The sequence below is a fragment of the Ruditapes philippinarum genome, unplaced genomic scaffold (assembly GCF_026571515.1).
Source record: "Ruditapes philippinarum isolate M1 unplaced genomic scaffold, ASM2657151v2 ctg6119_1_1_1_1, whole genome shotgun sequence".
Classification (NCBI taxonomy): Eukaryota; Metazoa; Mollusca; class Bivalvia; order Venerida; family Veneridae; genus Ruditapes; species Ruditapes philippinarum.
The window spans coordinates 41,437-113,525 of NW_026856892.1; the positions used below are offsets into that span (position 1 = coordinate 41,437).

Here is a 72,089-nt window from a genome sequence, read left to right on the forward strand (position 1 = left end):
ATAATTTTGCATCATTTACTAAACTTTCATTAAAAAGAGATGTTTATTTTCCAAGAAAATAATGATTTTTACGAAATGATACGACGCAGTTGAAAATAAAATATGATACGACGCAGTTGTATTTTCATTGCAGGCTGCATATTGGTTAAACTATTTAAATTATGTGCTAGGTATGCTAATAACGTCCAACAACATTTCTTGTTTACAACTTAAGACAAAAGCAGAGGTCACTCATTGGTTCCATAAAAATGGAAATGTAATACAATTCTATTAAGGCTGCATTTTTCGGTCGCATTTTAGTACCACAAATTCCGAAAAGCTGTATCAAATGCAATATACAATATACAACGTGTTCCAGTGTTGCCTTAGCATGCTTCTAAAATTGTTCCCGTGAGTTCGAAATGGGAGTGATTACTATTTTTGATACAAAATTCAATATTCCAGTGTAACCTCTCCTGGACCCTGTATTAATCAGGAATGTTTAAAAAAAAATAAAAAAAAATTTTTGAAAAGGTCTCTCGCTATCGAGAGAGAGCTATGCGCAAATTGCATGCCTACCTTTGTTACTTGTAATTAGCAATAATTTTCGTCAATTCCGTTATTACTTATGTCTTTTACGTGCCGATTTTATTGTATTCATGTTCTTAATAATCGGTGAGAACAGATGAGCTTTATTATTTGAAATTGAACATTAAATTTTTTAAATTATTTTATACTTGGTTAAGCTACAATATATTTTTGCAAGTAGGTTATGCGTTCCGTTTAGTCATTTTATGTTCAGCGCCGCGGAAATTTACCGCTGATTTTGTCGTATTGCATTTCTTTATCGCCGATGAGGAAAGGTCTACGGAATGTATTTTCTATATTTGCACTTAAGTATCATTCTTCTCCAATAAAAAACTTTAAATTTTCAAAATCGAGTTACATAATGATACAACTACAAATTATTTTGTAAAGAAGGTGTCCGTTTTGCAAAGGTATTTTACGCTTTGCACCGATAAATTTGACACAGACATGATCTTTCAACAGTATTGAAGAAGTTTTCACAATATTGAACAGAAAATTTAGGTCAGATTATCGCATCGAATTTTCAACAGACTAGAGACATGGCATCTCAACATACCTTCATACTAAAGTGTGATTTTTATTTGATAATGAATTGCCTGAAAACTTAAACAAAAGTTTTCAGAAAATGACTTCACAGAGGATTACCCCCTGTTAACATTGAAAATTTCTCTGCTAGTCTTACCGAAATAAGAAATTTAAATGTTATTCTCTTTATAATTAATTCAAATACTTATAATCTTAAAACTTCACGCCAGAAGTTAATAAAAAAGCTGCTTATTAGTACAGCTGACGTTAACAAATTTTGCTGAAAAAAAAAACACAAATCAGACAGGTGAGTCCGACGGAGGCCGAGCTGTTTATGTTTACTGAATTCAAATCAATTGAACTGAACTGCTATGAATTCGAAAAACCACCAGGGACTTTTTATTCTTTCGTGTGGAAAACCTATCACGCTAGTTTCAAAATGTCGATGGTTCTCTGCAGGTGCAACATTTTGCCTGAAATAATGCCCAAAAGCGCACCTGAGGTCCTCGCCCCTAGTAAAGCTAATGTGTGGAGTGAAAGTTTGAAAACAAACCACAAAAAAGCAGTCATTGCCCAGAGCATTCAGAACCACAGTTAACATAGAGCGTATCTAGCCAAAATGAATTCAAGTCAATAGATTTCTACATTTCTACATTTTTTTTTGCGAAAAAATTTCGGGATAATATTGAACATACAGGAAAATATAAGAAATTATTTCAGATATTATGATGAATTAGGTAACATGTTCATGTTTAACTGAAAAGTAGCTTCTGCAATGTAAACTTTCAAATTAAATGTTATACTAGTATTGGACATGACACAATGTATTCTAAATAATCAAAAGCAACAGAACATCGCTATACACCGCAAATGATCTTCTTTTTCTTATCTAGCGCAAGTGATTATTCCATAAAATATAAATATATTGCCAAAATTATCCCTGTTGAAAAGACTGCCAAAAGTACAACTGCGTCGTATCATATTTTATTTTCAACTGTGTCGTATCATTCCGTAAAAATCATTATTTTCTTAGAAAATAAACATATCTTTTTAATGAAAGTTTAGTAAATGATGCAAAATTATGTTTTGAAGTTTATGGTGAACTCTGAAAACGAGTATATAATTGATTTGAAGGAAAAAACGATAAAGCAATATGAACTGCGTCGTATCCACACATTTTCATAAAACTTCTGCCCCGCTTTGAGTTGCAAGTTCGCTATAACTTTTGTTTTACAAAATACTTGTGCAAGCAACATATACGGAACGAAGCGGAAAAAAGTGTAGCGTGTTAATACATATATCTGGTTTTCAGTCATTTCCAACAAAAAGAGTTATAAACAAAAACATACGTTTTTCGTTCCAAGATGGCGGCGTTTGTTTACATTTTGTAGGATACGACGCAGTTTTGATTCCCAGCCCTGGGAAAAAAATGAAAAACATGCCTAGAGATATTGACGTCAGGGTTAACATGACATTAATTTAAATGATTTTACTATTATATTTAATAAAAAATGAAATATTCAAATTTGGTGGGACAGACTATAATGCTATCATAAAACATTAATACACTTGTTACTATATATAGTAACAAAATCGCCTTTGATTTCAACTGATTATGAGTGTCACGTGACCTATTATGAGTTTACGGCACGGGGCCGAGAACTAGTTATCAGCCCACCGAACATGTACACGTGCACAAACTGAAACAATGACGTCACATTTTACGTCATCAAACAGTTAACTGTAAAAGTGAAAGTAGGTTTTACATGAACCGCTTGATTTTTTATGAGAGCTGAAGCGTATTTTGTACAGACATAGTTTTATTACTATTGAAATTTAAAGAAATAATACGACAAATTTATTCCGAAAAAAAAAGAAAATAAAATATGATAAAAAAGATCAACAAGGAAAGGCGGCGTTCAATGAACGCAACCCCCACTTAATTGCTTCTAGATTCTACAGTAGACTAGTGTACTTTAAACATACAAAAAGTATACAGCTCTGTAGAAGTTACTGTTCTGTACAGTAGAAATTAATGCAGTCAGGATTTTCAAGGAAAGAAATTTCAAAGTATTTTCTTTTTAGAAAAATGCTACAAAATCTATTAGATCTACCAAGTGTATTAAAGACATTAATACACGTCATAGTTGTGCCAGAAGGTGATAATCGGCCCTGAAATGAATAATGCCCTCGGGCTGAAGCCCTCGGGGCCATTATTCATTTTGCGGGCCGATTATCACCTTCCGGCCCTACTCTGCCGTGTATTAATCTCTTAGTAACCAAATCTATAAGATATTTTCCAAGGCCAAATTAAAGATTAACTCTGTGAACAAAAATATCGACTTTATAAATCAACAAAAAACATCTGACATTTAAAGTCTTTTAGATTCGCATGCGTAGTAATTGGTTAATGACACATTACAATTAGATTAGTGAAAGGATCTTGTCTACAACACTTTTCCATTAGTCACATTTCATACTTGATCGATTTCAATCAACATAACAATTTTATTGCATTCTGATCACTTTCAAGTTATTCTTCTTCTCTAATTAATAATCAAACGCACTCGGAAACAATCATCGGTAAAATTAATCCACACGCAGTGATCTCCCCTTCTTTCTTCAGTGCAGTTTCCGTCTTTTAATATTCGTTTGGTTTCTTTCATTTACGAAAAAGTTTATTAAACCTATCTGATAATATGATAATACCTTACCAGCCATGCTTTCTAAGAGAGGTAATGCCTGGTTTAATTTCAAATTGCAAATTCAAACTATAATGTAAATAATGTATAATACAAGAATATAAACAAATGTCCCATAAATGAAGAAGATTGCAACAATTTTTTTAAATGAGCACCAATCCCAGATACTCCGACTAAAAGTAAAAGTTCTTAATAATTGTTCGGACAAATCTAAAAATCTTCAGCAGCGTTGTTTTGCAACTGAAACACACTTGAATGTCTATATGTCGAACTCTCGTCGGATTAAAGTTTTCCAATCACGCCTTATTTAGAAAAAAAGTCAGCCAAAACTCTACAGCCATAACAATACCAAAAGAAGAGTGTAACGCCTTGCTAGAAAAAAAAATCAAGGAAAGTTATACCTTACAACAAAACAGCCATAACTTACCAAGCTAAACTGTTGCTCCTTGAAACCCCTCACTAACGCAACAGCTATAAAAACTTTTATTACCCTTCCAGATTTTTTCCGCCTTTTTGATTGGATATTGATCACCCGAAAGAAATTGATATAACCGAGCCAGACGGGTAATATACACACTAAATTTCCCCGTTTGGTACCCAACGTTGTAAACAACATGCGCTGAGGGGATGCGCGTACGGTTCGATATTACGCGGTGTAAATTCCGATTTAAAAGCACTTTTTAACTGTCAAATGATAAATATTTACCAAAGAAGAGTAATGATACATATAACCATCAGTATCGAAAACAAATATGACCTTGTGAAAGCTTGATATTAATTACAAAAAAGTGCGTTCAATAGACTACTCCTTTTCTCTTGTTTACTTTCGTAAGGTACGGGAAAAATACGTCATGTATTTATGTGACGTCATGTTATGACGAAGAGGTATCCTAAAGGGAATCTTATTTCGACGTTTCATTTGAAACAGCAATAATTATTTAAAAAATCGTCTAAACTCGGCAGGGGAAGGGTAATAAAATTATTATTTTGGTTTTGGAGTGATATATATGGATATATTACCTGTCAAGATAAAATATCACCCTCGCCTCACGACTCGGGTGATATAAACTCTTAACAGGTAATATATCCACATATATCACTTCAAAACCAAAATAACATATACTACTAACAGTCTTAGGGTGATGTTCAAAGAGTGTATTGATGGTTTTATGCTTTTGCGTTTACTTGGTGGACAGTTCAAGACAGTGATGCTAGAATTCTAGCATCACTGTCTTGAACTGTCTACCAAGTAAACGCAAAAGCATAAAACATTTGTTAGCAGCAGTAACACGTAAAGAGTTTCCAAGCAAACAGAATATATCTACTTGTTTATAAAAATTAGTATAAAGTAATATTTTGGTATGATATAATAATATATTTAAATTTTCGGTTTCAGATATTCATCGTGTCAGGGGTTGGTGTAGCTATTTATGATCGGGGTCAGCATGAATGTGAGGCGGAACTGGTACCTCAAGTCAAGCCATTGGTGGGCAAACCTTTTGTTCTGCGTTCGATTTTTCTTTAGACACGTTTTATACTAAGTGTCATTAAGATGAAACATAATTCTGAAAAATTTATTCGATTACATTATGTTACATTTCTTTTATATTGAGAATAAATGTTGCTTTCTAAAATGCATTTCCATGCAGTCTGTTTAATTGCATTGACCGAAATGTTTAATATATACAAGAAGTATTTCTTTCGTATGACTCCCAATAATGAATTTCAGATGTCAGCATTAAAAAAATTACTCGCATTTTTGTTTTGCTATAATCAAAACAAAGTATTTTTTCAGTCAAAAGTAGTGTATTTTAACTTGAGTTGGAGCACGCATGTTTTAACTATTACATTTATTATTATTATTAAACTGCAAGTTTGTAACGCCGCCATTCACTACATAATCGGACGTTTATATAATTTATATATACATTGTAGTTTTATATACATGGCTGCTGTCAATTTATGAAAGAAATATATATATTTCTCTTTAAAGGGAAGTTTGCTGTATTATAAATTCGTTTTAAAGATTATTGACAGGTTTTATGGCAGTGTATAAAACGGTTGTTGGCTTATATTACCCGAGCCGCCAGGGCCATATAACCTATCACTAGTCTTTATAACGAATACATTGTATTATAAAATATATTCCCTTCCCTGTCACATAGTTTAAACTGCATAATTCTACAGCAATATATAGGTAGAGACGAAAATACCCTTTGAAAATAACGCATTACGGTATGCTTTATTCATAACATTTGGGATACAGAATGTTTTGTCCCAACGCGATTTTAGGAACAATCAATATCAAAATAAATGAAGTATTTAAAATGAGCGGCCGGGTATACAGAACCGCGCAAGACTGCAAAATGCGCAGGCTGGACAAGCGGTAAAGATATTCATGTTATAGACAAGTCGTGATGTCCAAGTTTATAAAATATAGACAGTACTTTTACATAAACAATTTAAAGTTTGCAGTATGTATTGTATTTATCCAGGGTAGGGAACTGATACTTGCTCATATAATATAAAAATTTCCATTTCAGGTGAGGTTGCATTTCATCGTATCAGTTATTGTGACAGTTGCATGTGTTATAGGAAGTATATTAACAATTGTGTTTGGACTTTGTCCATCTAACAAATGCTCTTATTCAATTAACTACACTTTCAATCAAGGAATGGCCGCTTTCCTTCTATGTTTACAACTTTTGAGCATGGCTACGACGGTATACAGTATATACATGTTTAATCATTATCGAAAACATTTTGTGGTTCCTCGAAAACAAGAACGATTTGCTATGCCTCATGGAGAATTTCAAAGTCACACGTCACAGCAGAACCAAGGTTGAATTTCAAAACGAGGTTTGGATTCGAACCAGTCTACAAGCGCATTCTTGCCATTGGTTGATTTAAACTTAGATATCACAAGCACCAATCAATTCAATTTATTTGAATAATGACTGGTTCACCTTTGACCAGCGTGTTACAGAGCATGACTAGAGAGATTTCAAAGAATTCGGAAGATGTTCTTAGAAGAGCAACTGTAATGGTCGTGACGATATCAAAAACATGGCCAAGGACAAGTGCGAATATTTGACACGGACTATATCATAAATTCGGAAAAGATATAATAAATCCAGAAAAATATAGCAATTATTGTTTGTGTATTATAAAACAAACTCCTGTGTGTATGACATTATTATGGGATGATAGTCGACAATCTTTTTAAACAAAAACAATATTTCTTATAAACCTTAAATTGTTAAACGGTTGTGTCCCCTGTTTATCTTGTATGCCATTTGTAATTATTGTCTAATCAAAACTGTTTTTGCTTGTTTTTGTTGTTATCAATATATAGTTTATTCATATACATACAAATGTCAATTTGTAGAAGTTATATCCTCTTGTTTGATATTTTATGGATCTAAGATGGTGTTTTAGCGTGGAAATGTAAGGACACTGCATTGAGCGATTATCTGTTGCGGACTAATTTTACAGAAAAAATTGATACCGAAAGATCCAAACTTGAACTCAACTTAACTCAACTCAACTTTATTTACGCAAATAAAGGCATTTCGGCCCAAAATACACATCAGTATAGATATAATATTATATACATGTATTGAATGTAGTTGCATAACATATAAAATTAGAATAAAATAAGTTAAGAGCTGGTACTTTTCAACAAGTGAAATACAAACAGAGATAGTTTATAAATTGTTTCTTCATTTTGTGTATTCATCAGCGAATAAAAATCGTTGATTTAGTACCATTTGAATACCAATTATAGAGATAATTAGTTCGGACGTCATTATACTTAGAACATTAAAAAAGGCATGAAATTCACAATCAATAGCAGTTACATTATTTTGGTTAAAACAAAATAAACATATTCTTTCATGAAGTGGTATATTATTTTGTCTTCCCATTTCAATCGTTAATTTGTGACAGGAACATCGAAACCATGCAAGAGTAACCATATATTTTCTTGGAATATCGCAGTAAAGATAACGTTCAGGGTTTAATTGGCTCTTAAATCCAAATCAAAACAAAAAGACAAATATGTGGGTTACGTGAAAAGCTATATATTTAGAGGTATATATTTATTTACTTGGTTGCTGCTCGCCATTATGCGATAATGGCCGGAAGATGTGCATAATGACCTGAGGGCCGCATGCCCAAAGGACATTATTAACGTCTTTAATACCTAAATACGGCGTTTGGACATCGCCGCTAATCTTGGTTGTCGCCCTTTCTAAGAAACGGACAGTTGTCAATGTAAACAAATATCTGTCATACTGTACAGTTTAACACTCCGATTAACTTAGAAAACAAGACAACACAAAATAAATATAAGAAAATGTTGTTTTATTGTTGTTTTTATCGATAAATACAGAATCCTACTCTTTACATTTTTTGTGAGAATTACATTTAGATCTAGTGCCAGTTTTTTATGAAGTTTTGTGCCTTCAAGCTCGAGAACGGTTTCTGAAACTGTCTAGGTCTAAATGCGAACGATCCGACCTTTTCGCACAGTCAATTTATTTTTGGAATTTCTGAGAGTCATGTATCACTGTCGAGTACGTGAAACGGTGTTACGGTGCTTCCATCCAAGATGTCGGACCGAGAAACAACAAGGAGGTACGTGTCATTTCATAACCGATGTATTTGGAGATATACGTTACTTAGAGGATAAAAAAATAGTTGCATATAATGAAAAATAAATTCACTATAAGACCAACATGTTCACCATGTATGTTATATAGGATTTATATGAATTATTTACTGAAAACTTTGGGGGGAAACACACGTGGAATTCGAACCGAGAGGCTTGGTAAATATTTGAGCAAACCTCCATACAAGAGGCATCAATCTTTAAAATAAACATGCTTGATAATTAGCGTACGTGTAAAAAATCATTCCTTGAAATTAGAAATTGTTTCAATCAGTTTGTTGTGCCTGAGTCTGTCTACTTTCGCCTAGACACCGGTGCAGACACCTAGCAACGGTGCGGAATTTCCGTAAAAAAATGAAACAGTGCTGCCACCAATTAGGCAACGGTGCATACATCTGTCTCAAAAAAGTATACGGTTCAGACATAAAAAAAAATATTTGCTAAAAGAAACCAGAAATTTGAAGTTGCATGTTGCTTCACATAATTTATTTCTAATTATTATGTTTTACAGCTTCCATGCACTGGACACTTCATTTATTGAAGAGTTTCTATGTTTCGACTGTGGAACAAAATACAGGACGAAGAATGGTTTGCGTAAACAGATCAGAGTCTGTATTCTTAGTACTAGTGCATTTCTAGTGTCATTTATCGGTCTATTGTTAGGGGATGCCGCCTTTGAAAATGTGTACGAGGATATGGTCCGCTGTCTAGTCACCACACCGTCACGACTCCCGGTACCCGGGGTTAGCACATCAGCATGCCCACAGCATGATAGCTATACACGTGCACAGACAAAGTATTCCAGAAAATGACTTTTTCAGTCCCTTTGTGATAATTAGCACTTGAAAACGGCACAAGGATTCAAAGCTCACAATCTTTTAAAATTCGTGAATAAAAAAAAATACAATTTTGTATATATAAAATACTATTATACTACATTGTATATATACAAAATAATAATTTGTATATAAAATACTTAAATAAATTAAAAATCATAGAAAGTTGTGGAACCGAGTGCCTATGATTTAGAGCGAGTTATAAAACATCCTATTCTCATACGCCAAATGTTAATATCCACTCCCATTATTACATTTTACTTAAAGTTTACACGTGTAAAACATTTGACTTGCCGCCATAACAAGGGACGCAACTACAACTTGATTGTATGCTAACCAAGTTACATTCATAAGAAAGACACTCCATTATACGTACATGCATAGTAAGTCAGTTTCGGTGTGATATCAAGTTGACCTTCTCCCTGTGCGGTATAGTTCGGGGCATTTCGTGCATTATTTAAGACACGCGAGGGCACCAATAGGGCTACCGATAAGCCATGGCCATAAGCAATTCAAAGTAGAATGCTAATCATTCATTTTTTATTATTTATTTATATATTTCTATTTCATGGTTTGTCCTTCTTTGAACCATTTCTAAGATTAATGAATACCAAGTATACTTAAAATATATTTTAATGTCCATGTATTTGTCAGTGTCGTTAATTTGTTTATTTACATACGTAGGACGTGTTTAGAGGGTTTCCCTTTCAAAGGCCTGTTAGCAACCTGTAAGTCAATATTCTTTAAACAAGTTTATAAAAAATGGCCATACAAACTTAATTGGATTCTACGTTCGCTTCTACAATATCCCTTAATCAATTGCAAGTGACAGTCGAAAAAAAAGATCTGATATTTTTTTATAACCGACTACAATGTATTAAAAATGTTTATATTTACAAACATTTATATATCTTTGTCATTGTAATCATGTTTATCAAATAATCTCTGTGATGTAATATGTTGAATAATTCGTTCATAAATTGATAAATCAGAAAGCCATAAATGTATCAAAATCATTTGTTATTGAATTCATGGTACCGTCTTTTATCTAATAGTGTCTGATTTAGACTATAACTTTAATCCCATTAATTCATGACAAATTAACGTTAATACAGCAAGACTGAAAATATACACAAACATTAATGTAATGTCCAACAGGGCACAACACAGTCAACTACATATATAACGTATGCAAAGAGTTTCAAAGAGAAAATTGCAAGGTCACGTGATGTCAGATATTATTATTTTAGATGGGACGCAAAACCCTCAAAATGTACATTCTACAAATGACAATCAATTCTCTTTCTAGAATAGCATATTAAAATAGATATAATAAGTTATGAGTATTAAACATATATTTTATTTCAATTGCATGGTTTTCAATATTTCACTTGAACCTTAATTCACCTTGGTAAGATTTTTTTTATTTCAATACTACATATGGAAAATAATATGTTTCCTATAGTGTGCAATTATATAGTATCCCACTGCACGAGGCTTTTCGTCGTACTAACACAGTAATGGTCACATGACGACTTTCCATCTTTACTTATGGAGGAACAGTTCAGGAGCCCCTCCGTGCATTATTTAGGTACGAACGGGCACCTGAGTAGAACCGTCGACGTTCCAAAAGCTAGATGGATAGCTTGTCATGAAAGAATCTTAAGACCCTTGAAGAATTGGAACCCACATTGACGAAGAGGCGAGTGGTAACTCGCAAACTTTCACTAATAAGAGCTGATAATAGAAATTATGCCAATTATGATAATGAATGTATAACAATATATAATTAAGCCGCGTCACGACAAAACCAACAGATTGCGTTTGCGACCAGCATGGATCCAGACAAGCCTGCACATCCGCGCAGTCTGATCAGGATCCATGCTGTTCGCTATCAGTTTCTCTACTTGTAATAGAGTTGGTAAGTGAACAGCATGGACCCTGATCAGACTGCGCGAATGCGCAGGCTGGTCTGGATCCATGCTGGTCGCAAACGCACTATGTTGGTTTTGTCGTGACGCGGCTCATTTAAACAATTAAGAAATTTGTCAACATAATGCATGTACTAGAACTATATCTTGAAAAGGACGTCCATGATCGTGCAGGATCCTGTATATCATATACCTTTAAAGACATAATTTATTATTATATATTTTACTAAATGACTCGTCTTTTCTTATCTTATCATATATAAAGTAAATAAATAATATTGTTCTAAATATATGTGCAATAATCCTGAGAATATACTATTTGTTTCTTTGTCTGTTCTTCTTTCTTTTTTTTTTGGGGGGGGGGGGGGGGGGTAAATATTTTAGCGGGGGAGTTAAGGGGGGCAGATAATCATGCAAAGTTTGAGTTTATCTGTATTAAATTGTTAACCTGCCGACACACCATATTTTGATACCATTAAACGTCTTTTATGTTAATTCATTAAACAGAACGGCTAATTTTGTCTTTACATAAAGAAAACTTACAAATATAAACTGAATGCCAAATAGATGTGTGATAAATTTTCTATACCATAACATAATCTTTAAAGAAAATATTGAACGAGTTTTGTAGCCAAAACTTATATTTATAGAAAAACACTGTTTACATTACCATTTTAAAGCAAAATATCTCCTAATAAAATAGAAATGATATACTTAAAAGATTTAACATTTTATGCATTTAAAAAGTGGGTTTTAAACATGCAACAGTGCTAAATTGCGTGGGAACTTAGTATGAGAGATGAATGGTGTTTTTTTTCCTACTAAAATGTCTATAACGGAACAAAATGGATAAAATTGATGAATTAGGTAAGATTCTTCTTTTTATAGATTCATTTCTTTAAAAAAAATAACTTGAAACTATTAATATATTTTATTTTTCTCTTCAATTATGTAACTTATTTACTGTATGCAATAAACCTTAATAAACGGTATATCAATTCTAAGTACATGTATAAAGTTTACGATTTTAAAATAATCGCCCTGCAAATCATTAAATAATAATTATATTTATAGTTTGATAACTTGACAAGCTTTTTTTATCCTTGTTTACCAAAAATAGATCAACATTTTGTCACTTCTCATCATTTAGTTATTTTGCTCTAACGTTACATATATATTTATTTTCACTTCATGTCGCTTAGTTTTCTGTGGAAAGTTTTCACTTTTGTATGTCCGTCTGTCCGCTAGCGGAAAAAATGACTTTCATCTGGAACTAGATTCGAACCTGGCAAGCCTGGAAATGTGGTCGTGTTGATAGATGGTGTTACCCTCCGCAAAACGGCAATAAGCCACATTGAAATGACCAGAGCACAGTTCAGGCACCGCATCGTTCCTGGGCAGACTGTCAAACTGTTTATTTGTACAGCATATGTGCATGCCAGTGCAAAGGTATACAGTGTGACCGTAGAAAGGATTTCATGATCAACCACAACGAAAGTGACCTGCGTCGTTCGGGAATCGAACTCGTGTCGCCCGATTTACAGTACAGCTCTCTACCTATTAAGCCAACCGAACGGCTTTTCTGCACATGTATGAATTTCACCAGATTCTATACTGTCAGCTCTCTAATACTAGAATCATTTTCACATTTCAAGTCTCTAACATTTCAGAAATTGGCACGTCTTCATTGAAATGCGCAAATTTTATAATAACGTTGGGTGAATTTATTGTTACAGGGAACTATAAAAATCGAACAACGTATTCATTTAAGAAATAGCTATCAATTTTATGTGCAATGATGTAGAATTATGCACGGTTCAAGTTTAGTCCAATATATTAGACGTTACGGGCTTGTTAGCGTTTATGATGGTCAAACCCTAGTTGCCGAGTCAAAATGCTTTGCCAAGAAGTAAAAAAATCTCAAAGCAACATCATTTATAGGATTAGGTTCGAGTTTAAATGCGGAGGAATATAATCACAAAGAATGATAGGCGTGAATGATTAATTACAGAGTATTTGAACGATTAACCGTGCATTGTTATACTATAATGCACGCAAATATCTATTTTCATTCTAACATGCTAATATAAAAGAGAATGGATAAGACTATGTTGAACTACATTGAATTTGTGACGTCATTTGGTTCATTGAGGTAACATTCTTTTTATGCTGTGCATATATCGTGTAAAAATGCACTTGACTCCCCAATCTGTTTGATAGGCGAATAGTGTTTCAGCGTGTTAAATTTCCAAGTCTGCTACTGCTATCACTGTTTCTGTAATTAAGATGAAATTTTGATAAGGCTAAATCGGAAATTAGACATTACTGTATAGATTTCATAATAGAATGTTGAATGCCATAGCAAGTACGTAATTTGTTTCAAAGAAGGATGACGTAAGAGCAAAACAGCAGCAGCAACAACAACAACAAAATAAGCAAACAACAAATCAATAAAAAAGAAATAAATGAAAAAAAAACAATATATGAAAATTTTCGGACAAGAACGTGAAAATAAATATCATATAATATGAGCTTTTCTCCGTATTTAAATATGTATAAATTCTTGAACGTTGAAGGGGTGGATCCTGTGTGACAGACATTTTTCCAATAAGTCATACCTCCTTAAATATATTTTAATCATCGCGACTGTTAATGAAAGAGATTTCAAGCACAAATATATAATGAATAACATTGTTTAACACAAAGTTTCAAAGAAATGCCTCAAGGGGTTTAGGAAATTACTGGAGTGGTACGAAAAATAAAACCGAAATTCCAAGTCTAAAAGGGGCAAAATTTTGTCAAAATTTATGACAGAGTTATGTCCTCTTGTCTGGAAGTGGGGATGATGGGCACTAACAAATATTTAAAGTTTCAAAGCAATACCTTAAAGTACGGTGTTCCGTTTGGGTATAGGAAACAATTGGTGTGGTACAAAGAAAACTTCACCAAGTGTGACGCCGGCGCCCGGGTAAGCATATGAAAGCTCTCCTTATTGTATAAGCTAAAATACTGCGGTTGTCAACTCAGATTTTCTTTTGTCTTTCTTAACAGTTGAGAGAAGAAGAGCAGTTTTGATACAGCGGACTCTGGCAGCTATTCAGTTCTCCACAGGATTTTTACTGGTATTTTTCGCTGCTTACACTGCAGCTATCCTGCACGGCAAACACTCTGGTGCGCCGTATTATGCCGGCGCTTTTATGACAGGATTTGCTGTAAGATGGTTTTGTCATTATATACACGTTTGTACTCTTACACTAGAATTCTTTTTCTCGGGGTCAAGTCCGCAGAGAGTAAATAATTGAGTTGGAAAATGTCTAAAACGCACTTTCACAATCATGTTTAAAATATAGCATACTAGTAATATATGTATTTTAGACTTGGGATGTCACTAGCCATTCCCTTAAAGTTTTAGTTTAGAGGCATATTGCTTATATGTAAATTACCAAAGAAGTTTATATTTTGAAGTCGAAAGTAGGTTATTGAGCTGCAGCCCTATGAAAGCCTGAAAAGTGTTTGTGCACCACTTCAAAATGAAATACATTATAGGTTAAAAGAAACATATCTAATAAAAAAAACGTAACGGTAGGCTTACGCATGGACTATTTTTCCTAAAAATCGCGTTAAATGTGCAAATTGTGTTCAATGGTGTCTTTGAAAATAGAGATTTACCAACATGTAAAACGTATGTATTTTCACAAAGTTGCTAAATCGATACGTTATGTGCAATTCTCAATAAATACTTCCATTTTGCAAGGTTTTCAATACAACTAATGATATGAAATATTTAATCGTATTTAAATATTGTAAGCTTTGCTTACAGTTAATTTGCATAATCCACGGGCTTTCCCATGTCTAGACTATATAACGCCGCGTCAACACTCTTTCATGCAAATCGTGTTATATTTCAAAGCAATGCCCACAAGAATACATCATTGTTTATTTATCAAAACTAGAAATTTACTGTCCTAGGATGATAATTTGGTCTTAACGGTACATGGAAAAGTCCAAAAACGGGGTTATCTGGATTATAATCCGATATCGTAAAAGTAAACACTTACATATACTATATAGCACAATTCTTACAGACTCGTTGGTGTATTACCGTTATGGCTCTGCCGGTAGATCGGAATTATTGTAACTTTTAGTGTTTTTCTACTCATAAGTTCGAACCCTACGTATTGCCATTATATAACCACAGTTTTTTCTTCTTGCTCTGTTTTTTTATCATTACTATTTATTTATTTTTCGTTTTCCTTTTTTTTTTCTTTATAATATATATTTTATAGTATATATTTAGTTTTTATATTTCTATTCTATTTTCTTTTTGTATTTTTTGATCGCAGTGTAATAAAATATTCGATCTCATATTCATGTATGTATATGGAAAAAACGGTTAAACTTGTTTTCTGAAAAATTGACTTTCTGAGGTAAAAACAAATGTGTCGTACCAGTAGTCGAACTTCTGCTTGTACGGGTAAAACACATTACTGACACGGTTGCTCTACCTACTGCGCTAACAAGACATATGATAACATGTAGTTTTATTTGCATTTTTATAGCTTGTGGCATTGATCTGCCTAACCTATTTTTCGCATTGTTATTGGTCTTTGTTATGTAAACAAAGGCTCAAGTTATCATCCTAGGACAGTACAACGCTTATGAATACTGTCATTATTATTCATTCAGTGGAAGCTATAAACTACATGTATCATAGTTAAAGTGGCTAGAATTCGAAACAATTTCGTCTCATTAATGTAAGTCCGAATCCATCCAAAGACGGTGAGGAAGCTATCCACAAACAGTAGTGCGGTTTAATACACTCTGATCCCGTTTGAGCATGAAACAGTGCATTTATAAGTGCATCCTCCAGAGGGGTTTGACAAAACAACCAATATCTGAAAATTTATCCGTACATGAAGTTGTGGACTTAAAAAGGAAAATAGAATTAGTTGCATGATTCTTGTACAATTTTGCATCATAACATGATTTTTCTGGGAAACGAAGCAAAGAGAATTAGATAAAATTTTGCACACAAGAACTCCAGATGGAAATCGCAATTCAATCGTAACAGAATCAGTGAGACCCAACACCCAAATATATACAGATAGTAACGTGTTTGTCTATGCACCTGTAGTCTTAACGTTTTTTTTAATGTAAAGTCTTTATAATTTTTCATTCTGTTTACAGGCCTTAATACTGTCATTTTGCGGAGGAGCGGTTTATTACACTGGCAAAAATACTCGCCTTGAAGTCCTTATTCCCACACTAGTGAAACCATGGGTAATTTCAAATGTCGTGTTTTGTTTTGTTATTTGGTGAAGGTGTTTCTAAATCATTAAAGACACCTTTGTAATACTCTGTAGCGTCGGGTTTGTTTTGTTTTTTTTTTCATTGTATAATCTTCTATAAACACTACTCTCAATTTATGAAGAAATCTCACTTTTTTTCTCTAAAAATTATTTAAGTATTATAAATTCGTTATAAAATATTATGACCGTATATAAACGTAGTAACGGTTATTAACGAGTCACAATGAACTGTGTGGCTTTCGTCAGGATTTAAATTTATACACGTTCCTATTGTCATTGATATTATGTTTGTTATTTTGTTTTGTATTTTGTGGGGGTTTTGTAGGTTTTTTTTCCATTATTAAAGAAAGGATGTATTGAAGATGAAATATTAGCTCGAGATTTTGCTTTTTGTTTCAGGTAGTGGCGCATGTAATCATATCACCGTGTGCAACCGTTATAAGTATAATCGGTATAATCATCACCGGTATCTACGGCACGTGCCAGTCCGGCTCGTGTTCCTACTCCACAAATACAAAATTTAACCTGGGAATGGCAATATTTTTATTAGTCTTAGAAATACTCTGTCTAATTTCTATGATCATAAGCATATTAATATCCGTTTATTATGCCAGTAGTTTTGGATTACATTTGATATTTCACAACAAACCGATCCCCGGTGCGGTACAGGTCAGGCCTGTAAACGATGAAGTGCAGGTGTCACAGGATATGTACGTTCAACAACTGTGGCGCCATAAAATGCAAAACGATATAGATTTCCGTAAAATTGCTGAATATCTTGAAATGTCAAGAAAGAAGAAAACAGAAGAGACTATTTAAATAAAAATTCTCATGAATATGTAAATAATATGTAAATATATGCATTATATGTAAATATGATATCTATATGTATGATTGCATCCCCAAGGTATGTTTGTCTGTTCTAACTTGTTTTATATGTATGTATTGTTATTAAAGTGGGTACATTTACACATTGTTTCAATAATATGACAACATTGTTAAATAAAAATCTTGCAAAAAAGAACATGATGTAACTCTGGATTGAGACAATTAAAATTAATAATATGAGGTTATCATACATTGTTGAGTACAATAGATCACAGTATATAAACAAAATCACTATACCCTGTCTTAAGAGCTTATACAATTCAATGTGTGCCCTGCCTTGCGATTACAAAGCACAAAGCACGATTACAAGCATGAGTTACTGTGTATTTCTTAGGCACCGATATATTTTAACTTGAACCTTTCTTGCAATAACAGGAAGTAGACTTGATTATATACTGTGTGGTGTTGTTGTGGCCAAGTATAGAGACAATACACCAAGAAATAAAAATGTTACGGACGGCACATCAACATGTGAGGAAACAGGTACAGGAACGCCAACTTGACTGTGTGGATGACTCTCCTTTATCTTCAAAAAAAAAAAAGTCGATATAAAAATGAACTTGTTCTACTATGGTTTTGGAACTCTCTATTATCAACTTATGAGGGAAGTTTGATAATTAAAATGTTAAAATTCAGCATTAAGCAGACGACACTGATGGAAAGTCAGAACTAGCTCTATCCTAGTGGTATAGACCCCGTGAACATTGATGTCAGCATTTAACGGCTGGTGTATATTGCTCCAATTTCAGCTGTATTGTGTTTATTTGAAACAAATAAGCAAAGTGTTCTGGTCGGTCAATATATCATGGTAAAACCAATTTTTCAACAAAATAATCAACAAAAAGTATCCACTTAGTACATTTATATAGAAATACATGTATCTAATTCTTTAGAGATTACAATGTGAACATTGTTAAGTGATTAAAATGAATTTTAAAAAGTTATGAAACCTCCATGTTCTGAAAAAGGGGGAGACGCTTTGAGAACAATAATAATGTATTGAAACCTGAGAATTAAACATGTATTTATTTATTAAGTCTACCTCATATGACTACAACTGCAGTTATAATAACAAACCCCTTAATCCTAAATGCACATTAATAATAAATAATAATTTTATTTTAAAATCAAATTATAATGTGCACGTTTTGTTTGTTTTGGGTTTTACGTCACATTGACACAGTATAGGTCATATTGCGACGTTCCAGCTTTACTGGTGGAGGAAGACCTCAGGTGCCCTTCCGTGCATTACTTCAGGCACGAACAGGCACCTGAGTAGAACCACTGACGTTCCGTAAGCTAGCTGGATAGCTTCCTCACAAGTCCCTGTCGGTATTCGAACCCACAGCGGTGAGGGACGTGATTTGAAGTCAACGACCTTAACCACTCGGCCACAGACGCCCCTAGTGTGCATGTGTCAGAAACTATAATTCTTACATCTACATAATAGCTTTATCTTGTCAAAAGCCTAAAACAATATCTGAGAGTCAGAAACCTAATACCATAATCTTAGAGTAAAATTCCCAAAGTAACATCAGAGACAAAACCTAAAACCACAATCTGAGAATGTAAAATTACCAAAGTAACATCAGAGACAGTCAAAAGCCTAAAACATGGAGGTTTTCATTTTATACAGAAAAGCATTTTGTTGAATGTTAACATCTACAATTTTAAACAAGATCATGACTAGCACCTGGTGATATGTAAACACAATCATGTATTTTAAATTAACATCAAAGAGAGACAACTCTAACTAAACATATTCATGACAAGATGACAGAATTAAAAATCTGTCTTTAAATTGTTTCTGTTCTCTAGGTGAAGCACTGTTTATGATGTATGTGTCCTTAGTAATTTAAATTTTGATAAATGATTTTTATTATATATCAGTGATATGTTTTTCACTTTTGTTATTCCAGTTAATAAAAATCTTTGATACTGTCAAACAAATTAATTTCCTATTTAACTTACATAACAATATGATAACAATCAATTTACAAGATTAATTAAAAATAAATATTCTTCAATAGAAACTAAGGCCAATAATTAAAACTATTTCTATAACTTCACTACCTTGTAACTTCATTTCCTTTCGTCTTTCATATAAAGAATATCCAAATATTCATGAACACAGTAAAAAGTCAGGTTTAAAAAAAACAGAAATCAACCTAGTAAAACTCTGAGTTTATCACAGAAAACATAGATTAAAGTCATCTAAAGTCAGTTGTGGTCATCTGGCCGCCTTGATGCCGTCAGCAAACTGCTGGAAACCTTCGGCTATCACTTTTTCTGTTACTCCTATATCCTCGTCCACATAATAACATGTCACACCTGAAAAAATTAAACATCAACATTTTTATCAGTATTCTCATTTTGTTTTTTGTTTTTTTTGTTTTTTGGTTCTTAGTCACACTTATAAGAGACTTTCCAGCTTGGTTGTGAAAAACCTCAGGTGCTCCTCTGTGCCTAATTTCAGGCATAAGCAAGCACTTGAATAATACTAAGAGCAATATCATACCCTATTGCACTCAAAATCAATATTAATTTCAATTCAATTTGACACTAAAGCCCTACACTCCAATCTGATACAAAAAACCATCAATAAATTTACTGTATTGTGCACATATTTTAAAAATAACAGATTTCAAAAATATTGATTTACAATGTACATTCTGTGGCTTGGTTGTTTACAGTGTAAGTTAGATATAAGGATGCAAAACAAAGCATGTGCATCATAACATATAATTTATACTGTACAGGGAGGGAATAAGAACAGGAAAAACATGATGGTGAAATAACATATGCATCCAACTTTCTTTGTTTATATAGGTAAATCTTTGATAAAGTCTAAACTATGTTTCAGTCCTTCATGCTACAATCATTACACTCTAAATATCCAAACGTTTCATGCAACAATGTCCTGATCCAGCAAAATTTGACATATACAAGTGTTATTCTTAACCATCCCTGAATTTTATCAATATTTAAACACACGAACGGCCACCTGAGTAGAACCACCAACATTCTGTAAGCTAGCTGGATAGCTTCCTCACATGTAAGAATAAAAAAAACCTAACCCACAGTGATGAGGGGCAAGTAAAAATACATGTAGATCAAATAGATAATTCATATAATAAATTACATAAAAGAAACATCAGAATGCCTCACATTTATAGCTTCACTCTCATCCATTTAAATTTGTTTAAAGGTTACCTCCATCCCCTACCCCTTGTTCATGAAAAAAAATGCCAATACAAGTACAAAAACCCTTGGTTTACAGGCAGATACCTTAACCTCTTTACAGCTTCTCCCCTTATAACAATAAGTTTAATATAAAGGTACTTACCAACTTTAGACAAATCTCGTATATTTCTATATTCATCATCAAAAAACAACATGTCCTCAAATGGAAGTCCACTAGCACTTTTAAATCTGAAATTTTAAAAATAATCGTCAGACCTAATCCTTACATGAAGAGATTTTTATGAGCTAGAATTAAGCACTTAACCATTCATAAAGATACAGAAAAAGCGGGATATAGGAGATGCAAAACGACCAACACCAGGGTAGGTTTAACTGCTTTTAATAATGGTCAACCGGTTTCGGTCTCACTATAGACCTTCTTCAGGACAATTTTACATTGAAAATATATAGCTATAGTACACAAAATGATCGGATATGTAAATGACGTATGTTACTATATATAGTAACATGAACGTTCTGGTAATTGGCACTGTGCCAAGTCCTTGGTTAGTTTATTGATGAGACAGTTTACACGTGCATTTGTCGTTCTTCTGAAAAATTCCATAGATGTTGCCATGATTAGTTCGTTGCTTTCTCTATTTTGTCCATATTCGTCTCTACAGAGAGTTGTATCATGGAGAGTTTTATTTGGTGAAATTATGGGTGTAATAAGATCTAGTACCTGGATTTTACAGTCCACAGCCTCTTCTTGTTTGGGTTGTTTTGTTTCTGTTCTTGGATTCTTTCCTTCAATGATCCTAAATCTAGGGGTCACTTTATAATTCAATTCCGGATCATATTTCTCCACTGTTGGTTTTGGTGTTCTATTTGCTCTCTTTGGTTGTTGTAGCTCCACTTCCGTCATATGCATCGATTTTCTTGCATGCCGTTTGAGGTTAGATTTACTGGAAAATGTTTTTAGGCACCAACTACACTCGTATTCTATTTTTTCTTTTTCGGTTTGATCATGTTTCTTCTTGTGTTTGTAAAACATGGAGGATGTTGTCGAGATATATCCACATATGTCACATAGTCTCATGAAGTTGGCTGTACTTGTCCTCTTCTGTTTCTTACGTGATATTCTGTCCCATACTGCTGACTCTTCATTGATTTCCGCATTTATGTCATCTGTCGTAGCTTTTCTAGCTGTATATACTTCCATATTTGATTTATTGAATGATATTTAAACCTTCTGGTTGTTTGGTTTTCAAAAGACGTATCCAAACTTCTTCGGTTCTAAGTCTGACGTTCGTGTTTTTTGTCGTTGTTTGTATTATGACGACGTTCATGTTTTGACATCGTGCGTCAAAAAGTGGCAGGAAACCGGTTTCACGTTGTTTTTAGCGCATATATCAGCTGAATGTCCATAGAGCCTGTCTCTAAATGAGTTACCAGATTGACCTACATATTGGATATTGCATTTCTTACATGTAATCAAATATATAATACTCGTACTTTTGCATGTATAGTTGCCTTTGATCTCGTAGGTTTTATTCGTTTGCGAGCTTTTGAATTCCTTACATTTGGCCATAAATGGGCATGCATAACATTTTTCGCCGCACGGGTAGCTGCCGCTGATTTTTGAGGGTACCTGTAATGCTGATCTAACAAGAATCGATTTTATATTAGTTGTCCGTCTTTGGACTGCTAAAATTGCTGTATCTTTAATAAATTTAGTCGTATCGTTTTCGTATAGAATATTTTTGAGCGTGTTTATCAATTTGCTAACTGGTGGATTTTTAGGATTGAATGTGTACGTGAATGGAATTGTTTTTCTTATAATAGGTTTGTTTTGACGAAGGAGTAGCTCGTCTCGATTTAGTGCAGAGGCCTTTTTGATAGCTTTTTTAATTAACTGTAACGGATATCCTCTGGCTGTTAGGTTGGTTTCCAGTTTCCTTGTGCATTCTTCATATGCTATTTGGTCGCTGCAGATGCGTCTAATCCTGACAGCTTGGCTGTACGGTATGCTATTTTTCTGGTGATCTGGATGATATTCATAAAGATGTACATGTACCCTCTGATTTGATTCTCTTTCTGAAAATTTTATCTATTATTAAAACTTCAAAGGGCTGGACCTACAAAAAATTAATACTCTTAGTTTACATATTTACATAACTGGCTCACAAAATTAAATGTGTTCATAGGACAGGGAAGCCCCCATATTCCACCATTTTTCAGTCTATGTACAGATAGTGTGAAATCCAGATTGACAGCCAAGGGCAAATTCATATACCCAATCCCCCAAAGTAGTGTGAACTTAAAAATGAAATATATTAAATACATGCACTTACTTGTTAAAATGTGTAATTTTACAGCCTGGGTAGATTTCTTTGTATGTAAAGTATTTATCCCAATCAAACAAAGCTATAAGAGAGTTAGCTTCCTTTGTACAGGCAGTTCTGAAATATAGACAAGTGAATTATCAAATCAAGTTTAATCGAGTAATCAATTAAAAATGTTCACTTCTTCTTTCTTTCAGTGGACCAGATCAAAGTATTTCCAATCTATTATCAATATAAACAATTATACTATAGGAATAGTTTATTCTACAAAAATGAAAAAAAACTATATGTTAGATTGGTAAATTATGTTTACGAACATTATATATGTATTATAAAGTATTCGATCAAATGATCAACCACAGATGGGACATATAAAATCAACTTTTGAAGAAATATACAAAATAAAAAACATTGAAGATACCTTGAATCAACATACATGTACAAGTAGAAGAAATAAAATGCTCCACATACATATAAAATCAACAATGTAGCAATTATATATAAACAAAATACTGTGTAGCAATTATATATAAATCTAAATCTTCATCAAAATACTGTGTATGGAATAAAAGATTTGAAGCACCAAAGAATTTAAAACTTTGACCAAATATTGAAGCAACATATGTCTCTAAACTTTTGAAGTTTAAATCAGATACATGCAAAGCAACATAAAGATTTAAATCATTGAAAGAATTATATCTGTCATCAAACCTTGAAGCTACACAGAAATTAAACCTTGGAAGAATTATGTAACACAAACCTTGAAGCAACAGCTATGATAAAGCCTTCAGACTTCAACCTCTGTAGTATCTTTGGCACTTCTGGAAAATGTTTCACATGTCGTCCATGACGATCAACTACTTCACCTGACCTTGTTTATAAAAATCAAAACATTTCTTTACTCATTTACTGCATATCAGAATTAACAGGAAACTATTTAAAATCAAAGGATGTCTTTATTTCACATGATACAGTTTAACTACAGTAATTACAGTCACACATTGAATGTAATCAATTATCAATCTATTACTCTCTTAAAGTAATTGTAATTCAAATGATTACAGAGGCAAGTCTGAGAAAGCAATCAAAAGCAATTACAATAAAATCTGAAAGCAATTGTAATTAAATCAATTTCTCATCAATGTAATCATCACCAGGGCTTGTGCAAAAAATGATCCAAAAAGGAAAATTGTTTAAATGCTTTAAACTCAAATAGGGCTAAAAATTGCTCACAAAAAAATGATTTGGAAAATAACTCTGAATATAAATCTTTATCATCTTTACTGGCATGCGAGCAGTTCCCGTACAAAAATCGTAGTTACTTAAACATTATTTTTTATTACGCTCACTCACCAAAATTTGAATGATACACATCAATATTCGGCTCGTCAAACAAATCATGGAAATTCCATCATGTTCTAAACATAGAATAACCCTTAGTTATAAGGCCTCATATGGGGTACCAAAATTATCCATTATTTTGTATGAAGAGAAGTAGTTCCCGTACATAAAATCTAACCCATTATAATTATACAATTTTATTATATCGGACCTATTTTTCATTTATAATTGTTGAACAGACCATTTTCTAAGAGATAAATAGATGTAATTCAGGAAATAGAAAGTAGATTAAACGCGTATATCTATTACCCGGTACCGTTACCCCAACGCATTCACATGCGATGGCATGCTTGTATGCATGCTATTTTACGCATCAAAGCCATAAAATTATTTTATATAGTAATATTGGTCAAAATTTTGATAATTAAACAAGTTTTCATCACATTGCCTACTTATCTGTTAACAGGTGGTATTTGTGGAAAACCCTTTATCATGCCTCACGTGTAAGTATTTTTGCGCATGCGCGCAAGGACGGAATCCCCCAGAGAAAACAAGGTCACGTTTTGACAATGCACAGGTGAAAGTGATTTAAAATGAGACTTTTTATACGTACTGCCAAACTGACACTTATATTTTGTCTCGTGTATGTATCTGCTTGATTTGAAATGAATTTTTGAAGACTGTAAGTAAAAATCAAGCGTTGAAATGAAAAATACGGGTACTGCTTCTGTACGGGAACTGCTCGCATGCCAGTAGTATGTTTTTCTGTTTTAAGTGCCTAGTTGACCTATATGACATTTAAACATTTAAGCTTTTGTCATGTACTTCTTCCTAAGTAATATCAAAGTTACATTCTTAGTAATATCAAAGTTACATTCTTGCCATTTCAAATTGAATGGAAACTACATAATCATAAAATGCCATTATTGTTAAGTATCAATTTTTTCTATTTTAATTTCGAAACCACTCACTTTCTCTTCTGAAATGGTGGATCCACATGAGTGTCAACCCAAAATGGCCATAGAGTGTAATCTGAAAAGACAAAACTTTCAAAGTACATGTACATACATGTATCATTAGTTTTCATTAGTTTTAATACTATATAATGTACTATATATTTTTCTGATGACATTTATTTACTATAAGAGAAAAAGGAAATCATGTATTCTCTTTCTGGCAGATGAAGAATGTAATTATCAATAATTTTATTTTAAAAGGAATTTCACCCCCAACTTCTCTTCAAAATAAGTTGTGTTTTGATTTAGAGCAGAGGTTAATAAAATCCATGTTATACTGGTATATCAAAGCTAGCTGTTTAAACTTTAGTAAAGACTTACCAAGATCAAATACAACCATCTTAGGTTTACGCCCTGTACTTGATGCCATCTTACTAATATTTGAAGTTGAGAAAACTGAAAAGAAATAGATTGTTGAAATGATAACATAACAAAATCAAATATTCTAGGAAAACATATAATTACTTTACGTGACATTATATCAATGTTTTTCATTTTCAATGTATCACCTCGGTATAAGATACATGTTATATCTTTCCACAAATTCAAATTTGGCTCTCAGCTTTGCCCATCTTATATGATGTAAAACAGTGAAAGTTTTGATGGTTTTTTTTTCGCATATTTTGTTGATTATATTGAAGATGATATAATAGTAAACTGTGCCAGTGTTGATGGTTAAAAGGATTATGTGAAAAATGGAATAAAATAAAAGGTGATTAAAGTAATGTGTAGGTGTGCAGATTTTTTCCAGCTAACATTTTTGTCTTGTGTATTACAGTATTCAGTTATTATTGACATTGAAATTTGACATGTTTTCAAAACAGTGTAAATAACTGGGAAGTTAAAGGCTGAGACAACAAAGCGGGCCCGGGCTTTCGCTTGCCCTGGTATAGACTATATGTGTATACATGTATTTAAAAGGTAATCAAATTTTAAAAAATGAAAATAAATAGAATTCTATCGGAATGACTTAATACCGGATAGGACTCCTATCCATGGATAGGACTTTTAAATTTAAAATACCGGATAGGACTGATATTTTTCAAAGTTGCTGGTTTTTTTGTAACATTTTTTGCATGTATTTTAATATTATTTTAACATTTTAGATCATAATATTAAGAAAAAATACCCCAAAAAAAACATTGAAAAAATATCAGTCCTATCCTGTATTCAATGTCCTATCCACGGATAGGAGTCCTATCCGATATTAAGTCATACCCAAATTCCATACCCATCAGTGAAATCAGTATCATTTCATGTTGTGCGCCACCAATTTTAATGTAGCTCAAAGATAAAACGGCAGAGTATTCCGATTACAGACCAATCACAACTTTTTGGCTTAACAATTATCGCCAAGGTGTTCTTATGGAAAATGGAAGTGGTGCATAAAATACCAATTGACATTTTAAAACGAAAAATGTAAAAAAAAAAAAAAAAGTTTTTATTCACAACTCCCCCGTTCATAGGATTTGCCTACTTTCATATTAAGTTTTATTGATATATATGATAAGTATATGTGCTGGGATTGATAAATATACCTTTTTTGTATTCTAAGCCGTTTAGAGACCCACACTAACCCCAAGTGTCTGTGCATATTTTAACAGTATCCGAATAAATGATGTCCGAATTGTTTTCTTTTTCATAAATGTACATACTTTCATTGGTACTATAATACAGAAGCCTAAAATAATAGATGACAATTGATATAAAAAATGAAATGTGAACTTGCAAAACATTTACCGTGAAATGGATACAGAACTCCTTCAAAATACTTCACAAATGTTGAAGATTGAAGATGCCAAATTTGGCGTGATTGATTAAAATAATTTTTAAAGTTCCATTTAAAGTTCTAAATTTAATCGAGTTTGACACGCACTCCACTGTGATCGTGAAATGGCCAGTAAACGAAGGTGGTCTCTCATCATGGAAATGAAATTAGGCTGATAGATAAATATATAACGGACAACAGAATTGTTTGATCACTTTCTAAGATTCAAATTGTGTCAAGATTTATCAGTTTCGTCAATTTTTTTTTTTTTTAGATATTAAAGTTGATATCTTTCATACTTTCCTCTTGTGCGTTTTTGTTCTACCATGAAATGTTTTACTTTTGAATTAATCAAAGTTTCAAAAGTCATGACCCCTCCATCCCGCCCCAAGCCTTTCAGTTTCTGCATTATGTATTACACCATCTTTAAAATTTAACTACTACACATTACCATTAATTGTTTTCTAATTCTTTTCTTAAGTTTCTGGTCCCTTTTTTTAGCTTTTTGGATAGTGTCTGTGGGGCACAATGGTCTAAAAGTATAATAACTTCTTAATAGAAGTAATATCTTTCTAGTTATTGATACTGTTCACGTACGATGTCAAGGATAAATAAAGGCTGTTTAAGAAAAGGTGTTAAAATCTATAATAATTACTGGAAACCTTGAACCCAGTGAGTCAGTGGCCCTTAATTAAGTTCAGTAAAAGAAAGAATATTCCCAAATAAATGTACCTACCAAAACATGAAAGATATTTGTCAATAGATAAAAGCTGTTGATAATGAAGTTCCTATGAGAGAATATTTAGATATACAAGTACATGTATCCAACTTGCCAATACCAGCTTACTTTTGCTAAAATAGAAATAACTAGGGAAAAAAAAGGTGACAGTTATGTAACTTGCCAATATCATATACATGTACTATCAGAATTATAAGTTAGAGTAAAACTCAAAATAAACCCAACTAAAATGCCCCAATAGCTTAACCATACCTATATTCAAAGTGCTAAAAGGGAAATAACTGGGTGAAAATGGAGGCCCCAGTTTTGTGACTAGCCAAGGTCATGGACAATGTTTCAGTTAGTATGTAAATAGTTGGGCATTGGTACAGGTAGAACTAGGGATATAATCCGACTTGCTGGTAGTCATGTTAACTGATGAAGTGATGATTGAATTACTATATACCTATATAGTGGAATTAAAATGATTTAATAGATATGCACAGTATGCTGTTCATGGCTCATCTGGAAGAAGAGGTAACCAATTAAGTAAAATTTTCCGTACATTTAAATGACAAATATCGGCAATGTAAATTTAGAAGTTTCCCTCTGTATAGAACAGTCACAAAGTGGTATCTGTTAATATGCATTTTTGGCCATTTTGTAGTGCCAATTATAACAGTTATATTATAATAATACATGTATGCAATGGAAGCATGTAATGCTTAGATATAATTTGTAGTGATATCAGAAATACCCTTATTGATAAAACTTTACAAAAAATGTAGTTTCTCCACTTGATTTCATGACTTTCAACAATTCAATCAAAGATCAATAGGATGTAATTGTGCAAATGGGAAACCATATGACTGTTTATTGCAGGTAGATGCTTGTCCCATTATTTTCCAGCCCTATAGAGATAATTTAACCTGCTTTTCCCACCATCCTTACTTTTTTATTACTATTTACAGAAGACTGACCAATCTACATTTCGTCTCAATATAAACACTATGTCTACAAATGTTTTATATTGGATACTTATACAACTAACTGGCTTTCAAATTAAAAAAAAATTATTTATTAACAATCCAACAGTTTGAAAAGAACTTCCATAAATGTGTCATTGGACACACAAGAAATGAAACAAAATTGTGTTTCCTCCGTTACCAAGACAACTCACACCGGACGCATGAGGTTAAATGTCATTTAAAACTTACCACAGTGATGGGCATCTGGCTAAGAAGATCAACCCTCATCATTCTACTTGACAGGTTCTTTACAAAATCAAGCTCATTGTCTTAGTCAGATTCGAACCAACAGTGTCTTAGATTCAGACCAACTGTCTTCAATAAGGGGCAAGTGCTTTGGAAATAAGCGACCATAAACATTTGGCCATACAGGCAGATTGCATTAGGTATAGATAAAGTAAGTCTGGAAAAATTTAATGTAAGTTTTATTTTATTTTGTTTGACAGCACATAAATGAAAGTCTTTCATGCAAATGCTATAAATAATGATTATGTAATGGATTCCTATACACTTAATAAATACACCTCATTATCATGACAGGAATAAAATACTACCTAAATATGCATTACATTCATACATGATTTGTAATGTTTCCAGTAAATAATTTAATATGAATTAAATAAAAAAAATGGATTTACATTCATATACATGTATATATGATAAAAAGACTGTTTGCAACATATATAATGCAACCTAAATGTACTAAATTAACAACAATGTTTTGAATACTGATTTAAATAAACATATTAAAATGTCATAGAGTATATAATATCCTAAAAAATAGTAATTATACAGAAGCACCTAACATTTACTTAGATTCTCACAAAGCCTGAATCAAATGTAGATGAATCAATAATAAAAGTCTAGAAATGAAGCCTCTCCATTGGTCAAATTCAAATTTGCATAATATCTAAGCAGCCAATCATATTAGAAGTTGTAAGACTGGTCTCCTGTGACTAAATATACATCTATGACAACATATCATTTAGTAAGAAATGTTTTGCAAACTAGCATTGCACTATTTGAGAAATATACTGATGTAGAGGTAGACAATATTGAATAATATAGATAGAATATATAATAAATAAAAGCTAAATATTTTTTCTGATATAAATACAAGAAACAAGAAAGCTTATTTTTTTTCACTTAAGTTGCCCACCTGATATTGCTATATAATATATAGAGGATATTTGTTTAGTTCAGTGTAAGATCGGAATATATTTCATCGAGTGAGCACCAAAAGTTATATTTCTTGAGCGGCACAGCCATGAGTAAAATATGAACTTTCGCTGTTCACGAGGTGAAATATATTTCAATCTTACACTAAACTGAACAAATTTTCTTTTTCTTATATGCAAATTAACGTTTGAAAAGATATTTTAACCTAATACTAAATGAAAATCACGCCAAATAATAATACAGGTTGGTTTCCAGTTCTATGCACGCTGGTATTTCACTGAAACAACGTAACAGGCTAAAAATTCAAAACAGTGAAAAATATCAAAATGATAATTTCACTGTCTTTAACAGTGAAATATCAGTTTTATATTTCACTGATATATTTCTATAAACCACTGAAAAGCGTGTAATAAAAGAAGGATAACCAACTGGAGATTAGTGCAGCAATTAGGCATACATGCTACCATTTCGTCCTGTTGATCATTGTGAAAAGGAATTATTTTGTCTGAATAAATAGGATAGATAAGCCAACTGATGTAAGATTTTAACAGTCCTTTTGTATTACATAACAAGTGAGACAAGATTCTGGATAATGTAGAAATTTTTAAATTCATAACAGGCCATAAATCTCTCAAAATCCATGTTCAGAGTTATGGGCCTTGGACAGTGAGCCTTCATGCTCTCAAATAAGTGCGTGAAGTAATAACACATTTCCTTTAGTAGTTTCGAAGATACAAACTTACACACAAAAACCTATGTAAAAGTGATGATGTTATCACAAATGAAATAGTAACTATGTCAAACAAACATGTAAGGTTTTGGAACCAAATTAGATCTTAAAAGATATTACAAGTTTGCACTTTAACTTTATCATTCTGTGCACTATGATCAAAAAGAAATAAAAAGAAATGTTAGTTTTAAAGTCAATCTACAATAAAACACGATAAAGGCATTGGACTCTTCGTGATAAACTCAATATTTCCACTACATTTCATTACATTACATTACATTACGCACAAATTACTTATAACTGTGTGAAAATAGCGATTTGCCACTACTCGTCTATTCCCTTCATAAAACAATACTGAAATTCTGTTGTGTGTTTCTATTACACAACAAAAAACTAAAATCAACATCATAACTATGAACATTGCATAAACTCACAATATAAAGACATAAAATAAAAAAATATACAAAAATGAAACATTATTCAAAAAACAGAATTCAACCAGATGCAGTTTCTCTTTAAATAAAACCAATGAAATGGTAATGAAAATGGACCCTGTTCTTTGCAAACTGGAAGGATAAGAAATAAAACTAGTATGCTAGCTGTGAGATGTCATAAACACAATTATTCCTCTTTTTAAAATATGACCCGGTTTTAAAATGATGCGCCTCTTGACCTGGATCCAATATATAGCGCCTAAAAGACCCTGATTATGTAAAATGAGCAAATAATGACCAGTCATGAATTGGAAGAACAGAAAAAACAATATCTCATTTAAATTTACACATAATAACAAGAGTAAACTATTCTGTTCGGAAAAAAACCACTTATAATCATCATTCCCATGTAGAAATTGAAAAGAAAATGGCAAACATCAAATGGAATGTTTTCAACATGATGAAGTTAATTTAACATAAAATTGAAACACAGAAGCGCCAGTTTTTTTATGAAGTGTATTGTTTATAAATGCCATCTGCAAGTGTTTTCTTTTTTCTGACCATCTTTTGTCTTCACTGCTATAAAAAATATATTAATTAATGATAAAATAGTTTCAGAAACATACATTTTTGTCAATTTAATCATTTGTCAAATTTATTGATTTTTCCAAATATGTATCAAATCATCAGAACAATATCAATGATACACTGATGACAGCTCTATTACATTACATGTACATAAAAACATATTAAACAGCGTATTAATTTTGAACATAACTAAAGATAAATTGACAGTGGAGGCAAAGTAAAGTATAACACTTGATAAAATAAAGAACTGTCTAAAACATTCAATCTTCAATACAATGTTCCTTAAGATAAAAAAAAAAACATTCTAAAAGAAAAAATAAAGTAGGTACAAAAATGAATCATAATGATTTGAATGTTTCATTAAAATCTTGAAAGTATTTGCACATGTCACTCAAGAAACCTTGCAATAGAAATGCTTATAACTATTAAAAAGATTATGCCAGTAATAAAAACAAATATTTTATAAGCTTTCCCACCATATTTTTGACACATGATTTTCTAAAAAAAGAAGGAATTTTAACGAGAAAAATATAAAATCTTTGGTATTCTAAACAACTCTTAATAAATGGACTTTAATTAAATGGTAAAAATTTATGTCAAAAAATTAGTAGTAAATACCAAGTGACAACGTTTTATATTAATAAAGAGCTTCAAAAACGTTTTAAATAAAGGATTGAAATAAACATGGATACAGAAATCAAAGAAATTTTGTTCAATTAACTCTTCTTTTTAAATTTCTGTTGTTTCTTCAAAATATCTTTTCTTTATTCCATAGTGAATATAACTTTAACTGAAAAGAATTTTTACGAACATTAGAGGAACTCTACATATAATTTCCGCTTTGAAATAAAATCAAATAAAAGACCAATATCCCAAAGGGATTTACAAAGAAAGTTCATTTCCTAAACTTTTCACTGGCTCATGCTATATTAGCTTTCAACAATAGAGAGAAAGAAGGTTGGAAAAAAGTTTAAGCAAATATTTGTTTCATTCAAATGAATAACTTTAATCTACAAAAATGTGGATTCCACCAGTTTGAACTTTAAACACATTGTGACATTATCCAATGTTTTGTTTAAACATAAAATAAATCATCAAATAAAAATACATTTAAAAAATATCAATTTAAAACTATAAACAAATATATCAAGTGTTGACCGCAAAACTGTTGTAACTTATATGAAATAAAGAAGGACTTATAACAGTTTTGTGGCCATCCCTCAATATAATACAAGACATACAAAGACATACCAGGATTTCAGAAGTACCTTATCACAGTAAGTGTAGAATACATTTATTTAAATCATTAACACATATATAGTACACATCTACTAAAATATGATAAAGAAAACAAAAACACAATGAATTTTTATTAAACATCATGATCAATTTATTATGGACAAAATCTACTCAACCTAACCAACCGTGCAACATGTCATTCCTATCTTAGGCAATTCGTCCAAAACAGCTCAGCTTTTAATATCATTGATTAAAGAACCTTGAAATCACAATACATGTATTTCATTTTCACAATTTCACCAGCATTACTTTTCAAAACCTAGAACCGTGTTTTGGAATAATTCATTTCTAGAATTAATAATCACAACCACATCTTTTACCGACAAATTAAATTCTCGAAATATCAGCTGGTAAATGAATATAAGGATCTTTCACCAGCTACCTGTACAGACCGGAATATTTAGCTTGAGGGTATCTGCAGTTTCCGCTTAACAGTTACTAGAGACATTGATATTCCTGTCTGTTATGACCGCCGTTGTTTGATTTTTTTTTTTGCATATTACAAAATAATATTTTGAAAAGAAATTACGAAATTTAGCCCTTTTCTTATAGTAGAGTATGAATTTACAAATACATTGATAAAGGCACAATGACGTCATCCTAAGAAAGCAATTCATTCATAAAAGACGCATGGGAATGACATCATTTAAAACACATAAGACAGTTTTTTCTAGCACCGGTCCGATATGCAAGAATGATTTATTGTTGCACAGATCTTCAGGCTGGCCATGCTTTATATTGGTGCTGAAAACATATCACTCGTTGTTCTAGCAGTTTATTGGTTAACGAACCGAAGATTTCACTAACTTGAACCATACTTGATTGTCCTAGCAAACTGAGAAATTATGAATTTGTTCTAGCAAAAATTGTGCCCAGGTGCATGTAACAGTGACTTCACTTCCAACAAATGGGCGAAACAAGTCTAAATCTTTCTAACAAATGGACAATACATGTCTAAATCTTCTTTTCAACAAATGGGCAAGCCGCAATACATGTCTAAATCTTTCCAACAAATGGGCAATACATGTCTAAATCTTTCCAACAAATGGACAATGCATGTCTAAATCTTCTTTTCAACAAATGGGCAAGCCGCAATACATGTCTAAATCTTTCCAACAAATGGGCAATACATGTCTAAATCTTTCCAACAAATGGACAATGCATGTCTAAATCTTTCCAACAAAAGGCTAATACATGTATAAGACTATTCTATTAGAACACATTTAACAGTTGAGCACATTAATTATCTATAATAAAATATGCTAATAAATTCAGAGAAAACAGGGTCTCCTCCGAAAAGACTAGAAAAATTCTAGAATGGTATGCAATATTTTTGTAACTCATGAACATGTACAGTACACAATTACTCTTAAGGCTGGTAACTTGTCGAAAGGCTTATAAATCTGTTTCTAAAGAATTTAAATACATACTTTTTTAATTTCATAATATCTTTGAATTTGAAAGGTCATATTAAACATAGAATAACAGCATTTACTATTTTGTTCATTACACAATAATACTGTTTTGTTCTTTCACTCATTTCACTATCAAAGAGGTTTTTTTTTTTTGGTTTCATGTAGAAACATTGGACTAGATAAAAAGAATTTGTGATACATTCTTTAATTATAAAACAACAATGCTTAAATCTAGAAGAAAAATATCAAGTAAATAATTACAAATTAATATAATTTTTGTTCTGATTTTCATGTAAAAGCATGTCTATAAGACGCATGCCCTCCCTATACTCTTAACATAATGAATACATAAAGAGACTTATGAATAGGAATGTACGAATTTGAACATTCATTGGAGAAAATGATGGGGGAGCAAGCACCCAAACTTGTATTTTTCAATATTTTCATGAAATGTGAAGCAAGAATTTAGACCAAAAAAAATAAATTATTCCCATTAATTTAACCATATTTGCAGTATGCAATAAGAGGGTTCAATTGTACAGTAACAAAAGTAAATGACATTATTACCTATAACAAAATTTAAAAATATTTTGACTAAAACAACATTTACTTACTGACTTAAAATAACCTCAATACTAATCATCACAATATTTAAATGAAACCTAAACCCTATATCATGTATTTTGACATTCTGTGTAATGATAATCAAATCACCTAAAATTTAAACACACAAAAAAACAACAACAATAGTACTAAACAGAAATATAAACCGACTATGGAAAACAGAATCTGTAATAATTTCGGCTTTTACTGAACTTGAAAAACTATGGAACACCAAAACTGCACTAATTTCCACTTTTGTTTCTACTTCTATCCGTATGGATGAATCCGTTTGTTTTTATAATCTCAGTATCGTACTTGTGAGCATCATTGTGAACGACAACTTCCGGTGAATGTGGGCGGCTCATCGGATCATCTGTATCCTCCACTGTTTTCTTGAGTTCTACACGAGCTTTACGCACCACAAAAAACATCAATGCTATTGTAAACAAAATCTGAAAAATAGAATTTACCAATTATGTAAATTTACCCTCTCTTTGTCAATGATATATTTTTATTGCTCAATCTCTAGAAAATACAACTTTAATGTAGTTGCAGTCACAATAACTATTCTTTTTTCAATTAAGTATTTCATAGCAAAATTCTTCGCAAAAATTAGCATACATGTAGTTTAGACTAATAGGAGGTATCATGTTTTAAGTTTAAAAATCCAACTATATAAATGAACTGGGAAATAATCTTCTGAAACTCAACCCCAATAGACAGATATATAGAAGAGAAGAAGATATTAATATATATAATTAATAATATCACCAATAATATCAAATTTGCACTATTACAATAATATATCCACACACATATAATGAAATGAATTGGTTGCTATCCAGATATGAAAGGATGGACAAGTCACATTTTCAGAAAACCAGCAGGTTTACAGTAACTGTTAATGTAGACAGTATAAAAGTTAATGTAGTAAGATCTCGTATATGAATTCATTATACAAACAAAAACAACCCCCATATGATATAATATTTATATTATACACTTGTGTACTTAAACAAAGCATATTTCATTTAATTCGGTTACTAGGCCAAATTGCCTGAGAAAACTGCAAAATTTTGACTAATGTCTTATTTTCAATCTTTGAGAAAACTATAAAATTAGGTTAATGAACAATAATAAATGGAAAACTTAAACATGTTGAGTTAATAATGAAAAGTTTTCTCAACGAAACATTATACTCTCCACGGTATAGAACCGGAAATGATACAGATTTAATATGCAAAATTTCTAGAACATAATCTGGTATACAGAGTGAATAATTATCGCTGCATTTCTTATGAATGTATTTTTTGCCTTTTAGGGAAAATATCAGCGCTGAATCTGGTGAAAATACTGTCACAGCTTACATTATCAAGTCTGTGGCGTCAAATCAATTAAACATTAAATAATCATATGACTGCCAACTGTATTACAAAAATACTAGAATTCTTATACTCAACATCTTATTTCATGATATACTGTAATATTAATTATCAAATGAACCCAATCAATATCTAATACCTATTCATAAATAAACCCAAATCATAAATGAACTCTATTCAGTAATGAACCCAAAGAACAACAGATTGTCATTTTACAATCAATAATTATGCTTAATTGCTTATCAGAGCCACTAGGAACAATGAAAAATTTGCCTTAAGAATATCAATCAACAATTAAAGGGACTCCATAGAGGTTTTTGACATGACGGAACTGGAAATAATTTTTCAACATTAATGTACCATTTGATTTAGATCTAGACAAAGAACTTGCATGCAAAATTTCAGATCATTTCCTCACACCATTTATCCAGAATAACACGATTTGGTTGACTTTTTTGTGTTGTCTTCCCTAAATAGCTTAATACCAAGAGTATCATTTTTATGATCCAGGGGTTTAAGTCTATGGTTCGAAACTTCAGTCCAAGCAAAATTTTCTCCATGACAACTGATCTTGAGCATAATGTATCTAATGGTCATTAATTTGTCTCTCATAACTGAATAAAAATTCATGATGGATAAGTAGTCGGTCATGGTACATTGTATGTTGTTTACATGGATTTTTTTTGCATTACTTTTTTTCAAGTTCCATACAAGATTGGGATCACAACTTTTGTGTTTTTTACTTACTTGTTTATTATTATAATTAACCTAAATTGTGTATCAGTCAAATATTGATGACCTTTTGATATAGGAATATTCCAGGATAAAATTAATATTTACAATTTTCTGCAAGTGAATACCCATTCCTCCACAGAGAAAATCTGTAATTGATTCATTAACTTATCAAAATTAATTCCAAACACCCACTTTCACTGCTAACTCACCCTGGCGACCCCTCCCTCCTCTAAATATAATCTGTCAAATACACAAATATTATATACTGTGTATGTGAAAGCTTACGAATACCCTTAAGGACTGGCTTACCGTAAAATCAAAAATGTGTGTTAGGGTTTTCATTTCACATATTTCGCAATTTGAAAATTTTCACAAAAATTTATAAATTTAATATTTGCCAAGTATCAAATAAATTTAACAGAACTGAATGTAGTAATGTACAGAACATATGATCTCGCTATTTAAATAGCATTACAGAAGATAAAACCTCATAATTTAAATAAGTCCAAAATGGTGATTTCTCAAAATTTTCTACTTGCAAAAAAATCTGACTTTACGTAAGTTAGTCACTGACTAACTATACAAGTACTAAAGGCATTAAACTGTTGATCAATATAAAACGGAGACATTTATTCAATGCAACTGACATTATATTGATGGAAAACTACTTTATAATATTGGCCAATCCTAAAGTACCATACCCATGACTTTTAATGCCAACTGCTTTTTCCACTAGACACTGAAAGAACTTCTCTATAGAAAAAATGTTTTATGTTTGTGAGATGTCACAAAGAATAAAAGTAAATGCAGCATAGGTCTAAAGATGTACAAAGACGGAGAGACAGACACGGAGAGACAGACACACGTATGATAGTAAAGGTAGTTATAATTACTTTCCTAGAATAAAAAGAATCTCTATGCAGTATGACTTTATACTTTGTCAACATGATGATGATTAAGATATTTCACTGTTAACCAAATGAAAACAATAATGTATATTTTTAGGTGCAATTCCATTTACTTCAAGACAGTAAATCATTAAGGTGCATATTTCTTTCCAGTCAATCAATAATTCAAGTGTTTCTTCTGGATTAAAAACAAATCATTAACATGCCTAACAGATGTATATGACCAGACAATCAGTCATACATGTATTTTTAGACCAAATGACCTTGAACGAAACCCACCTCAATTGATACCACATATATTTAAAGGTATATGTTTACTTCTTGTTAAATCAATTATTCAGCTGCACAGTCATTTTCTTCTAAACAAAAAATCATTAGCGCAAACATCTCTAGATATCATACAATTACATGTCTTGACAATCACTTTAATTCTTACATGTATAGTGACCTTGACCAAGATCATATCAAAATTTATACCGCCAGCAAGGGTATATAGTCATCTGTGGAAAGTATAAACAACACACTCAATATCAGTCAATTTGAGAATGCTAGGACAAACTGTTAGTAAACATGTAATTGAGACAGAGAGAAATGCTAAAATCATTGGCACCAGTATAGAGAGCCAAATCAGTCTGCATAATTATCTGATCGGATGACTTATTAATAAGAGGTTAATACACAGCAGGAGAGGGCCGGAAGGTGATAATCGGCCCGCAAATTATGGACCCGAGGGCCCGAGGGCCATTATTCATTCAGGGCCGATTATCACCTTCTGGCCCTACTCTGGCATGTATTAATGTCGTTAATACACTTGGTAGATCTAATAGTGGCATTTAAAAAAAAAACAAAAAAAAACAACAACAATTAAGTTCTTTCGTTGAAATTCTTGTCTACTCTTCTACTGTTCTGTACAGAGATGTTTACTGTTTGTGTGTTTAAAGCAGTATAGACTCTAGAAGCAAGTTTTATTTTCATTTTTTTCAGAATGAATTTGTCGTATTATTTCTTCAAATTTCAATAGTACTTAACAAAAATGTGTTTGTACTAAATACGCTTAAGCTCTCATAATAAAAATAAAGCGATTCGTGCTGACAAGCTACTTTCACTTTAACAGTTAACTGTTTGATACGTAAAATATGACATCATTGTTTCAGTTTATGCACGTGCACATGTTCTGCGGGCTGATAACTAGTTCTCGGCCCCGGGCCGCAAACTCATAATAGGTCACGTGACACTCATAATCAGTTGAAATCATAGGCAATTTTGTTACTTTATATAGTAACAAGTGTATTAAAGTTGTTTACATGATTTGGGTGACTTTAATAAGGACCTCCACTGAGGTCCAAAAGCATAAAATCTTTAAATTTGAATTTCTACATAGATCAGCAGGGACACTTAAAACAGAAAGATATGCAAAAGATAATTAAGAAATGTACTCAGAAATATGCTGGTTTTTTTGTGTTTTTCTTAGCCTGATTTGCAATTTTTCATTTTTTTGGTCATGGTCAAATAGGCAAATCAGCAACTGTGTGCTCCAAACATTTTGGGGAGCATACAAACCCAAATGGTGCCATTTAGAGAAACAAAAACAAAACAACTTGCCTTTTCAATGATAAATGGCCAATTTTCCACCACAGATGAAAATACAGTCTGATTAAACCTCTTTAAGTCAAGACAAATCAATTACGGAGTTAATCAATCGCAGAACAAACATATTGTATCAGTCAGTAATTGGACTTAAGTCTACAAGTCCAGTAAATTAACTCTTAATGACATCTTTGTTAGACAATAATCGATCGTAATGATCTAATGCCATGAAAAATGATCCCCCTCTGAAAACCGTTTACTGGAAATGTGTTTTACCCATCATGCAATTTCTCTGTCAGGCTGTCGTAAATGTGCATACTGATGATTATATAGCGCCAAATTTGGAAACTTTGAAACATATCATTTATGCTTCCCTTGGAAAAAGCTTTTAGTCTCCGGAACAATTGTTGCCAAGAGTTCAATAATGCTGTGATAGAATGACACAGAAAGTTTTTGATAAATTATGCCCCTGGTGATTTGGAGAATTTTTTTTATATAATTATGTCTTGGGGACAATATCTCCTTTAAAAGACCTATGCTTATATGTTTATCTCTATAAGCTTTATAAGTTAGGTAAGTGTAGCTTGGTTTAACCCTTAACCTCCTGAATTGACTTTTCCACTTGTCTAGCTTGAATATTTTGGAACTATTATCATATTATCATTATCATGTTAAGGGATATTATGATGAAAATTTGACGTTCACATTATAATGTTGTGCCTGGTAAGACTACACTAAAGTGCAGGCTGGCCTGGCACTATACACTTATTTAACCTTGACCTTGAAACATTTTTGTAACTTTATTAATCTTTCTATAGTTTTCTTCCTGGAACCAATCATTACTGCTAGGTGTAATCTTAACCATGGTTGTGACCCAAGAAGGGCTTGAGTAAAATTTAGAGTATACATAACATTCATTTATTTAAGACATTAAAGTGCTGTTGTAAAGTTCATACAAGGGTAATAATTTCAAATGAAAATTGGGATTTTTTTTTTCATCTTTGTAAAAATACACCATTTTGTTACATTTCATTATACTGGCAGCAAAAAGCTGTATAACAAAGGTTAATTATTTTTAAAACTGAAATCCCTAAATTTTACAATAGAAGGTTCCAAATTTGTGTTTAAGGACCCATCCATTACAAAAATTCTGAGGTAAAAACATTAGAATTAAGCCACAATGATGGCAATCTTATATCATCCCCCATTCACCACTACTACCACATCCTAATTACCAATTACTAATTAGTAACTGGTAGCAAATACTTCATATAATCATAATGATCATAATAATCATAATAATAACCATTATAACCATCTCCTATCCAATGCTTAATTTGTTACCAATTAGCACCATAGTCTTGACACTAATCTATACAAACATCTTTTGATAGGTCTTAATGAGCCACTAACTCATAAAACTAAGTTTAAACAAGTGTTATGCAAAGCCATTAAGACTTAGTTTTCTAGCTTTCTTGTCTTGCAATTTTTGCCCTCGTTAGAAAAGAACTGTTTGATTACATGAGATCGTGCCTCGTGCCAGGCCTGGTATTATCTCATCAAGTTTAATGTCACTAGGAGCAATCATTACATGATAGAAACAATTGTTTTATTGATTCCCCTCTCACATCGTCTTGGAAACCGTATGGTAAAAATAAATAGTGCTCTGCCAGTGTCAGATACTTGTTTTAAGTCACTTTATCTCTGAACTATACTAAATTTGTTTAATGAACTTTCCCTACTTCAAATATGGAATAATTTATTGTAAGTTTGAATGGGATATAACTTTCTGAATACTATAATTAACCCATTGCATGCTGAATTTCTTAAATTGATTTACCCTGTTTTGAATTTGGAATTGTCCATTCAAAGTTTAAGGGATTTCAATATCAAAATAGTAAGATATTGAGCTACCAACAGTATAGAGAGCCTGGTTAGGCTGCATGGATGTCCAGGCTGGCATGACTATATACTGGTGGCAAAAGCAGATCACTTCCAGTTCCAGCAGGTTAAGGTTTAATCACCCAACAGTCTATTATACACCTAGCCAGACTACCATCCTTGGTTTGCAAAGACATTTTTCATTTCTGTTCACACAATTAAAAGAGATAAAGTCATTTCCAAGATTTAATCATGGAAACATCATTGGACTCATCCAAATAGTTTCTTACAACAAAGCATAATTATGGAATGACTAAAACTTTATTTAAACCTTCAAACCCTGACTTCAGTATTTCTGTAATGAACATGCCCTTGGGCTTTAAATACAGACTTTACCACTGATGAGTGAATGCCGAATTTTAAAATATTAATATTGACCAATCTGGTAACTAGAGGTACCTTAAAATCTAATCACAGCTTCTTTGTTGAAAACAATTCATGATTCAAATAACTGAGAAAACTTTATGAGATAGGATTAGATCAAAAAGAACAATTCTATCCATCCCCAACAAGTTTTTGTACAGATTTACAGGGTGTTAATATATAAATGTTGCAGCACTAATAAGTTTTAACACTTACACATATTTCAATCTTACATTCATTAGCAGAATATATGTATATTCACAACAATTTCCACATTTTATAGCTTGACAAAAATCTGCACACAAAAAAAATAAGGCAAATTTCTTCAAAATATTCTTCTTTTTTCAATTCAACATGACTTTAAAAGATGTTACATAATATTATCAATGTGCTTTATTCCAAAAACACAAAGCAAAAACTTTGCATTTAGTTTAGGATTTCTGTCTTGCTTCTTCAATTTAATTAAAATTCTATCTGATATGCAAAAAAATAATGACTATACCATTATCTGAAAAAATGTGAATGTTTTTAAATGTTTCTTAGATTTTTCCCAATTTTCTAACAGTTACCATACCAATTTAAAATGCTTAGTTTTATGCAAATGATGCTAAAACAAGAACACCCAAAAGGCAGGGCAATATAAGGTCAAATGTAAATTTATCTGAGTAATCAAAAATTATCATTCAATCAGACCCAATCAAGAAACTTGCTAACAGACGGACAGATAGACAGACAACCAGGCGCATAACATTGTACGCCGATATTTCTTTGGCCATATAAAAATGGGTGAAATGATCAACCAACCTGAACTGTTAGGACTATCCAGCCAGTAGCTTGGTTAGTTTCATCAGTGAGTATATCATTCATGGAGCGTAGGGTCGTCCCCATGTAACAATTGAGCACCGCTGTTGGCAGCATCCCCAACGTGGACGCTGACACATATGACAACAAAGGTATATCGGTTAACTGAAAAATAACATGAATTATATGTAGTGTATTTCTTGGACTTGAAAATATAAGTTATAACAGTATAAAGGATATTACTTAAAAATTTACAAAATGTTGCTTGAAAAGTACAAAAAAGTGATCAAATGTACATTCTTTATACACAAAATGTGGTGTTTCAATGTTGACATCCATTTGAAGCATTTCACCAATGTCAAGGTCACTGTAAACTTTACTTGGTTTATCTTTAAAAATTCCAGACAGGCAAATTTCCATTTCAAGGTCAATGGCATTGCCAACACTTCATTTTATTTCTGAATACTTCCCAATTATACATTATACTCAAGACAAGATATTTTTCAGGTCTTGACAAGGTCATTGTGACCAAAGTCACATTTGCATTTTTATTAACATGTTTCTATAGTGAATGAGTGGTAAATTTTGTCCCCTTATTTAATCTGCCCTCTGACAACATCAATAATGTCATCTACATATATTGACCTTCATTTCACAGGCTGTTCCATCAAATACATGTAATTTCCCAAATATATTACTTTATTGCTGCCTATAAATTACCCTTACAACCTTTCTTGTTCTTAAGTGTTTTATTTATGAACTACTTAATGGCCCACATAAAATAGAAAGAATCAACTATCAAGCTACCAAAAAGAGATTAGAATAACTAGAAACTGGCTAAGACAAAGTTGATAGACTAAGGTAAAACCATAAATGTGATGTACTTAGCATATATTGCTATATCCTTAAGCCTGGTTGACTGAATGTACAGAACAAAGTTGGCCAATGAGAATTATCTGAGGCCAGGCCTAGTCAGGCAAGTCACTGCGTAACAGAAGCGATGTGTGCACTATTTTTGTTTAGACTGAAGAATAAACATTATAATTTCAAAGAATTTGGTTGGTATTTGATATGTCCTATACTTATTGTTACTGTTGAACACTTAACAACATTAATTTACTAAGCTATTTTAGCACCTCAAATACTTGTAACAGGATCTGGACTCTGGAATATTCTCTCTTATACTCGTATGAAAATTCAAAATAGTAAAACCTAAAACTACATGAATACAAATATGTATGTAAATTAAAAAGTCCAATATAAATAATATATTAAGCTTAAACATAATAAAAATTTATCATATACATATATGAAGGAAATATCAATTTTTTTCATGAACATGATGAAACAGCTGTCATTTTTGTCCAGTTATGAATAAACTACATATATTTTATGCCATTGTTATACATGTACATGTATACCATATAACAGGATATGAATAATATTATGTTGAGATAATTTTCCTGCTCCCTGGTTATGCAAAAATAATTTATCGATTTTTCCTTTGCTTTTCAAAGAGATAATATATCTCACAAGAGCCGGAGCCCTTGATAATGGACCAGAAAACAAGGGTGCCTCACTGTACATACATGTACAATTACTGCTGGTCCATTATATATTGTATGTGTAACTCAATTATATATTTAAATTTTTGACATACCAGTGAATTCTTTCCCGTTCCTTTGAGGGCAATTGAGAGGAGAAAACTGTTTCAAGGAGGGGAAATGGGTAAAATTAGAAACAGATAAAACAGCCCATTTTTCTGTCAAATTGTGATATAATGCCATAATTTTTATGTCCTCTGTCTCACTATTGTGATGAAATGGATCTCTAAAAATTTTTTTTAGAAATAGGGGAAAATATTATATACTCTGTACGGAGAGGATAGGGGCCGAATTTTAGCCCCAAATTTGGTCCTAATAATCACTACATACATTAAAATTGTGGAATCCTAAGAATTAACAATGGGAAGTCCGAAATTTAAAGCAGGAATATTCCATTATATGAAGTAGGTGGGATAAAGCGATAAATTACAAGCATTAAAATAGATCTATAACATCTGGCTCAGATAAAATATATTCTATTCATTTTATGCAAAAGACAACAAAAGCTTTATATGTTGGACAGAAATAAATGTAAACAAAAGAAAACTTCATCGGATAGAAAGAGTTTCTTAATATGTGTGTGACACATTACTCATATACATGTACATGAATAATTATTTGCATCTTTTATATTGTAATACATGTAAATTACATAAAATTAAGCAGTTGCTAAAATGTAATGTTTGCATATAAACTAGGTGCATAGAAAACTAGAAACATTTCCTGCTTAACTTATCAGACAGTGCTGAAAACAAGTGTAACTATATTTTGTTAAGATGCAAAAGGAAAGACCAACATACTTTAAAGGGTTATTTGGTACAAAAATGGTTGTATAATAATAAAACATAAACTGCTAAATTTGCATTATTGATTTGTCCTACTTTGAATAATTTAGAACAGTCTATTCTTAATTTGAGGTGTCTGTGTTGTATTTTCATTTTGTAAATGGCCAAAAGTGATCCCCATGTATTTATATACTATTCTTATACATGTATGGCTAAAATACAAATGAATGAATAAATGAATGAATTAATGAAAGAATGAATAAATGAATCATTAAAAATTTTTGTGTCAAAATACTTAAAATTTAGCAGATAATTTACTTATATAGCATTGAAACTGGATGAATAGTGACTGGTCAAGAACAAATCTTTATCATCAGGGTTATTCCCCTTTAAATCAGGTCACATTATGTTTATCACATGAATCACAAATTATATTGACCTGTATATTAAACTACTGCCCTTAACTCAATGGATTTAAACCTACACACCATTATTATCAACTATTTTTATATGATACTACTGATTAATATTGAGATTACTGATAACATATAACATTAATTTTTGACGTATATACATGTATATTATGATACATTATTACATGATGTAGATAGATGACACACTTATTAGACGTGTTACTATAATTATAAAACCTGTGTAATTAGAAACATTACATTATAACATATTAGTATAATAATATATATACATGTATACAGCAGATCCATATGCCATTTAAAGTGCATGCTTGTAACTTAAGATTTCTGTTGGAAAAAGGCGCCAATTATATAATACAGTCAAACTTTTAATGTACATGTACACAGCTGCTGTCATTTTGCCTCCAATTTTAAATGTGACAGGTTACATGTTTAGCCTATAGGATGGTGTATAAATGGCTCTTTGCAATATAACCTGAGCTACAAAACTTACAATGTACAACCATTTATTTATTGACTGGGTTTAAAGCAATATATATGACTTCCATTGTGTTGCTGCAACATAAAAGTTTTATGTCTCACCAACACAGTTCAAGTCATATGGCAACTTTCAAACTTTACTGGTGGAGGAAGATCTCAGGTACCCTTCAATGCATTATTTCAGGCATGAATGGGCACATGAGTAGAACCATCAACATTCAATAAGATACCTGGATTGCTTCCTCAATTAATTAATGAAAGAATTCAAAGTCCCTGTAGGGATTCGAACACACTAAGGCGAGGGGCAAGTGGTTTCTAGTCAACAAGTGACCTTAACCTGTCATCCACAAGCAAGAGTGGCTTTGAAAAGATAAAGGATGTGTTATAAAAAGATACAATAGAAGTCTTTGATACTTAAAAACAAAATATACTTGGAAAAAGCTGTCTGGATAGTTCATGATTGAAACGAAGGGGTTAAGGAAGGTATATAAAAATAGCATCAAAAGTGTAATACTTACAGAAAATAAGCTATTTTGAAGACCAAATGGTAGAGGTGTAAGTCTAGTTAATGCCACTACTTTAAAACCATGTTTACCCCCAACTACAGATATCACAGCTGTCATATTGTCATTATAAAATTTCTTAATTATAAAACTACGACAAAATCTTTTCATCGTCACATGAGCTATAGCTACTCCTACGGCGCTACAAACTTCCACCACTATCGGTCCATAAATTAATCCGTATAAATATCCGCACGCTATCATTAAAAGAATCACGCCCCACGCCATTGGGTACGACACTATGGTGTAAAGAACCAAAAATATCAAAAAGCTGACCGTGAGGTCAACGTTTTCCATCCATACTAGAAGATCTTTGATGTAATCTCGACATAATAAAAGAAGAAAGCAGATGATCGCTATTAACACAAAAGATGACAGCGTCACCTGATAACAATTCGTTTTCTTATTATCCGTACCAAAATCAAAAGTTTCCCGCGGCTCACTAATAGCTGGCGATGAGACCTTGTCCAGCTTGTTGTTGCAGACGTCGATTGTAAAATCTGTCGACTCAATGCGTGGACACTGGTGTGACAGGAAGACCTGATCCATTGTTGACGTCCCGCCAAGAAGAAATTCTTTAGCATCGTTCGCGTGTATGTTTTGTAAATTATCTTTCCACATTGTCATCTTGCTTTTCACGCTTTTAACTTCATTTCCTGTTCAGTAACTATCAATTAAAACAATTTGTATACAGTCACAATTTTGATTGTCTTTAACAACTCATTTCTGCTTTGAATTTAGCAACACCATTTTTTTCATCATTTCTACTTTGTTTAGCATGAAATAAAATACATGTAGATGTAGTAGATTTCTTCCTTGATGCTTTTGTTAACCATAAATATGAATCAAGCACTTCTTGTGATTAATTAGTTCACACTAGCGCATTAATTTGTAGATAAATCTGCCCTAAACCAGTGTCATAACACTCCGTTCCAAGGGTAGAAGTCCAATTGATAACCAAGTTATAGATACATACTTGAGACGCCAACCAGCCAGCCTCACTGATTGTTAACTAATTCAATAATCAGTCAATGTAGTGAAATAATCAGCTATTGGCCAGTTTTTCCATGACCTGTAAAATAAAGAAAAATATTACAATGTAAACTGTAACAAATTGATAACAAAAGTAATCAGCCACTGCATTTAAAATTATCAGTTATTGACCAATTTTGCAACGAATGCCCTGAAAATAAAAGAAAAATTTCTTTACTGTAATATTCATTACTCAATAAATTATTATTATCAGTAAAAACAGTCAAATTATCAGTTATTGGCAAACCATTCTGAATCACTGAATGATTCAGTGACCTGAAACTATATAATATGGGAGCAATAAGCTAATAACTTTTATAATATCATAATCTATAAAAGCAATTAAATGATCAAAGATCAGTTTTTCATTGGTTTTCTGCAATATAAGTACAATGTAACTTGTAAGTAATTCAATTTTATTAGTGTTGTGACATTGTGTAAAGTATACTACATGAAAATACAATAAAACAAATATAAGCAATGCATACAGAATATTTTGCTGCAGTAGCTTTCTGGGGCTTTGTATTTTACGACAAGCAGTGTGGGCAAATTGTTATGATCAATTGAGATATATCAACATTCCAAGCTGCCAGTACCATTAAATACACTGCCTCTGAAAGCTACTACAACATAATTTTTCTTTCAATTATTATTATTATCCTTGAAAATCTTTAAGACAAAAAGAGATTTAATTTACTGAGATATATAAGTTATAACTAATTTCACAAACAGAAATGTAGTGACATAATGGCCCATTTAATCATTGTATCAACATGTTCATACATTATGTACATGTAAAACAGGGTTTTGCTGAACATTTCATCAACTATAGTAATTTAATATGAATGAAAATATCACTGAGTGTCCGACTGTGATATATTCATTATTTATTCATGTTTGGTATTTACCAAGAGGAGGAATTAACCTTTTCAATTCACCATATATAAATTATGATACATAACCGTACCATGTATAAAATACTATTTCATACAATTCATCGACTTATAAAACCCTACAAGAAACTTACTAAAATACCCTTGTACACGTAAAATATTTAATACTTATACTTCATTACTAATATAAACTGGACTTGCACAAGATTTAAAGGTCAAGTTTTGTCTAATTATAGAAGTAAACTTAAAGTATTACATAGTTTTTCAAAGTTAAGTGCATGACCATACATAAAATATATGTTATTATCTTTTTATTCATACACATGTACATATTACTGTATATATAATACTTACTAAAATATAGACTTAGATTCTTACATGTACACCTATATACATGTACGTCTGTCTTTAAGAATTTAATCATTTTGCAATATCTATAATAATGTCATTCAACAAAACACATTTATAGAATTAGAAGCCTGTAATTATTCCAATGTAATAATAATATGCTAGTACATTTCCCCCCTTGTAACTAAACTTGATATTAAGTTATTACACTATTTATGTGAAAGCCCTACATGTATATCACTGAATTTTTTATTTGCATCCTTAGCCAATATTTTATTCCTTGGTGATCAAATTAGTTTCTAATCATTGACAATACAATCCTTAAATTGGTGTCCTGAGAACAAAATTAGTTTTCTAATCCTATGTTTTCTAATACTTAACAACAGAATTACTTTTCTTATTCTCGATTTTCTAATACTTGGCAACAGAATTACAAATTCTAATCCTAGGTTTTCTTATATTTGGCAACAAAATTGGTTTTCTAATCCATAAGATTTCTCAATCAAATGCTTGACTACAGAATTGGTTTCTAATCATTGTCAATATAAAAGATTTTCTAATATTTTTTTCTAGCAATACATTTTGTGCTTGTACTGTAACACAAATTAACTAACCAGTTTATGACTACTTTATTATCAAAATGGCAACTAAACCACAAAAAATCAAACCAGCAAATTATTGAAGGGCCCCATTTATAAACTCGAAAATATAATCATTTTTGATACCATTCAAATTTATGCCATTTGTATTCTCGTAACACTGTTCCAAAAACCTGTTTATTGCTCAATTAGTTGGTATAATGCGCACTAAAGCCACTGTGCCATATATTAATGGATACTATTATACCCTTGTATTTGACTTCTCCAAATCCCTCCGGAGGCGTGCACGTCGCGGAGAAGGCACACGGCAGGTCAAGGTCAAGTCATCTTAAGTACCAAAGGTGATTGGTTGACCTGTCGTGACTAACTCTGGAGGGTTGGCGCTAACGAGAGCCGTTTTTGTTATCGTCCAGTATGGAGCTTGATGCCTGGCCAGTATTGTCGTACTCCTCTACCACCAACGAACGAAGAATAGGCTTCAGGAAGATTCAGCATGAAAAAGACGTCCCCGATGTGACTACCCTAGTGGACCAGCACGGATGCTATATTCTCGGACAGATGGTTTAACCGGCGCCGAGTATAAATAAACTCAAACTGACTGACTGACTTGTATTTGTGAATCAACTTGACCTGTATCAAGAAGGTCAATGGCAAATGGCCTACATCAACAGGTATTCAAAACTTTTTATATATATGCATGTACATGTACAATAGAGGAATGAGTTTATTGACCTTTTATTGTGATTGAAATCTGAGTGAGTCAAAACAAAACAACACTACCATTTCCCTCAGAGGCTTTTAAAGTGTATCAAGTTATGTATCTGCTGTATTTTTGTGCTGTATTTTTGTGGGGAGAATCAAAATTTAATATACTTGTATGCAAAAAATATGTGAAAATATATGTAATCATGCAAAAAAATAAAGAGTGAATGGCACATGCAGGAATTCATTGAACCCTTTGGCTACTAAAATTAGTAGGATAATATTTTGTCCTGGAACATTTTATTATGTTTACCGTACATACAATAATATTCATATGTGTTTAATAAGAGAGACTTTCTATGTTACAACTTTTTCAAGAATCAACCATAAAATTATGAAAACAACATAATTTTATTATAAAATTATAATTATTGTTCATAAATTTTATAAAATATTTCTTAGATATTGCTTTACAATCTATAAATATCTCCAGATAAATATATTACATACATGTACATGTAGGTTAACCCGATATACACAAATTACTACATTCTAAAATGACATTTCAATGATTTCAGCTCTGTAATCCATTAATATGTACAGTTTGTAATTTGTAATATATAACCTTTCGGGGAAAAGGTCATGTTGAAATGAACTACATGTGTATAATGTACAACTTAAAACTTAAGTAATAGGATTTTAAAACACACTGGTGTCCTAAATTTTAACTTAGGGTGTAAAAATGTGCATTCAAAAGATTAGCATTATTGCAAAATACTAAAGTATTTATATATCTATTATCAACTTTAAACCCGCTAAACTTTAAGTTTTCCTGCTAACCATTAAATTTCGTTAGTGTTTGAAATTATTTTTGTCCAATAGGATTGCAGTATTTCAAATGAATTGTAACACATTTACTTTGGTAAATTGGCAAACTGTTAATCAGTCTAGTAAATCAACTGTTTATAAGAATAATTTAAAACACTAAGCAGGTTTAACTTTATTAGTATGTATTTACAAAATTAAATTTGTTGTGCGGCTACGCCGCGTCTGACCAATTTAATTTTGACAATACATACTAATAAACTTTATCCTAGTATACTTAATGTCAGATATTTTTGTATTACAATACTCATTAGTTTGTAAGTCAGGCTACACTGATGTCTAAAAAAGATGGGTTGTCATCATTGCTAAATATACATGTACCACAGTCCCAGTTTTTAATCTCATTGTAATAATAATCCATGAAAAGTGACAAATGTACATAATTACAAAAAATTTAAAAGACATCATGAAAGAAACAAGAGGGCCATGATGGCCCTGAGGTCGCTCACCTGTATATAGCCCCCCCCCCCCCCCACGGTAGGGCCAATTCTAACCCAAGGGCTTTTATTTGAACAAACTTGGTAGACACCAATAAGATGATGTTTCATGCTAAACATCTAAGCTCTAGCTCATTGGGTTTTTTCAAAGAAGATTTTTTAAGTTTTTACTATACACATATAGTTAAAAACAATGACACCCCTGGGGCGGGGCCAGTTTTGACCCCAGGGCTTTTATTTGAACAAACTTTGTAGACACTTACTAGAAGATGTTTCATGCTTAATATCTAAACTCTAGCTATTTGGGTTTTTTCACAGAAGAGTTTTAAGTTTTTGCTATACACATATAAGGAAAATCAATGACCCCCGGGACGGGGCCAATTTTGACCCCAGGGCTTTTATTTGAACAAACTTTGTAGACACTCACTAGGAGATGTTTGATGCTTAATATCTAAACTCTAGCTATTTGGGTTTTTTCAAAGAAGAGTTTTTAAGTTTTTGCTATACACATATAAGGAAAATCAATGACCCCCGGGGCGGGGCCAATTTTGACCCCAGGGCTTTTATTTGAACAAACTTGGTAGACACCCATTAGAAGATGTTTCATGCTAAATATCTTAGCTCTAGCTCTTTGAGTTCTTTAAAAGAAGATTTTTTAAGTTTTTTACTATATGCATATAGGGAAAATCTATGACCCCCTGGGGCGGGGCCAATTTTGACCCCAGGGCTTTTATTTGAACAAACTTGGTAGACACTCATTAGAAGATGTTTCATGCTAAATATCTTAGCTCTAGCTCTTAGGGTTTTTTAAAAGAAGATTTTTTAAGTTTATACTATATGCATATAGGGAAAATCAATGACCCCCTGGGGCGGGGCCAATTTTGACCCCAGGGTTTTCATTTGAACAAACTTGGTAGACACTAACTAGAAGATGTTTCATGCCAAATATCTAAGCTCTAGCTCTTAGGGTTTTTTAAAAGAAGATATTTAAAGTTTTTTCTTTCGGTTGCCATGGCAACCAGAGTTCTGCATGGAATTAAATTCTTTGAACAATTTTTAAAGGTGACCATTAAAGGAACATTCCTGTGAAGTTTGGATGAAAGTGGCCTAGTGGTTTATGAGATGTCATTTAAAGTAAAAGTTTACGGACGGACGCCGGACGGACGCCGGACGAAAAGCGATCACAAAAGCTCACCCTGTCACTTTGTGACAGGTGAGCTAAAAATGAAAATAGCACTTAAAAGCCTTAAATGATTAAAATATGACTGCAAAAATTATTGTACAGGAAATTTTTGCATTTCTCCATAATAAATATTACTAAGAAGTCAAGTCTTTTAAATAAGTACAGTAGAATCCCTACTTAAACCACCTAGGAATTAAGACCACCCTGCTATTAAATCCAATTTTTAAAAGAATGGAATTTTCTGTTCTTAATATCTACGGCTAGCCAAAAGTTCTAGCCGTATGTGAGTCACGTACTGCTAGCCAGGACACACTGAATTGTCTAGCCGTATGGCACTTCTCAAAATTATATGAAAGTCAAGAATGTCTTTAAGCGATGATTTTAACAAAGAAACAGTTATTGTGTTCGTTTGTTTACTTTTTAGATTTGAATCGCCGTTTTGCTACAGTACAGTAAAGAAAGTACGAAAATCAATCTTTTTTTTGTCATCTCCAGACATCAATAAAAAAGAGTGTTAATTAAGTTGCAGCTGAATTACATCAATTGAAATCCTTTACATGCAGGGCTAAAACACCATGTTTGGGGAAGGGGCCTCAGCCTTTTTCTTGGGGAAAATAGTCATGATTTTGGCATACTTTGGGAAAGGGGTCTCAAATTTAACACAAACTTTTAACAAGTTCTTCAAAATAGAAAAGCAAAAAGCACTGGGAAATACTGATAAGATTCAATTGATTCAATTTCAACACCATCATTTAATTTTGTTCTAAATTCTATGGGAAATTTCAAAAGACTTGCGAATTTTGACTGGGGAAAAAAAAGAGGCTAATATTTGGTTAAGGAAGCAGCCTATATTTTGCCTCTACAAAGGTTTACTTGGTCCTGACATGTTTATTTTTAATATTCTTTTTTTGTTCAGTAAGTTTAATTCTCAATACCTTTAAAATAAAAAAAAAATAAAATATTTATTGTTGGACTCTAATAATTAAATAATCAAATAGGATGGTCCCCTATGGTACCACTGTTCTTATCATTTCCAGCAAATTGTACAAATAAAAAGAACTTGTATTTACTATTTTATTGAATTGTGTTTAGCTGTCGCATCTTGACTTTAAAATACACATGTCATTAATAGAATAACTCAATGATTTAAATTAGAAACACTTATGGTCAGTCAGCCATGTTTTGAATGGGAGCTTAAACGGAGAGCACTATGGTACCGTGGTATGTTAATTGATGGCCCTTTTTGGCTTCAGTATAACTTTTTGTAACAGAATATGATGTCAATACAGTTTCAGCAGACAACATTTACTTGTCGAAACATGAAATTATCAGTTTAACCTTTAAATATGGGGTAAAATAAAGAAGTGTTTTCAACACGCACGGGCAGCTTTGGATTTTCCTATCAATGACAGAATTTATTTGAAATGAAAAACATTTCTTACAATTTCTATCCAAATTCACAAAAAGCAGCACTTTCAATTTCACTTAAATGGTGGAAACAGTATTTTGTGGCATTCAATGTGTAAAGAAACAAATTTTCTGATTACATCGGAATAAGCAAGGACGCGGTATCCGCGGGGAGTACTATACCGACAGTAAAAGTTTGTCCACCAGTTATTAGGAAAGTTTGCATGTTCCTTTAAATGCATTTTTAATTAAGGCTAATTGATTTTGATTTTATGTTCAATTACAATATAACATTATATAATCAAAAATAAAATTATAAATATTAACAGACGACGCCCAGGTTCTAGTGAGAATGCATTTATTTTTGAAATTGACGAAAACAAGCTTTTTTCACTGTTAAATGATTATTTACCCATAAGCCTATTTTAATTAACAAATAAATGATATAATAATTCATCTTTCATACAAATAAAATAACAAATCATAAGCTAAAAAACAAAGACGTTATATATGTAACTTTGGCATTTATTTGTAAGTATTTCCATTGTACATATTCTTTTTTTTACAAAATGGCGGAATATGATTACTAAAGTAAACATATCAGTGTTGCATCTAGAATTTCAAAATTATGAGGGATTGTCCCCCCACTCAATTAAAAAATGTGGGGGATTTGAAAAAAATGTGGGGGACATACATAAATTTATCTTACAATATGACATACCGAAAAGTAGGGATTAAACGATGATCGAGTATAATCGATAATTGATCGTTTATAGGACCAATTAGCGATGATCGAATACAAAGTTCAATAATCGATCATCGGTTATTTATCTTCTTGCTCTTACTTACAATGTAAGTGACTCGCTGTAAATATAACAACACTTTAAATTACAGCCAGCTTTGGTGTACCCAATAACTTACATTAAAATGAATGAGTAAGCACACTGGTGACCATGAGATTAATAGTTGACAGTGAGGCATTCTAGTTTAAAGACATACTATGCTAAAATTTAAAATTAGAAAATGTCTACACAGTCTATTTGTAAATATGAAATAAACATGTTTTGACTTCAAACAAAGAAGATATGTATAAAATTATTCTACACACTGAAGATGGTAACAATATCAACATATAGTGTCATTAAAAACACCTTTTGTTAATGACCAACTTCTCTTGTTCTCATACAAAGCTTATTCATTCCTTTATTGGAATTGAGACATAATAATTTCATAGATATAATGAATTTATTTGATTAAAATATTTTACTCAAGGATGAACATAAGCATGAGTAACTAGTTTACTTTAATCTTAAGTGGTAGTTACACAAAATATAGATTATTAATGGAATTCTTATAAAATATTTAAGCATGATATGTGCATTGTACATATTTACTTTGTTATCATAATTGTTTCGATTATATAATCGATGATTGATCGAAAAAGGTTGTTTGATTATTTTCGATGATCGATTATGATTTTTTCACAATTAAGAAACCCTACCGAAAAGAATACATTTTTTTTTACGTTCAGGCATTTTTGACAGCTATCGTCCGCTCAAAAACGGAAGTAGAAAAAATAAAATATTGACGAACAGCGTTTTTTCCAATACTTTGGGAATGGTGCCGGTACCAGACTGATTGGGAAAAAATGCGTTATTTTGACTTAAATTGGGAATTTTTATTATGCATTTTTTCAGCTACAAATAAGATTAGTCATCATGAATAAAGATAGCTAACAGCTTCCACTGTCCAGGTAGAACTATTGAGTGGTGATTTATATGAATATCTTGGATTATAATTATTTGAGAGAAATCTCATGGCCTTGTAGGAATTTTGAACAGCCATTTTGGGAATTTAAACATTGGAAATTGGGAATTTTAATGCCTATTTTCTATTGGGAACTGTGCCGTTTTAGGGTAGTAGTTATATAAAGAAAAAAAACACTGACTAATACTACAAAACACACGCGAGATGACTCAGTCGACTGCTACAAGCGATTTAGTATGTATTTTAGTCATAACCACAAGTGAAAACAAACATGGCTGAAGCGTTCAAGATACAATGAAGATAAATTGAATTAAGTTGAAAAGATTGTCAGATGCGCAACTTGATGCGCACTGACTTCATTAAAATGCGCGATCTGCATAAAAAATGCGCAAATCGCGCGGCCTAGATGCAACACTGCAAATGTGGACAGATGCAGGCTCTTGCTTAAAATACCCGTTTCAAGACACAAAAAACAAGTGCATTTTCGACATTCATATAATACAGTGTGTCCTGGCTAGTCGTATGTGACTCACGTACGGTTACGGCTAGCCACTTCCATTCCAAAGACGTATGCTCCTAGGAAAGATAGCCATCATATCAAGTGGAAATAATGGAAAGATGCAATACAGATTATGAAAAATGAATAACAAATATAGCCAACATGTATTACTAAGGTGCTTTAGAAAAATTCTTCGATTTACTAGTATAATGTTTCTTTGACACAAATATTTGAAATTCGACTCTTGAGGGAGGTGTGTCACCCTTCACTTCATCTATGAAAATAAATAGATAATCATAAAATATTGCTGAAAAAATGAATTAAACTGTTCATAATTAATTCCTTTTCTGTTCAGAAGCAAGTTCTATAGTTATAAACATTTAAAAACTTACTATTTTGTTAGTTTTCATGACGACAGTACATGTTGATGTTTAGAGAGTTGGCCGCTTGTATCGTTCAGAAAAAAGTGTGATTAAGAATCCAACGATGTCAAACTACAAAAAAGAGTATTTTATGAGCCAACCCTGACAGTATTGAATAAAATCTGGAAATCAGATGTATATTTTTCTGTGTTCCGGTTGTTACATGTTCACAATTTTGTTTTTTATGTCACATGTTCTTATGAACCATGACAGTATTTATTATATCAGAATTTAAATGATGTTGGCACACAGTATGATGATGTCAATCTTGAAGACCTTCAGGCATTAAACGAAGAGTTAAATGCACCATTGACCGAATCAGCCATAAAATCTTTAACAAATGGAAAAGTTCTGTTGTTATGATTCCTATGTTTTGCAATTTATTTGATATCTTTTTTTTCCCAGAGATATATAAGGAGTGAGTGATTTTACCATTGTTTACCATTTATCTCTGTTAAAAAAGCTAGAAAATCTTTACTATCTGTAGATCTACAGATCCACTGCTTATCCGTTGTGAAATTTGGGGAATAGAAAAGTAAAAAAGTGTATTGATCAGTTTCAGCTTAAATTTTACAAAATTATACTTAACCTCAAGCAAATTAATTCCAATTGTATGTTATATAGTGAGCTTGGAGTTACTCCGATATATTTTTAAAAAAAGGAGAATAAATAACTACTGGTGTAAGCTTTTGAATGTTAAAGATGATAAGATTTGTAATATTATATATAAGACTGCATACTTTTATATGTGAGATATAGAAATGAATTACCGTGGCTTCCTTGTGTGAGGGATACTTTTGGCGAACTTTTTTTTATCAAATTACAAATTAAGTCAACTGATAAATTTTGACAAAGCTAAGGTTATTTGGATAGGCTCTCTTAAATATAGTACTAGGTCCATTAAGACAAGATGGAAATTAACTTGGGGTGATACTCAGTTCAAATTGTTAGGTTTAATATTTGATGTTGATTTAGAAAAAATGATTTACTTAAATTTTAATGAACTAGAAATGTGTCATCATGCCACGGATGCCCCCGCATGCAGCCAAAATTTCAAATGTTATAATATTTAGTTCCAAATTTGTTTGCACAAATTATTTTTTTCATTTTAAGTTCAAAGCCCTTAAAACTTTTCAATGTTAACACAAACCATTTTCATACAATGTTCAAGGCACTGAAATTATTCAGTCTAAACCTTTTGAAAATAGCATATTTCATATTTGTAGCCAAAATAATGGCTACATACATTTCAGTGCTGAAACTGAAAGTTCAAAATTTTTCCAACATTCAAGAAAGTTTATTAAAGTTTGTCCAAAATCATTGAACCAAGACCAAACTCAAACTTAAACTGCTTATTCCTAAGATGTATCTATATTATTTTCAAAGTGAAAGGGACATAACTCTGCCAAAAAATCATCGAACTATGACCTAATTCAAACTTGACCTGCCCATTACTTTGACATATCCATATGTCAAATTTGAGTTGTTGGGTAGATAATGAACAGAAACTGTAAATTTCATATTATTTTCAAAGTGAAAGGGGCATTACTCTGCCAAAAATCATTGAACCATGACCAAATTCCAACTTGGCCTGGGCATTCCAAAAACATATCCATATGTCAAATTTGAGTTGAATGTGTTGTACCGTTGGGGAGATAATAAACAGAAACTGAAAATTTCATATTATTTTCAAAGTGAAAGGGGCATAACTATGCCAAAAATCATTAAACCATGACCAACTTTGAACTTGACTTGCGCATCCCTGTGACGTATCCACATGTCAAGTTTGAGTTGAATGTGTTGTACCATTGGGAAGATAATGATCGGAAACTTAAAATTTCATATTATTTTCAAAGTGAAAGGGGCATAACTCTGCCAAAAATCATTGAACCATGACCATATTCAAATTTGACCTGTATTTTCTCATGACATATCCATATGTCAAATTTGAGTTGAATGTGTTGTACCGTTGGGGAGATAATGAACGGAAACTGAAAATTTCATATTATTTTCAAAGTAAAAGGGGCATAACTCTGCCAAAAATCATTAAACCATGACCAAATTCGAGCTTGACCTGTATTTTCTCATGACATATCCATATGTCAAGTTTGAGTTGAATGTGTTGTACCATTGGGGAGATAATGAACAGAAACTGAAAATTTCATATTATTTTAAAGTAAAAGGGGCATAACTTTGCCAAAAATCTTCGAACCATGACCAAATTCGAACTTGACCTGTATTTTCTCATGTCATATCCATATGTCAAATCTGAGTTGAATGTGTTGTACTGTTGGTGAGATAATGAACGGAAACTGAAAATTTCATATTAGTTTCAAAGTAAAAGGGGCATAACTCTGCCAAAAATCATCGAACCATGACCAAATTCGAACTTGACCTGTATTTTCTCATGTCATATCCATATGTCAAATTTGAGTTGAATGTGTTGTACCGTTGGTGAGATAATGAACAGAAACTGAAAATTTCATATTAGTTTCAAAGTAAAAGGGGCATAACTCTGCCAAAAATCATCGAACCATGACCAAATTCGAACTTGACCTGCATTTTCTCATGACATATCCATATGTCAAATTTGAGTTGAATGTGTTGTACCGTTGGGGAGATAATGAACGGAAACTGAAAATTTCATATTATTTTCAAAGTAAAAGGGGCATAACTCTGCCAAAAATCATCGAACCATGACCATATTCGAACTTGACCTGTATTTTCTCATGACATATCCATATGTCAAATTTGAGTTGAATAAGTGCAACCGTTACTAAGATAATGAACGGAAACTGATGATGACGGAATGACAGAATGACGGAAGGACGGAATGACGGAAGGACGGAAGGACGGAACAGGGTAACACTATATGCCCCGGCCATTACATGGCGGGGGCATAAAAACTTCAAAAAGTAAAAAATAGTATCATTCACTGGAAAAAGAGAATATTAACTCCAATAGGAAAAATTGCTGTTATTAAGTCAATATTGCTTCCTTTATTTACTCACTGTTTCACAGCCTACCAACACCAAATACTGTATTTTTGAAAACACTTAATGACTTATTTTTTGATTTCATTTGGGAAGGCAAGGCAAAAATAAAACAATCAGTACTTATTAAAACATACATAGAAGGTGGTTTAAACATGGTTGATATTTATAGTTATATACATAGTTTAAAGATAAAATGGTTTAAAAGATATGTTAGTAATAGCAAAAGTAATGTTATAAGCTAGTAAACACAATGTTTAATATTGATAAAATTTTTAACACTGGTAAGATGTTTTGTAATTTGATTATTAGTAAAATAACAAATTCTTTCTGGATTGATGTTTTAAAAGCTTATATGGTGTTTGTAGATAAACTTTGTATAGATAATATAGAGCAAGTATTACATATGCCACTTTTTTACAATCACAACTTTTTAGCAGGAAATAGATATATTTACATTCAGACATTATATAATAAAGGAATCAGATTTGTAAAAGATATTATAAATGAACAGGGTAACTTTGTAGATTTGATATATTTAGAACAGGTCACAGGTAAACCTGTGAACTTTTTACTGTATCATAGTTTAAAACAGGCAATAAAAATGTACATGCAAAAGTTAAATATTTTTATTAGTAACAATTTGCTTAATGTTCAATATCCTATAATAAATTGTTATGTTAAACCTATTTTAACTATAAATAACAATAAGAAATATGTTTATGAAATTATAGCTAAAATTCAGACATACCTACAAGTCAAGAAAGGTGGAACACATGTTTCAAAGATAATAACATTAATTGGCAGTTAATATACAGTTATGTTTTCAAATGTTCTAAAGATTCATATATTCAGTGGTTCCAAACAAGAATTATTCATAGAACTTTAGCTACAAACTAACTTTTGTTTAAAATGAAAATTGTTGACAATAAAATGTGTACTTTTTGTAAATGCTGTGAAGAAACACTTTTACATTTATTTTGGCATTTATTTTGGGAATGTCAGAAAATTCAAAGCCTATTTCAATACCTTAGAGAAAACTTACATAATTTTGATGATGTTCTTTGTTGTAAATCATTCATATTAGGTACAGAAACTAAAGATTTTAAATATGACATATTGTTTCTAGAATTGAAGAGATATATTTATTTGTCTAAGAGAACAAACTTTTTACCTACATGTATTGGTTTTAAAAATAGTTTGAAATTAGCATGGAATATCTATAGAAATACACATTTGACAGATGATGAAAATAATAGATGGTCAATTATAAGATCCTTAATTGCTTAAACTACACTTAATATGTGAAACAAAACTTTACCTCGTAACAGATTGTTAAATTGTTTATTAATAAGTAGTATTTTTTATTGGTAAAATATTTTTGGAAAATAGATGGGTTTATTGTATGTATGTTGTATATATTTATATGCAAAATATATACTGATGTTTATAGATGTTTAGATGTTTTTGACAATATTTACATGAATATAATTATTTTGCAACATGTATATTGTATATTAACAATGTAAGGTATGATGGAGGATGACCCCGACCCCCTCATTCCTATTACGGGGTAAATAAACGGGGTTACCCAGATTGGGCCTAAAAAAAAACAACAACAAAAAACAAAACAAAAACAAATTAAGTCAACTGTACCCAGTCCGCTTAATTTTAAATGTCTTGTTAAGTCCAAACTTCGAGATCAGTTCATCTAAAGTGGAAACAGTGATGTCCAATCTTTAAGCAAAATGTTTTAAAAACTACCGTTATATAAATCAGAGTTTGTATTGGAGGGTTATTTTAACATATTTCCTTGGCAACTGTCTTCAGCTTTGTTAAGATTTAGATGTATGAATCATAAAAATTATTTAATGTCAATTGAGAAAGGTAGATTCCTAAATATAGAGATAAGCTTATGTATACTATCTCTATTACTGTTCACATTCTGTTAATAGTAGACGTAAATTTATTAAACCGTATTATTATAGGTATCCTAATGCATTGAAATTTGAAGTTGCATAAATGCAAAGACTTACCATGGACTATGTCAAAAGAAAATTTCAGGTGCATCTTCCATACTGGTTGTAGAGATAATTCCGGCACTAAATCACATATTTTTGCAAAAATCTTCCTGTACATTTTAAATATTGAACCACCTAAAAAAATTCAGTTCAAAGACTTTACATTACACTACAAAAAATATTTATGAAAATGGAAACTGGTACTGCTTTGAGAATCCTGAATGAGGTATACAAAACATAGTCTTTTTACCCCACAACAGTAGATAAAGTCAACACTTAAATCTTAAAGTAAAAATGAATGGAAAAATCAGCATCACTAATTTATTTTTACATCTAATATGTTTTATCTATTTTTTGTTGATTTCTAAACATTTTTTTTTTAAATCTTGTCCAAGTCAGTTCTCTGTGGTCAATACAACTCTAACTACCTTATTGTAATTTAGAAAAAAAAAGAACATTTTGAAAGCTTTTTTTTGCCTACACAAAGTTTAGGTTATTTGAAAAACATTAAAAAGTTTACCAACTTACAAAAATCATTCTGTCCTGCTCCTGTACTACTAGGTGACCATGTGCTTGTTTGTTAAAAAAAGTTATAACAATAATTATTATATTTATCAACTTTGTGTCGGGTTTATCTATGTGTCTGAGTTATTTATCTAACCAGTACAATTCCTGGCCCTAGAAAATATAAATCTTTGTTTTTGCAGAGTTCACTTTTAAAATTCTAAACATTACAATATTCTTGCATAGCATTTTATTAAGTCTGAAGCTCATCTGCATTTCTGCTAAAATTACAATATAATCAGTATAATGGAGCAGACGTAAAATTTCTTGCTTGTGTTTATATTAGAATTGGGTTTAAAAAATATATTGACAGTCACATGACATATCACGTGATGTAAATATGGCGGATTGAGGCAGGAACTCCAAGGAAGATGAGTATTCTGAAATCACTCAAAGGGACTTTTAGAAATGTCCAAGAGGATATTTCAGGAAGGTATTCCATAGTTATAACATCGTATTTTTAATTACTTTGAAAACGTAGACCTGAATGAGATTATCTTTAATGAGACAAACTGTGGTCATAGGGATGCCTTATTTCTTCCCCTTACAAATTGCTCACCCTGACGGTTCTCCGCCAGCCAAACCCCCCCCCCCCCCCCCCCCCCCCCCCATGAGAATATACAGACAGTTCTTCCCAAAATGATTTTATCATTATTTATTTCAACAAGTCTCAAAAAAAACTTGATGTTCAAAATTGTTTGAAAACCAGTTTTATTGTAAGAGAGCTACAGATGTCCCATTTGTGTTTAAATGTTAAATTTTTTGATAGCGAGCTCAAAGGGCCTGCTTGCAAGCATTACGGTAACGTGAGTACCTGCTTTGCAATGGATTTTGAAAACTTTTGACAAAAGTACAGCAAAATTATGGGTTTTCCCTAAATGGGACTCTTAGGACATTCACGATTGTTTGATGAATTAATCATAAAGTACATAAGATTTTGACTGATTCAAGTATCTAGAACATTTAATGATAAATTGCAGTCTAAAAAATTACCTTTATACGCAACTTATGCATAAAGAAAAAAATAGTAAGATGCTGCAGCAACATCAACTTCTGATAGGTTGCTGTTTCCCTATATCTTTTTCCCGAAATAGAACTATTAGTTCAATCACGAAATTAGATTCTAAGTGAATTTATGTTGTCTAAAGGGTGAATTCAATTTAGATGTCAATCTCATATAAAACCTTCTTTTCATTACCGAAATCAACTCGTAAAAACCAAACTAGTTAAAATATTGCTATTATTTCTTCCTTATTTGATGAAAAATAATGAAATAGACTTTCAGTTAAAAAATCTATTGAAAATATTTTATTTTAATGATGTTATTAACAAAAATGTAATTATTGAGTTACTTCCCTTTGTTCTAAATAACCCGTTATGTGTTTAGCATTACCGAAATCAGCTGTGAAGTTTAAATTATGTATATAATTAGTAGATAATATATTAGATAACTCTAGTAGAGCTATTTTTTATAGACATATTTCTGTTTTTAAGTTTCAACCATATCTAAATATTATCAATGTTGAACGGTTTTGTAAAGATCTCACTAGGTTAAGAGTATCATCTCATAGATTGCACATAGAATCAGGTAGATGAACTTTAACCAAATAGTACACCTTTAAATGATAGAAAATGTTTTTCATGTAATGTCTAAGAAGACGAATACAATTTCATATTAGAATGCAATGTATATAATGATTTAAAAAAAAGTCTGATACCGCCATATTAGCATGTTATATATCTGCACGTGATTGTCGTGCATAACAATTTTCTAATCAAATCGTATTTTTAAAAAGCTATGATCGGACAATGATGGAAAAATAAAATACTCTGTAATATGAGTTAAAGATATTTATAAATTTTGTACATGTTTATATTTTATGAAGAAAAAATATCCAACTTCAACCGGAAGTTTATAATTTTCTATTATAAATTTGAATACAGATATATAATTTGACTGCTCTTAAAATGTTCCAAAAAAATTGAATAATGTATCAGGCAGTAAACTTGGAAATTGGAAAGTTTGTGTCTTTCTTTTATTGAACAGTTAAACTATATATTAACAAATCACTAACATATGTTATGGGGACTCTTTGTCATAATATTTTTAAATTTTAGTCATTAATTTAAATGTTTATTACGACATAAGCAGATGGTTCATTATAATCTTTATCTTTGACATACATTGTATGCCAACTGTACCTCCTGTCTTAATTACTTCACACCTTACTTAATACAGTAATACACAACATGTCAAATCGTACAAGTTACAACATTTCATAATTGAAATTTGTCTGTATAAAGTGTTCCATTTTTTCCATCATATAAATATATACCAGTCATTCCATAAATTTATGCTGTTTACAGATATGAAATTTAAAATGATTTTAAATCGATCAACATAAAATCATGACTTAACACTTTTTCAATAAGTAGAATATGTAGTTAAGTATCCGGGATATCAAAAATTGCATACATTTTTGGAACAACTGATATGCAATTCGGTAATAATAATATCAAAGCACCTTGTCTCATATACCAAAATGTTTTCTACGGAAACGTATCGCGATCACCCCTATATGTTAATTAAAACAGATCTTTTGACAATTTATTTAATATAAAATTATATTTTTACCAGCTTACTAGATTTGAAATATTCATACTATAAAACTATAAAAAAAAGTCTTTTGATACATATTATATAGGGATGGTCGCTATACGTCATTTTATATTAAACTGTAATGTACTTTTTGTCTTAATGGAGACAAGCAGCTTTAAATTATGTAAAATAAGTATATCTAATTATGTTGTTTGGATACTTTAAAGTTTCCATGCGCCGATGTATATTAAAGGATTGCGGTGAATGAGTATGTTATGTCAACACCTCCATTGTCCGAGCACGTGTATGCTTGCTCCTTATTAGTAAAGGTGTTATGATGAATGGCTACCGCTACGTCTTTTTATTTTAATCAAATCATAATCATTGGATTTAAATTAAATTTTGTGATAATTTCCAATCAACTATTTCATGCAAATTATTTAGGGGTTGTTCTCATCTTTGAAATGAAATCTGATTTGATTTCGGTAATGCAACACATTAATAATAAGGGAAAGTAATCATGATATAATATACATATCCGTCTATAACATCATCATTTTTATAATTAAATATTATTTTCCTTTGTTTATGGTTCAGTTTGAATGACTTTATATTAATTAATTAAACAAGATCTATTAAAATGTTTATTTTAACTTTTACAAGCCGATTTTGGTATGGTAACATATACATATATTTCGGTTCGTAACAAAAAAGGGAAGTAATCTTGATATTTAATTATTTAATTGTTTCTAATTTCATTATAAATAATTATTTCGAACTGATTTTTTGCATGAAAGTCAAACTAAACCTATTGTAATAGATTATAATGAAAAAAATATAATAGAACGCTTAATTATGATTTTACAAGTCGATTTCGGTATTGTAACATATATTTCGGTTCGTGACAAATCAGGGAATAATCTTGATATTTAGTTATTTGTTTCTAATTTCATTATTAATAATTATTTCGAACTGATTTTTGCATGAAAGTCAAACTTAACCTATTGTAATATATTATAATGAAAAAAATATAATGAAACGCTTAATTGTGATTTTATAAGTTGATTTCGGTAATGAAAAGTTGATTTCGGTAACTTTACCGAAATCAAGGTGATTTCGGTATCGTAACGTACCGCTTTCAAAGTGTGACAAACCCTGGTCTCTACATAAATAAAGTAGAATAATGATACAAATGGCTGGGGAGACTTGTGGAGTAACACTTCAAGTAACCTGTTGCCTCTGTATGGAATTATGCAATTCTATGCTTATATTTCAGTTTGAAGTCCCTAACAGTTTCACCAGAAAAAGGAAAAACCCAGGACAGTCACTTTCACTTTAGCAGCACTGTCAACTACGATGGTGGAGCAGAAATTTTGCACAAGTAAACATTTTGGTTGAAACTTTTAAACATATTTAATTTATAATCTTTCAATACATATTATATATTATAAACACTTTTTTTTTCACAGGTTGGATTGGACGAAAAGCATAAAAAACTGACAGTTTCTCACTGTATAGTACATCTTATATAGTCATTTAATATTAATATTTACTACTAATGATGTTATTTTTAAACCTTGTAGAGTACATTAATAAATACTGAACATGAATTTGATAAATAAAAATGGATTTAAAAGTAAAATCTACACTTGTGGGATCTTTGTGGCTAAGAGGGTAAAGTGACCAACTTGGAATCACTTTTCCCTCACCGCTGTGGGTTCCTATGATGAATCCCACTTGGGACCGTCACTCCGACTTAAGATTTTTTAATTTGAGGAAGGTATACAGTTATTTTACACAAGGTCAGTGGTTCTACTGTTGTACTTGCTTGAAATAATCCACAGAGTGGCATCTGAGGTTTTCATCTTAGAGTTCACCAGCTGGACCTTTTTGAGTGTTACTTAAAAATAACCTACAAAAATATATGCATATAATTATAAAGTCATAATAAAAAGGTTAGATTATATGATTAACTTTTCAGTGTGTTTCTTAAATATTCTGTACTTGTATTTTCTATTTTAGGAATCAGAATATCTGGAAAGATCTTTATGCATACTCTGAGGAAAACTCTATAAGGGCACAGGTAGTTTCATTTTTCATATTTTTCATAGTTTTGCTTTATTTTCATATTTTGTTATAAAAAGAACCGAGTTGGACCAATGAAGGCCAAATAGCTCAATGAATTTTTTACCAAGAGTCAGACTTTCAGGATTGGAGTTTTTGTTTTCTACAGCCAGATTCACCGATCATGGAAACAATTTCAATGGAACAATTTTGTCAAAAATACGTAAGCTACATTTTGGAATTTGACCTTCAGTGGTTGATAGCAGCACTAGCCCAACTAAACTAGTAGAATTTCTAAGTGGATAATAAGCATTCTCAGTTAATTGTAAAAAAGTTAAACTAATTAAGATGTTTAATTACAAAATGAGTTAGATATGCATAGGTTACCTTTCCCATAAAGCCACAGATTATCTACATAGTAGAATATAACTGGCCTATTATATTTACAGAACGTTGATATTCAGATAGGCAACTTGTTCGTCTACTGTGACAAACAGTCTGAGAGTTTGATGAAGCTTCATGAGGAATCATCACGTCTGCCTTCATTAATTACCCAGTTACAGACCATCACTGACTCATTAGGTAAGTTGACTGAATGTTAAATACTGTGGTTGTATATTGGATGTCTGTGTGAATTTTCATATAATTATGGTACCAGAACTTTAATTATTACATCTGTGAAGTACCAGTATTTGGTGCAGTTAATGTGCTCTGGGATTGAACGGTCAAAGGTTCAAGTCCCATCAAGGCTAGTTTTCTTACGCAAGAAATTTACCATGCATTGTACAACTTAACCAAGATGTTGATGTGTGGCAGTTGAGTCTGTGGTGCCATAATTCAAGTGTAGAAAAAGACCCCACAGGCAGATTGTTTCAAGTTGGCTATAAATCTAGGATAAAGTTTATGAACATGCTCATGGCATGAAACATTGACTATGACACATACATGTCTTTATGTTTGTGCAACTTAACATATATAATAGTGAAACTGAAAGAAGTGTAAATATTCTCAAATGTGTAGAATGAAAGGAGTCTTATTCAGATATAATACTATCCATCCTTGAGTCAGCATTTGCATAATACTTGGTTTTTGCATGCAACTTCAGATCCCATTAACCACAGCAGACATTCACTTAAAACTTAACAAATGTCTCAGATATCATAATTTTTAAGTTACAGTCTGAGACCCAAAGTCAAATTAACATGTACTTGCTTTGCTATCATTACTGAAAATAGTTATTTTTTAGCTCAACTATTCAAAGAAAAGGAAGAGCTATTGTACTCACCCAGGTGTCTTCATCACATTTGGTTTAATTTAGAAACGGAAGAGCTATAATACTCACCCAGGTGTCTGTGTTACATTTGGTTAAGTTTAGAAACAGAAAAGCTATAATACCCAGCGTCTGTGTCACATTTGGTTAAGTTTTTGTGGGCAAATTTGTATCTCCAAAACTACTGAAGGGAATTAATTGAAATGTTACACACTTATTTGAGAGTATAATGGGAGCACACTATCCAAAGACCATAATTTGAACATTGATTTAGAAAAAAATATGGCCCTTTTTGAACCTAGAAAATACCTCACTATCAAAGCTGTTGTTTTACTATCAAGCACTGACAATAGTCAAGCACAAATCAAATTTCTTGTTCTCTTTTGTCCAGTGTACAGTTAGATGACCCCTATTTATTTTTGGTAGAGAGCCTGTCTGTAGACAGTTTGTACCACATGTATATATTAGGCTTGGCTAAATCTTTTTATTTTATACACTTGAGAACATTTTTACCAAAAAGAAGAATTTTTTTAAATTTCATGAAAATAAGCACTAATAAAATGTGCTGTTTTAAAGATTACTGCCATAAATTTATCAGTATATTTGTAGCCCTGGTAGAGGAAGAGTATGATAAAGTAGAGGCAGCCTTGGTGCACTTAGAGAATCTTTGTGAGGAGCAAGAGTTCCAGAGAAATACAGCCTCCCATCATAAACAACTGGCTGTATATAAGATGAAGAAAGAACATGAATTACAGAGATATCGAGGTTGGTATAACTCATTTAACATTTTACCCTACTAAAATTTGCCTCTCAGACTTGGCCAGCTTATCTTAAGAAATGACAATATTTTATAGGGATTTCAAGGGCAAAATGAGGCAGACATCAATGTTTAGGTTTATTAGATACTGGGATTTACTCTAAATGACTTAATGTACATTTTTAACCCCTTTGCCCAGATGTAGTGCATTTGCTTAAGGACATTTCTAATAATTACATACTATATCAGTTGGATGCATAGTTCTCTGTTTAATTCAGTTATAAAACCTATACTTTTATTGAAGAAAATAAACATTGTTGAGATAAAAATTATATGAGCCGCGTCATGACAAAACCAACATAATGGGTTTGTGACCAGCATGGATCCAGACCAGCCTGCGCATGCGTGCAGTCTGATCAGGATCCATGCTGTTGGCTTACAAACCCTATAACAAGTAGAGAAACTGATAGTGAACAGCATGGATCCTGATCAGACTGCGCGGATGCGCAGGCTGGTCTGGATCCATGCTGGTCACAAACCCATTATGTTGGTTTTGTCATGACACGGCTCAATTATTTGTTACAACCTAAAACCAAAACTTTGATAGAAATCCAATAATGAATAATCACAAAGGTAATTTCAAATTTTAAATAAAAGTTTCTGTTTGTTGTTAGAGTTCAAACCAAAGGGGCATATGATCTGAGCTTGACCTCTATCTGTAAAGTTTCTGTGTCAATTAACAATGTGAAAATATCTTAAATCTTGACTTAAAATGTCAACGTTGCACATGTATTTTAGCAAGGTTAGCTGCTGAGCATGCTCACAAAGTGGAACAGGTGAACAAGAAACGTCAGAATTTATTGCACGAGAAACAAGAGGCCTATAATGAGCAGTTTGCACAAGACGTTGATTACTTTAAGAAACATGGGAAACCAGGAAGTAAGTCCATGTAAACTTCTGAGGAAAAACTACATACCTTGACAACTACGTGTACTTGTATTGCCAGAAAATATTAACCTTTCCATTTTGCATACATTTTCCGATGGTTGGTTGTGGTATATTTGGCCATGTTGCCAAAGAATGAGAAATCTTCATTACCACAATAGGAAATCCATTACTCCATTACATTGTAGTATTAAGGTGTCAGTTTTCGGACAACAGAATGGAAATCTGGTTTTGGGACAATTTTCAGTCACTTGTTATAATGCATTTTGATATTAGGCAAATTTAATGGACATATTTCTTTTCTACTTTAGTGTCAATACAGTTTCTTATTCTTTCCTATACAAGGACATGTTTGGGGCCACCCATGACTGAGTGATTAAGGTTACTGACATCAAGTCACTTGCTGGTCTCAGCTATGGGTTTGAATCCCAACAGGGACATTGGATTGTTACATGTGAGTAAGTTTATGGATGGCCAGTGGTTCTACTCAAATCTGAAATAATGCTCTGAGAAGCGCCTTTTGTCTTTCTCATTGAGTTCAGCAGGACAGTATCCATTTGACCTTTACAGTGTCAGTGTTATTGAAGGGCATGTAAGATTATCAATCTGAATGATTACACATTTGATTATACAAAAATGTATACAACAAAATAAAAAAACATTCCTATTGACCATTTTTCGCTAATCTTATTTTTGTTACAAAAACTTATAAGTCTTGGAAATACTAAATATTCCGGTATATAGAAGGGGTAAAAATTCTGTGACTATCTTTCTTATTGACTTTTTCATATTTACGATGTCATTATTTAGAAATTTCAATGGCAGTTCAATATATTATATAGGATTACCAAGTACACCAGAGAGTGAGAAAAAACTTGATCTAGCCGAGGTTGAGATAGATGAGGATCCAGAGGCACTAGATGCATTCCTACAGTCTGATGATACCCCCTCGCCCACAGGTACTACTTTGTTTGTTTTAGAGATGGGGATAACATGGGAGGGGATTTGCATAATAAAGTGAAGCATAGTATAACTCTATGTTAGGTCTATTTGTTAGGGTTGTGTGTTCACCAACATTGAGTCTAATGGTCATTTGTTGCTAAACAATTATTCAGAAATCAGGTGGGATTAGCAGTCGATCTCTTACAGAGAAATTGGTGTTTAGTGGTTTGTTTTCTAGAAAAGTCGGTAAGGTGGAACAATCACGAGATATCTTTAAAAAGGCGTAATAACCAAACAAACAAATAAACAATACAGATGACTACTTTTCTATATTTAGAATATATAAATGTGAGACTAGTACTATATTTCTAAAGTTTTAAATACAGAAATTGTCATTGGTTTCACTCAGTGATAGCCCTTAAATTTAAATTAAATACATGGTGCCTGTGATAAAGTGGTTAAGGTAGCTTACTTTGAACCACTTGCCCCTCACCTCTGTGAGTTTAAATCCTGCCATGGACTTTTGATTCTTTCATATTAGGAAGCTAGTCAGCTAGCTTAAGGGAGGTCAGTGGTTCTACTCAGCTGGTCGCTTATGTCAGAAATAATGCATGGAAGGGCACCTGAGGTCTTTATCCACCAGGAAAAAAATCACCAGAAAAACCTGGAAAGTTACCTTAAAGAACCTAATCAGAAAAAACAACATTTTATTTACCTAAATATAGAAAAGATCAGTTGTTAACCTGTTTATGAAGTTTGATTATCTGAATTATAGTTTGCTCTTCTGGAGCCATGCTGCTTTAAAAAATATATGCTTGTACTACAACAAAACTTATTATTCTGTTATAAACAAATAATAAATTTTTCTATTAATTTCTGTAAGTAACATTGTCTTAGATTGTGGCCCATTGTGCCCACATGTCTTTTTTCAGTATTTATATAATTATCTTATAACTTATTCTTCCAAATTGTTGTGCTTGTTTTTCTATCTTTTTATATAGGTAAAAGAAAGTCAATTCAAAAATACTGACATACAGATGATTTTGATTTTTCATTTATTTTCTTGAAAATTACTTCTTTTTTTTTGCAGAAGCTAAGGATAA

At 31.8% G+C, this 72,089-nt stretch overlaps 5 protein-coding genes across 5 annotated transcripts in view; 3 read left to right on the forward strand and 2 right to left on the reverse strand.

The window, feature by feature from the left end:
• Positions 1–7,203, forward strand: part of LOC132748034 (uncharacterized) — a 13,340-nt gene extending 6,137 nt beyond the window's left edge. The window contains exons 3-4 of the mRNA XM_060737579.1: positions 5,191–5,280; positions 6,338–7,203. Coding sequence (XP_060593562.1) covers positions 5,191–5,280; positions 6,338–6,640 — 393 coding nt within the window. The 3' untranslated portion in view covers positions 6,641–7,203. The remainder of the gene's footprint in view (positions 1–5,190; positions 5,281–6,337) is intronic.
• A 4,627-nt stretch (positions 7,204–11,830) lies between these two features.
• On the forward strand, positions 11,831–17,546 carry LOC132748039 (uncharacterized). Its single transcript, XM_060737585.1, has 4 exons — positions 11,831–12,100; positions 14,285–14,445; positions 16,421–16,513; positions 16,942–17,546. The coding sequence occupies exons 1-4, from the start codon at positions 12,079–12,081 to the stop codon at positions 17,359–17,361; spliced, it is 696 nt and encodes a 231-aa protein (XP_060593568.1). The 5' UTR covers positions 11,831–12,078; the 3' UTR covers positions 17,362–17,546.
• A 731-nt stretch (positions 17,547–18,277) lies between these two features.
• LOC132748040 (magnesium-dependent phosphatase 1-like) lies at positions 18,278–27,115 on the reverse strand. Its single transcript, XM_060737586.1, has 7 exons — positions 27,056–27,115; positions 25,637–25,711; positions 25,271–25,331; positions 23,719–23,829; positions 22,968–23,075; positions 20,777–20,862; positions 18,278–19,761 (listed from the first exon to the last, which is right to left on the reverse strand). Exons 2-7 carry the CDS (start codon positions 25,683–25,685, stop codon positions 19,661–19,663), a joined length of 516 nt encoding a protein of 171 aa, XP_060593569.1. The 5' UTR covers positions 25,686–25,711; positions 27,056–27,115; the 3' UTR covers positions 18,278–19,660.
• A 7,877-nt stretch (positions 27,116–34,992) lies between these two features.
• Positions 34,993–56,906, reverse strand: LOC132748041 (transmembrane protein 64-like). The gene is made up of 4 exons (XM_060737587.1): positions 56,802–56,906; positions 46,613–47,729; positions 42,798–42,959; positions 34,993–35,529 (listed from the first exon to the last, which is right to left on the reverse strand). The coding sequence occupies exons 2-4, from the start codon at positions 47,282–47,284 to the stop codon at positions 35,320–35,322; spliced, it is 1,044 nt and encodes a 347-aa protein (XP_060593570.1). The 5' UTR covers positions 47,285–47,729; positions 56,802–56,906; the 3' UTR covers positions 34,993–35,319.
• A 5,784-nt stretch (positions 56,907–62,690) lies between these two features.
• The window catches only part of LOC132748042 (dysbindin-like), a 10,233-nt gene continuing 834 nt past the window's right edge, over positions 62,691–72,089 (forward strand). Inside the window, exons 1-8 of the mRNA XM_060737588.1 lie at positions 62,691–62,842; positions 66,285–66,389; positions 67,031–67,091; positions 67,522–67,654; positions 68,952–69,107; positions 69,898–70,038; positions 70,887–71,003; positions 72,077–72,089. The exon at positions 72,077–72,089 is cut by the window's right edge and continues 834 nt beyond it. Of these exons, the coding sequence (XP_060593571.1) occupies positions 62,781–62,842; positions 66,285–66,389; positions 67,031–67,091; positions 67,522–67,654; positions 68,952–69,107; positions 69,898–70,038; positions 70,887–71,003; positions 72,077–72,089 (788 nt within the window). The 5' untranslated portion in view covers positions 62,691–62,780. The remainder of the gene's footprint in view (positions 62,843–66,284; positions 66,390–67,030; positions 67,092–67,521; positions 67,655–68,951; positions 69,108–69,897; positions 70,039–70,886; positions 71,004–72,076) is intronic.

Coding starts and splice junctions, on each gene's coding strand:
- LOC132748040 (XM_060737586.1), bottom strand. CDS start 25,685: ATGGCATCAAGTACAGGGCGTAAACCTAAGATGGTTGTATTTGATCTT. Junction 23,830..25,270: donor CCACCATTTCAGAAGAGAAA/GTGAGTGGTTTC, acceptor TTTATAAACAAG/GTCAGGTGAAGTAGTTGATC. Junction 20,863..22,967: donor AAAATTACACATTTTAACAA/GTAAGTGCATGT, acceptor TTAAAATTTCAG/ATTTAAAAGTGCTAGTGGAC.
- LOC132748041 (XM_060737587.1), bottom strand. CDS start 47,284: ATGACAATGTGGAAAGATAATTTACAAAACATACACGCGAACGATGCT. Junction 42,960..46,612: donor TTCAAAATAGCTTATTTTCT/GTAAGTATTACA, acceptor GTTATTTTTCAG/TTAACCGATATACCTTTGTT. Junction 35,530..42,797: donor GGATAGTCCTAACAGTTCAG/GTTGGTTGATCA, acceptor TCTATTTTTCAG/ATTTTGTTTACAATAGCATT.
- LOC132748039 (XM_060737585.1), top strand. CDS start 12,079: ATGGATAAAATTGATGAATTAG. Junction 14,446..16,420: donor CTTTTATGACAGGATTTGCT/GTAAGATGGTTT, acceptor TTCTGTTTACAG/GCCTTAATACTGTCATTTTG. Junction 16,514..16,941: donor CCACACTAGTGAAACCATGG/GTAATTTCAAAT, acceptor TTTTTGTTTCAG/GTAGTGGCGCATGTAATCAT.